General features: G+C 40.9%; 3 protein-coding genes across 3 annotated transcripts in view; 1 reads left to right on the top strand and 2 right to left on the bottom strand.

Moving 5' to 3' along the window:
• Positions 1 to 13,660: 13,660 nt before the first annotated feature.
• LOC131239068 (uncharacterized) lies at positions 13,661 to 14,779 on the bottom strand. Its single transcript, XM_058236628.1, has one exon. It carries the CDS (start codon positions 14,777 to 14,779, stop codon positions 13,661 to 13,663), a length of 1,119 nt encoding a protein of 372 aa, XP_058092611.1.
• A 31,594-nt stretch (positions 14,780 to 46,373) lies between these two features.
• On the top strand, positions 46,374 to 48,994 carry LOC131240662 (xyloglucan galactosyltransferase MUR3). The gene is made up of 2 exons (XM_058239044.1): positions 46,374 to 46,599; positions 46,824 to 48,994. The coding sequence occupies exon 2, from the start codon at positions 47,009 to 47,011 to the stop codon at positions 48,668 to 48,670; it is 1,662 nt and encodes a 553-aa protein (XP_058095027.1). The 5' UTR covers positions 46,374 to 46,599; positions 46,824 to 47,008; the 3' UTR covers positions 48,671 to 48,994.
• Positions 48,995 to 56,593: 7,599 nt separating this feature from the next.
• The window catches only part of LOC131240663 (7-hydroxymethyl chlorophyll a reductase, chloroplastic), a 17,011-nt gene continuing 1,515 nt past the window's right edge, over positions 56,594 to 72,089 (bottom strand). Inside the window, exons 5-19 of the mRNA XM_058239047.1 lie at positions 71,090 to 71,174; positions 70,957 to 70,998; positions 70,650 to 70,728; positions 66,869 to 66,920; positions 66,710 to 66,772; positions 66,386 to 66,483; positions 61,896 to 61,931; positions 61,629 to 61,690; positions 60,473 to 60,500; positions 58,616 to 58,695; positions 58,366 to 58,435; positions 57,843 to 57,900; positions 57,232 to 57,296; positions 57,051 to 57,145; positions 56,594 to 56,969 (exon numbers count right to left, since the gene is read on the bottom strand). Of these exons, the coding sequence (XP_058095030.1) occupies positions 56,879 to 56,969; positions 57,051 to 57,145; positions 57,232 to 57,296; positions 57,843 to 57,900; positions 58,366 to 58,435; positions 58,616 to 58,695; positions 60,473 to 60,500; positions 61,629 to 61,690; positions 61,896 to 61,931; positions 66,386 to 66,483; positions 66,710 to 66,772; positions 66,869 to 66,920; positions 70,650 to 70,728; positions 70,957 to 70,998; positions 71,090 to 71,174 (1,004 nt within the window). The 3' untranslated portion in view covers positions 56,594 to 56,878. The remainder of the gene's footprint in view (positions 56,970 to 57,050; positions 57,146 to 57,231; positions 57,297 to 57,842; positions 57,901 to 58,365; positions 58,436 to 58,615; positions 58,696 to 60,472; positions 60,501 to 61,628; positions 61,691 to 61,895; positions 61,932 to 66,385; positions 66,484 to 66,709; positions 66,773 to 66,868; positions 66,921 to 70,649; positions 70,729 to 70,956; positions 70,999 to 71,089; positions 71,175 to 72,089) is intronic.

Raw genomic sequence — 72,089 nt, 5'->3', positions numbered from 1 at the left:
AAATGGTCCAAATTCGAAAAGAAAAACAAGATAGTTAATATTGTCTTATCAGTGTAATTTTGGATTGATGCTCCATCCACAATTTGGTCGGAGATTTGGGTGGCATAGATTCCCCTAAGACAATGCCATGTGTACGGTCCAAGAATCACCATCATTTTAAAATGGTGCCGAACTCTTACAGGAGTCTAGTCCCCCTTTTCTTTCATCAGGGAAGGATTGGTGGCTCGGTACACCATCTGAAATGGTGTGGTTTGTCCTAATATGTGGGAACGGAATCCCAAGTGCATTCGCGCGAGTGCACTTTTCTGGTAATAGGCATTCACACGCGCCACCGACACAAGTACTCATTGGGCGGTCGAGATGTGCACAACAGAAATAGATGGCTAAAGGAACTAACCAATCGATGATGGTTTTTTTTTTTTTTTTGTGAGCTTGTTTGTACACACCCAGTACATACATTCCACCTTAGCCACCACCGCTGGGGATCGATACCAAGACCTCAAGTGTTGAAACGAGGTATCTCCACTCAGTCTTCCAGTTGAGCTATGGATCTAGGTGTAATCGATGATGGTTGAATGTGCATGTGTGGCCCACCTGAAGAGAGGTGCTATCTGATGTATTTGAGTTCCCTTGATGAGTGGCATCTACACGTCAATAGGTTCAATGATTGGTACCAGAAAGTGCACTTCGGAGTTCTCATCAGGAATTTTGATGGATAGAACAGAGCCGAGTCTACACTACCATACACGTGTCATGTACCTTGAATCTAAACCATCCAAACAGTGAGTCACAATGCAGATTGGTCATGTACCCGATATCCGATTGATCGGACAATCCTGGTCTCTGATTAATGTAGATCGTTTTGTTGAGAATTCGACGGTTTACAAATTTTCATCTTCACACTCCACTGGATATCCACCAAACCAGCGGTTAGGATCGAATTTTTAGCCTGGAATGTTTCAGGATGGAATCATCTATAGTGGGCTATGCAGCATGGACGATTCAGATTGTAGATGCATTCATCGTGGAAGCCTCACTGGGATGCAGATTGCATGGTAACACCGCCACCATGGACCTCTGTGGTGGGTCACCCTGGGATTTGATTTGACTGGAGCACGCGCTAGATTTGACTGGAGCACGCAAAGCACATTTTAAAGTTTTATAAGCTCGATCGTAGGTGTATTTCAGCAAACCTAGGGGCTGATGTTTTTTAGAAATCCATCCCGTGTATACCTTTTTTAGATCGTTTTAGGACATGTGATTAAAATCGTGCCGGATATTAGACTTAAGTGGGCCACACAAGAGGAAACAGTGGAGATTAAGCAACTATCGTTGAAAAGTTCTTATGACCAAAAATTTTATATTTAAGGCTATTGTTTCTGTGTTTTCGGTTTATCGAGAGGGGTAATGACTTAGTTTTGATATCAAAGAAATATCAAGATAGTGGCAAGGAAGGTTTCAACAGAAAAAATTAAATTAGAATGTATTTTTCGTGAACATCATGTAACCACGATTGATTACTATCATGTGAACTTTCTCCGAGAGGCTTTCAAAATCCACGTCATTCTCAACTGGGCTTCACTTACACATGGGCAATCAAATCTCCCCATGTACCTGAGGCTTTGCCCTGATAGGATAGTTCTGCAATCCACGTCACCGTATCTATACGAATGTGGTAGGATTTTATTAAGCCTCGTGCAGCTGTCAGAGAACAACTTGACTAAGTACATATTAAAATCGAACCACTTTAAAACATGCTCTGTGCAGACTTTTTCTTCATCAACCCTCAATGGCATGGTAAACTTATGCCACCTTCCTACACTAAGTTCCTTTGCCTGGCATGGTAAAATTATGCCACCTTCCAACACTATCGAAGTTCTTGTGCCAGGGTGGTACGTGGGGCTATTCAAATGTTTGTGAGGAATTCACTCCATTCCTCTATTTTGCTAGGTCATTTTCATAGTTGAGTTAAAAACCTGAGCAAATCTAAAACTCAAATATACCACGTAAGAAAAAAATAATAGAAATTAAATGATTATCGTCAAAGCAATTATTCAACTACAAAAGTTTTATATCTAAGTTTTTTATGATTATACTTCATCTCATTGAGAATGGCAGTATAAATAATTTGAATGGCATATAAACATTAAGATAGAGCTCAAGAATGTTTATGGTAGGAAAGGGTTTTTTTTTTTTTTAATTTTTATTTCCGGCTCAAGATCCGATTCTTCCTTATTTTTGCTCATATGTCCTGAAATGATTTTAGGAAACAGATGAATGAGATTTCTTACAAACATCACTTGTCCCAAACGGCATCCCAGCACAGCGCAGGAAAACCCACGTCCATCGAAAAACCTCTCAATGGTTCGGACGACCGGGCCCAATATCAATAGAAGCAGCTGATAGGACTAACCAGTGGTAGGCCCCACCAATTCAGTAACCATTTATGTAGGCAACCCAAAAGTCGGATGGCCCTGGTGCGCCACATTAATGGCATCAGGTGAAGATGATTAGCCCACTGGGGAATCCACGGGCCCCACTTGGATAATGGTAAATCGGAGTAGGTCCGGTATGAAAAAGATGGGGCACCAAAAATAATAGGAGAGCAGAGGTCTACCGAAGCAGACCTTTATAAAAGCCATTTATAGGTTACCTTTTTGTCCTGAACCGGACCGAATGCAAAGGGCAGAAAAGTAGATGTAGAGTGGCATATATTGGGAATAGAATAACAGCTCTTTTCCTCTCTTCACGGGTAGTCAAAGATGCCTTTCTTCTTCTTTATTCTCTTTCTCCCCCTTTCATGTGGTCTTAAGTTTTTTATAATATTTTTTGGAAACTGATTCGATTGTAATGCTCTCATAGAGCATGATGGTTACTACTCCGTACTACTCCGGCATTAGAATTTGCACACGTGGCATACATGAACCCGGACGCCGATTTTCTTCAAAAGCCTTTGGAGAGTTTCAGTGCGAGGATTTTGGGTGGGGCCAACTATGATGTTTGTGAGAAATCCAACCCGTTTATATGTTTTTTTTAGTACATTTTAGCATGTGTGACAAAAATGAGGAAGTTTCAAAACTTAAGTAGGCCCCATGAGATGAAACGGTGGGGAAAGAAATGCCTACCATTGAAACCTTCCTAGGCTCCACTTTGATGTTTATATAGTCATTTTCATTGAGCTGAAGTGAAAAAACACAAAAAAACTTAAACTGATACAAAACTTTGTAGTCATATAAATGTTTCAACGATAGTTACTAAATCCCCACTGTTTCCTCTCATGTGACTTATTAAAGTTTTAGATACACCTTATATTAAAGTTTTAGATACACCTTATATTTAGTGGCATGTACTACAATAAGCTCGAAAAATAGAGGGCTGGAGTGACTTTCTCACAAACATTGAAGTGGCCCCACACAAAATCCTTGCGAAGGAAGCTCCCAAGCACCATGACTTTTGTGAGAAATCCACCCCACTCAGTCCATCCTTTTTTGAGATATTTTAGGACATGAGGCCAAAAGTGATATAGATACAAGACTCAAGTGTGCCGCACTAAAGGAAAAGGTGGGTAGGAAAATCCCTACTGCTGAAGCCTCCCCAGGTCAACAGTGATGTTTACATGCCATCCATAACGTCATTCTTACTGCGATGCACCGAAAACACAAATATTATCCCGATTCAAAACTTTTGTGTTTATTCAATCCTTATGTTTTCGGCCCACTAAAGTATTGTATCTGGCTCAATTTTAGCCTCATGTCCTAAAAGGAGCTTAAAAAACATATGAATGAGATGGATTTCTCACAAACATCCCAATGAGCCCCACCTAAATTCCAAGCGCATCAACTTACTTCCAAAGCCTTTCGCAGGAAATCCGCATCCGTTTGCTAGGTCCCATTAACCCAAATTAGCCCACCGCATAGAGTAGCGGATTGCGTATGATAATCCATCCAGGCAGGGTTTTATGAGGCCATTGTGATGTGTGGGTTTTACACAAGCTATCCATCCATTTTGCAAGATCATTTCAAGCCCCGAGGAAAAAAATTTAGGTAGATCCAATGCCCAAGTGGAACACTCACTGTTAAAAGCTTATAGAGAGTCACACAAGTTTTGGATCAAGCTAACCTTATGGACAGGTTGGATGACAAATAAATATTATGGTGGGCATATGAAGGTTTCAACAGTGGACATCACTATCATTGCTGCTTCGTGTGATGTTGTCCACTTGGAGTTGAATCTACCTTACTTTGGGTCGAACGGACTAAAATGGTATGTAAAAGTGGATGAACGCATTACCCTACAGAGCCCTGCCTGGACCAATTTCCGTGTAGGATGCAATCCACTTCCAACAGTCCCAAAATCAGATTGGTGAAACAATCCTGACCTCATTTTTATATTGTCCACCAAATGTCCACTGATCCGGTAGTGAGATAATCAAATCAATGTAATTTTTGCTCATGGCATATTCGAGTAATTTAATTTAATTACTTGTATGCCACTCTCAAGTACTTGCATATCATTCATCACGCCCCACCAGAGCATAATCCCTCCTAGTGGTGAAAAATATATAATATTCTTTTAGGTTTGCTCGAATTCCCTGTGACACATTACAAAATAATCTTTTGAGACTTTAGCGGTTGGATTTTGATTCTTTTCATTGGTCCTGTTTGGATAGGACAATACCCAAAAAATTAAAAATAAAACTTAAATTGAATAATTTGATTCTTTGATCATACAAAGGTTATGATGACTGCACATATTCAAAAACAAAGGTTATGATGACTGCACATATTCAACAACTAATGAGCTAAATTATCAAAGGCGAAAATATCCAACTTAGGAGGTTTTATTTATTGGTGTCCACTAAACAAAGTAAGATATATCAAATAGATGGTCTGGATCAATGGAATAGAAACCGGATTCAATTATTAAAGTCTTGACTTATAGTATTTCAATAGGTTGGGATGTATTGGAGGATACATATGGTATTTTCCCCTTTCCTTCGCCATCAGCAGAGCGAAGGGAGATAATGCGGGATACGGCTTCGGTGGATCCCTCAGTGTGGGGGCCACTTTGATATATTTTAATTTTATACCGTCCATCCGTTTCACCCGCTCATTTTAGGGCGTGCACTCAAAAATACAACATATCCAAATATCAGGTGGACCACACCGGAAATAGTGCTGATTAAATACCTATTATCAAGAACTTCCTAGGGACCACTGGAATATTTATTTTCCATCAGACCTGTTGATAAGGTCACAAAGACCTGGATGAAGGGACCACACAAATATCAGCTTGATTCAAAACTTTTGTGGTCCACAAGAAGTGTTTTATGGTTAATTACTACTGCTTCCTGTGGTGTGGTCCACCTGAGATTTGGATCTGTTTATTTTTTCTTTCTGCTCTAAAAGGAGCTGAGGAAATGGATGGACGGCATGGATATATATGAAAAATACATCAAGGTGGGCCCATTGTCAGGGATCTGTGACGGGGTGATTTACCAATCAGAGGCATCCGGACACTATAATGGATATCCTGTCTTTTAAAATTCAGACCTCTTAGACCATTCAAACCTTCATCATTCTTCACTTTCTCGTGCAGAATCACCCTTTTTATACCGTTAGTTTTAAAAGCGACTGATCAGAAGAAATCATCCTGTCTAGTGTATTTTGATCAGTAATTTGACCAAAAAATAGAACATTGAAAGAGAAAATACAGCAATTTGACCACAAATTAATTGAAAACAAACTCCTAATTATATTCTATGGCTTGGATCTCTAGATCCTGAGGACTGTGGTCACACGGGCCATCCGTGGTGATCTACGTTACACCAACGGTTTAGATCGCTTAACCATAGACTCATCTTGTAAAAAGTGAAAAAGAAGACGGTGCTATTCTGACACCTGGGCCGAGCACTGTATGCTACCCCACAGGTTATCCAAGCGGCGGAAGGGTCTTGGTGATCCGGGCCGGACTCGGTTTCGGTAGTGACCCCTCCAGCACCGAGCTCAATGCTGAGAAAGTTACGTGGGCTGATATATATATTGTTGATGCAAATATTCGGTCGTCCCTCGGTATACCTTCGAGTACCTACATAGTGAGAAGACAAAGGAGACCCTGGCTAGAGCAAGAGACCCTCCAATGCCAAAGTCAGGCTAGGAATCTAGGTCTTATAGTATTGAGGAGGTTTTAGAGAGAATGTTTTGTGTACCTTTCATCTTTGGAATCTCTTCTATTTATAAGAGGAAGAGGATCCCGCCGTACAGGGATTCTTTCCCGATCTTTTGGAGATTTGATTTAGTTGGTATTTCGTTTATGGATACTCCCCGATCCCAAAATTTTCGGGATCGGGGATCCTTTTACAAAATTCTCGGGACAGCGTTTAAGATTACACCGTCTCTCTTGTGCTTGACTCGGCTTCAATAGATCCGTAATCTCGGCTGGCTCACATAGCAGACTTTTAGCCTACTATCGGACGAAACTGGGTCGGTTCAGGGCCGATGTTTTTCTTCTATCCAACAGCTGATACTACAACCAACCAAACATAGGTTATTTTTATAGTTGGTCAGGCAGCTTTCTGATTTAGGACCTTTAATAGGTCTTTTTAGACATTGTTGCCTCATTAACCGAGTCAGCTTGATGTGTCCTATGCCTGCCTAAGACCTCGACTCTCAACTTCGGTCGGGATTCATTTCCTACAGATCCGAACAAGTCTCTCCTTCGGCTTTATCATGCTTGATCCAAACTATAGGCTTGGATCTTTCGGTCGATTTTAATAGAGGTGGTCCATTCCATAACCGAGTCTCTGGACTTGTCATATCTTTTCCCCAACAGTAAGCCCCCTACTCCTTGTGTCAGTTACACCAGCACTAAGGAGTACTGTATTGCAGGCCGAGGTTATGATGGGTTATTTATTGCTTCTTGTGTCGTTCTTGACGTACGACGGATCGTTACTCGAGGTCGCACGAGCGGACAGCCGTCGAATCATTTCGTTCGTTTATGAACGTCGGACACGTGGCGGGGGCGTTACTTGCGTCAGTCGGCGTGCGCCACGTGTCGGGCGGGGGAGTCGAAACAGGCATCGATTTGACTCCTCCTAAAATGCTGGTGCCACATGTCTCAGCTATAAAAGGAAGAGCGGGATCGACTTTCACAATTTTCGTCTGCCCTATTCACTTTTCTCTCCCATTCTCCCTCCTCAGCTGCGTTTACGGTTTGCCTTTCTTCTCCGTCCTCGCCTTCTTCTCTCCTCAACTGTGTACTTATCATCCTTCCGGTGAGTCTTATCTTTTTCCCCTTTCCTCTTCGACATTTAGTGATTATGCATCCTTCAAATCCTCAGGGGGAGATTTTTAGTGATGAGGGCGAAACGGAACATTTTTGGAATGTTTCGGAATCGCCTTCCTTATTGGTGGAGATGGCGATGAGTGCCAATGAGGCTTTCCAGCTCTCCGCCAGGATGTCCAGTGGGACCCCAGCGGAGCGCCCTGCCCCGGAGGACCCCTCTGTCTTGAGACATATCCCGGGCAAGCCAACCCCCTTTTTCCCAAGGGATGACTTAGAGGAAGAAGAGGAAGAATTAAGAACTTTTGAATTGGCTCTTCCTAGGAGACCGATAAGGGCCGAATTTGGGAGAACCACTGAGTCGGTCCCCCTACGGAGATCGGTTAGATTCGCTGAGTCGGCGGCCGAAGAAGGAGAGACTGCCTAGAGTGAGGAGGTCGAAGACGAACAAAAGGGGCCGGTTCCCTCAGTTTTGACTGAGATGGACCTGAATAGGATTCAAATAAGGTATCATGTCCCTGACTCAGTAATTCTTCAACTTCCGCTTCCGAATGAGTTGCCTGACCATCCCCCTCCTAGGATGGTCGCAATTTTTCAAGTTGCCATGCAATGTAGCTTGCGTCTACCCCTACAGCCCATTGTTCGGGATTTTCTTTCCCTACTCAGGATTGCTCCCAGGCAGATAGTCCCGAATGGGTAGAGGAACTTGTTTGGATGTGCAGTGTTGTGGGCCGAGACGGAGCAGCCCCCACTGACTATGGATAAGTTCCTCTATCTATACCAAGTTCAGCCAAATACTTCACAGCCCGGCTGGTATTTTTTGAGTGCTTGGCGAAACAGGGGTGGTTTTTTGATAACCGACCCTCCTACCTCTAACAAGCACTGGAGAGTGAGGTGGTTCTGGGCATGCGGTTGTTGGGAAACTGCCGAGCCTGGGTTATTCAAATCCCTCGTTCCCCGGGTGTTTTCTAAATCAGTGACTTGGCACGCCTCTTTCCTCGTCTTGCTTCCTTAACCTCTTCTTGAGTCTAACTTAACGTTTTTTGCAGATATCTACAAGAGAAAGCCGAAGCTAGCAGCCAACGCTTTAGCTCGGATCAAAGACTTGTGGAAGTTGAGCCCGGAAGACAGGTCTTGGAAGTATCTTTTATAGCCGGAGTGTCTTCTTCGCTCGTGCCTAGATTCGTCCGTGACAGGTGACTTTGAATTATTCAGGCACATTCTTCTTGAATTTCCCTGATTCTGTGTCTTGTCTGATACAGAAATGGCCGAAGCTCGACCCCTCCTCAAACCGTCGAAGTTAAAGGCTCCCCCAAGGTCAGTCCTTCTATCGGAGCCACGGCCTCCGAAGAAGGCTAAGACCACTTCCTCGGTCGCGGAGCCTTCCGTCCTCGTTGCTGCCACCTCGGCCGTGCCGCCCATCGTCAATCTTTCTGACCCTGAAGAGAGGGCGGAGGACATTCCTGCTGAGTCCTGAGCGACTCTCGAGCCAACACAGGTCGCTGAACGAGTCTCGGGGCGTATAGAGGAGCAGATAGGAGAGAGTTCAAGGGAGGAGTCGGCTCCGCAGGAGCAATCATCCTTCCGTCGAGCCGTGACAGATATGGTGCCTTGGGCTGTTTCTGCCAGGAGCGAGAGGGAATTCGCTTCCATCTTCGAAGCTCCTGGGAGTCAGATACTCTCTCATGCTGCAAAGGTCTTGCTTCAGGTGGGGTTTTAAATTTTGTTCTCTAGCTCTTTCTCTCTTTTAGCTTTAATCGGACTTAGCTTGTTTTTGCAGCTTGCTCCCTGCCTACTGAGAGCCAGCGTAGACCTGATCGAGGCTGAGAAGGATCAGAAAAATGTGGCGGACGTCGAAGCGGCTCAGAGACGGGCAGTAGAGGCAGAAGCCCAACTTGAGATAGTCTCCACTAGGATCGGCCGCTTGACTGACGAGTTGAGTTTAGCTTAGAAAGCGACCGAAGACGCTAGAGCCGAATGTGCTAGGATGGCTCAGCTGCTGAAAGGGGCCACTGATGAGAGCCAGCAACTTCGCCTGGCTCATGATGCCTCTGAGGATAAGCTAACCCGGCTGAAGGTCGATACAAAGACGGCGCTCGAGGTGGCCAAGAAATAGGCGGGAGAGAAGGCTATAAAAGACTTCCTTGAATCTGCGGAATTCGAGGACGAGAGAGACCGCCTATATGCGAGCGGGTACCGAGCTTGCATTGAAGGGGTGAAGCATTTTTTCCGACCTTGACCTCTCGAATTTCGAGAATGGGCCTCCCGAGGATCCAGCGGCTGAAGCGGCCGAGCCGGATGACGTTACGGTTCGTGCCGAGGCCGAGCCTGAAGCGACTCAGGCTCCGGGGGTCATTCCGAATGACCCTTGAGAGTCTCAGAGCTTGGTTTTTGGTACCATTATCAGCTCCATTTTTGGCACTCACACCAGCTCCGCTAGGAACTTGGTTTTTGGTACCATCATCGGCTCCATTTGTGGCACTAACACCGGCTCTGGGCAAGCTCGAGAATAGCATTAACCGAAGAAGACCTTCACACGTTGTGGCCGACCTTTCTTTTGCCCATTTTTACTCTAATAATGTATTGCCGGAGCCAGATGTAACTCGATGTAACATGATGATAAATGAATATGATCAGTTTCATTTTATTCAATTTTGATTCAGTTTGCATGCCTGTTTTTTTTAGTCTTTTTCATTGCTTCGTAGTACGGACTTTAGGGGTAATCGGTTTTCAGATGCTCGGCGTTGCACGGGTGAGACAATAGTCGTCCGGTTAGGTCTTCTAACTGATATGTCCCTGGTCAAATGATGGCTGAGATGATATAGGGTCATTCCCAGTTTGGTCCGAGCATACCTGAGCCGGCTTCCTTAGTATTGAGGAACGTCTTTCGGAGAACCATGTCTTCCACTTAAAAACGTCTGACCTTGACTCGGGCGTTGTAGAATCGAGTAACCTGCTATTGCCGAGCCCTCGTAAGTTGCCGAGCTCTTTCTCTTTGTTCATCCACAAGATCGAGTACGAGTGCTAGGAGTTGTTCATTATCCTCTTCGTCAAATGAACTGACTCGGGCCGAAGGCAATCCAATCTCGACCGGAGTAACGGCTTTCGAGCCATAAGCAAGGGAGAAAGGAATTTCGCCCGTAACAGTTTGTGCTGTAGTTCGATATACCCACAGTATTTTCGGGAGTTCTTCAGCCCACGTTCCTTTGGCTTGGTCGAGCTTGGTCCGGAGGTGGTGTTTGATAATCTTGTTGATTGCCTCAACCTGCTCGTTTATCTGAGGATGGTGGGGCGATGAGTACATGTTTCTGATCCCGAGGTTGCCACACATTTCTCGAAAGCTGTTATTGTCGAACTACTTTCCATTGTCGGTAATAATGGTCCGGGGTATCCTGAACCGACAAACAATATTCTTCCACACGAAATCAATGATCTTTTGTTCAGTTATTCTTACCAATGGCTCGGCATCGGCCCATTTCATAAAGTAATCTACGGCCACGACAGTGAACTTAGTCTGGCCTTTTCCAACTGGGAGCGGCCCTATGATGTCGATTCCCCATTGTGTGAAGGGCCAAGGACCGGTCATAGGTGTCAGTTCTTCTGGAGGTCGTCTCGGGTAAATTGCGAATCTCTGACATCTATCGCATTTCTGAACGAGCTTATGAGCGTCGTGTCGGATGGTTGGCCAGTAGTATCCTTGATGCAACACCTTATGCGTGAGTGACCGTCCTCTTGAATGGTTCCCGCAGATCCCTTCGTGGATTTCCCATAGTACATAGTCCGCTTCGCTGGGGTTTAGACATCGCAGCAGTGGAGTATAATAACCTTTCTTGTATAACGTTCCGTTAAATATGGTATAACGGGAGGCTCGGACCTTTAATCGTCGGGCCTAGTCACGGCCTTCAGGCAACTCATCCTTATTGAGATATCGGACGATCGGATTAATCCAAGTTCCGAGTCGATCGTATATACGATCGAGCTAACTGGTTCCTCGATACTCGGCTTAGCTACGTACTCGATCGGAACAGACCTGGGTATATCGTCTTTGTCGGCAGAGGCGAGTTTTGCTAACAAGTCGGCTTTGGTATTCTCTGTCCGTTGGATTCGAGTAACGACACAACATTGAAAGCCTTTAATCAGTTCTTTAACTTTCTCCATATATGCTTTTAGTTGTTCTTTCCGTATTTGGTATGCACCGGTAACTTGGTTAACAACCAGCTGAGAATCACTGAAAACATTTAGATGCCTAACTCCCATGTTGGTTGCGAGTCGAAGGCCAAGTAACAACGCTTCGTATTCTACTGTATTGTTTGACACTTGAAATCCAAGTCTTAAGGCATACTGCATGTAGGTTTGATCTAGAGTTTCCAGAACTACTCCTGCCCCACTTGCCTTAAAGTTGAAAGAACCATCGACATATAGTTTCCAGGTTATCGGGTCGGCCGATGAGACGGGAGAAGCAGTGATTAATTCTTCAACGGGCTCGGCGGCATGCCCATTCATCGGGTTGGCCTACGGTGTTACTTCAGCAATGAAGTCGGCCACAGCTTGCCCTTTGATTGCTACTCTCGGCTTATATTGAATGTCGAACTCACTGAGTTCGATCGCCCATTTCGTAAGTCGGCCGGATGCATCCGGTTTCTGTAGAATCTGACGCAATGGAAGATCGGTCATTACGACGATGGTATGGACTTGAAAATATGGTCGAAGTCGACGCGAGGAGACTACTAGAACTAGGGCTACCTTTTCCAAGAGTGGGTATCTCGTCTCCGCCAGTAATAGTGCTTTGCTGACGTAATAAACCGGCAGCTGCTTTCCTTCGTGCTCACTTATCAAGGCTGAACTAACTGCCGCCTCGGACACTGCCAGATACAGCAACAAAGCTTCTCCTCACTTGGGTTTCGATAAGACTGGGGGAGATCCGAGGTATGACTTTAACTGCTGAAACGTTGTTTTGCATTCTTCCGTCCACTTCGACGTTTGTCGTCCCTTCAATTGTTTGAAGAACGGGAGACATTTATCCGTGGTTCTGGACAGGAAGCGATTAAGTGCTGCTACTCGCCCAGTCAATCTTTGTATATCTTTAATCATTTTTGGAGACTCCATGTCAAGCAGGGCTTTTATCTTTTCCGGGTTAGCACCTATCCCTCGCTGACTGACCAAGAAATCGAGGAACTTTTCCGAGCTTACGCCAAAGGCCCACTTGCTCGGATTCAGTTTCATTCGGAACTTACATAAGATGAGGAACATTTCTTCTAGGTCGGCTATGTGATTGGTTGCGCGTACACTTTTGACGAGCATGTCGTCAATGTACACTTCCATTGTTCGGCCGATCAGCCGAGCAAAGAGTCTGTTTACCAATCTCTGATAAGTCGCACCAGCATTTTTCAAACCAAACGGCATCACACGGTAACAATAAAGGCCTTTGTCAGTGACAAAGGTTATTTTAGATTTATTGGACTGATGTATTACAATTTGATTATACCCTGAATACTCATCTATAAAGCTAAGAAGTTCATGCCCTGCGGTACTATCTACCAACTGGTCTATCCTTGGAAAAAGAAAGTTATCCTTTGGGCAGGCTTTATTTAGGTCGGTATAGTCTATACAGACTCGCCATTTCCCATTAGCTTTCTTCACCAGTACGACATTTGCTACCCATTCCGGATAGTATATCTCTTCTATGAATTTTGCTTTTAGGAGCTTGCTAACCTCTTCTCCTATAACTTCGTACCTTTCAGGGCTGAGAGGTCGTTGCTTCTGTCGAATCAACATTGAGTCGATAGGTGATCACTGATGGGTCGATTCCTTGCATATCTTTATAGCTCCAAGCAAATACGTCAGCATATCGTCGGAGCAGGGCTATCAGATTATCCTTCAACGGTGGTCACAGAGACGAGCCAACTTGCACTGTTTTAGACTGGTCTGCCTCGACCAAGGGCACTGAAACAAGATCTTCAACCGGCTGCCCTCGTTCATGCGTCTCGACCCGGGGGTCTAGCGACTCGATTGTTGATACTTCTGTTGGAGCTTTCTCGGTGGGTCTCTTTACAGCTGTCATGTAGCAACGCCTCGCGTCTTGCTGATCTCCTTTGACGACTCCTACTCCCGACTCAGTCGGGAATTTTATAGAGAGGTGGTACGTAGATATGACGGCCCGGAGGGTACTCAGAGAGGGTCGACCGAGTATAGTGTTGTACACGGACGATTGGTCGACTATCAAGAAATCAACCATTGTTGTCGCTTGGTGCGGATGATTCCCGGCTATGAGGGGCAGTGATATGATCCCTTCCGGGAGTATCTGTCCCCCCGAGAATCCTACTAACAGGGTACGAACCAGTCGTAACGTGGATCGTTCAACTCCCATCCTGTCGAAAGCTTAAGTGAACAATACGTCAACCGATGACCCTGTGTCGACGAGAATACGGAACACCCTTCGATTTGCAATGGTCAGAGTAACGACTAATGCATCATCATGTAGACGATGGATCTCTTGGGCGTCTTCATCAGTGAATGAGATATAATATTTTTTCTTCTTTTTTTCTTTCGATGGTCGAGCTATGATTAGAATGTCAGACTCAGGTCGGTTGAGACTCCTGGCGTGGTTTTTCTGGGCGTTATTTGAGTCACCGCCGCACAGGGGTCCTCCGACTATCATCCGGATTTCTTCCATAGGTCGGTCGTCGCCCGGTAGTTCTTCCGTTGTTCCTATTCTCTTGACGTGTTCTTTGAGCAGACCTTCTCGGATAAGCCTTTCGATCTCCTCCTTCAAATGATAGCAATCACTTGTGCTATGATCGTGATCGCGATGATAGTGACAGTACTTATCCTTGTTCCGTCGGTTTGGGTTACTCCGAAGCTTATTTGGCCAACTCACGAATCCTTTACTTTTGATTTCCATCAGTACTTGTTCTCGAGGTTTGTTAAGCGGGGTGTATGTAGAGAACATTCGGTCGGGTCGCTTGCCAGACTTGCGTTCTTCATGCGTTCGGTAGTCCTTACGCTTTTTTCCTCCGGCTGAGTTAGCCTCATTTTTGGCCCACCGTTTGGCCGTGGTTTTTGCGTTCTGGACGGCCTCACGCAAGTTCCGCGTTTCTTCAGCGTCTGCGTATTTATCCGACCGAGTCATGAACTCCGACAAAGTCTCGGGTGGATTCTTATCTAAGGACGCCAAGAATGGCTTGTCCCTTACGCCTTGCATGATGGAGTTGAGTATTGTTTCCTCCGTGTGTTTCCGAACTTGGAGCGATTTGAAGTTGAACCGTTTGATATAGTCTTTCAGTAATTCTCTCTCCTTTTGTACTATGTTATTCAGGTGCGCTGGAGGTTTCAGCTTCTTCTTCCCGCCAATAAAATTGGTTAGGAAGGCGTCACTAAGTTCTGTGAAGGTTCGGATAGACTTTGGTTTCAGCTGCTTGAACCAAAGTCGAGCTACGTCGGCTAATGTAAGGGAGAAGGCTCGACACATCACGGCATCCGAGGCATCATGTAGTTCCATATACGTTCGAAAGCATTCGATGTGCTCGGTTGGGTCGATTTTACCCGTGAAAGGCGTAATTTACGGAAGACGGAAATGTTCTGGCAATCGGGCCTGCATCACTTCCTCCACGAATGGGGACATTTTTGTCGCGGGCCGATTTTGACGCGAATCACGACCTTGCTTTACGTCTTCAATCTCCTCTCGTACCTCCCTCTTGAAATCTTAGAGGTCGGCTTTCCAAGGTTTGTTACTTTCGGCCATTCCCTAGATCGGAGGCCGACTTTGTCTTCGCCGATCAATTTCATGTCGGAGGTCAGTTGGGGGTAGAATGGCGGTAGCGGAATGAGTAGGGGCCGGCTCGGATGGACCTTGGGGCTGACTTTTCTGAGGGATTGTCGGTTACGCAACATCAGGCTCGGGATCGACAACTTGCTGTGGTGCATTAGCCGTCTGGACACCTGGCGGAACTTGCTGCCGATGTATTTGTTCCAACAGCTATTTATGATGTTGATGTCGGATCTGAGTTCCTGTACTTCTTTATCCAGTCACCCATTACCTCGGTTCCGCTGAGTGTTCCTCGTCCCAATGGAGGTCGCTGGTCGAGCAGCGGAATTCTAGCCTTGAATCCTTCGAACAGCATTTGCATCCGACGGCTCACCAGCGGCAGCCTCGTTAGGATCTCCTGGAACCGTTCTTCTAGTAACCACCATTAAAGCACGTTTTTCAACCTCTAGATAGAGCGTAAGAAACGACTTTTTGTATCGTTTCCCACAGACGGCGCCAAACTATTGATACAAATATTTGGTCGTCCCTCGGTATACCTTCGAGTACCTACACAGGGAGAAGACAAAAGAGACCCTCGCTAGAGTAGGGGACCCTTCAATGCCAAAGTTAGGCTATGAATCTAGGTCTTATGGTATTGAGGAGGTTTTAGAGAGAATGTTTTGCATACCTTTCATCCTTGGAATCTCTTCTATTTATAAGAGGAAAAGGATCCCGCCGTACAGGGATTCTTTCCCAATCTTTTGGAGATTTAATTTAGTTGGTATTTCGTTTATGGATACTCCATGATCCCGAGATTTCTGGGATCGGGGATCCTTCTACAAAATTCTCGAGACGGCGTTTAAGATTACGCCGTCTCTCCTTTACTTGACTCGGCCTCAATAGATCCGTAATCTCGGCTGGCTTACATAGGAGACTTTTAGCCTACTATCGGACGAAATTGGGTCAGTTTAGGGCCGATGTTTTCCTTCTATCCAACAGCCGATACTACAACCAACCATACATGGGTTGTTTTTCTAGTCGGTCAGGCGGCTTTCTGATTTAGGACCTTTAACATGTCTTTTTAGACGTTGCTGCCTCATTAACCGAGATAGCTTGATGCGTCCTATACCTGCCTAAAGCTCTCGACTCTCAACTTCTGTCGGGATTTATTTCCTACAGATCCGAACATGTCTCTCCTTCGGCTTTATCATGCTTAATCCAAACTATAGGCTCGAATCTTTCGGTCGATTTTAATAGAGGTGGTCCATTCCATAACCGAGTCTCCGGGCATTGTACATACATACATACATACATATATATATATATATATATATATATATATATATATATATATATATATATATATATATATATATATATATATATATATATATATAAATTTTAATCCCTGACATCCATTCACATTTCTAAATCATTTCCTGGAATGGATAAAAAATAATGAAGATCCAAATCTCAGGAGGACTACACCACCAGAAAAACAGTGGTGATATAATGCCACCATAAAAGCTTCTTAGGGTCCATTGTAATGTTTACTTGTCATCCAACCTGTTGATCAGGTCACACAAACTTGAATGAAAGGAAAACAAAATATTAAGTTAATCTAAGACTTATGTGGCCCCAAAGAAGTTTTTAACGGTGAGCGTTCATTCAACACTATTTCCTGTGGTATAGTCCATCTGAGATTTGGATCTGACTCATTTTCATGCTTATGCACTAAAATGAGTTGGAGAAATAGATAGACAGCTTGGATGAAATAAATACATCATAGTGGGCCCACAAAGCACACGCCACTACTGAACTCGATATTGGAGGGGTTAATACCGAATCCAAAGCCATCCAGGCTATGATATGATGGGCCAGGCCCCAGCTTTCTCTCTATATTGCGAGTAATGCGGCTGCGATTTGCTTGGACGATTCACCCTATCATACAAAATGCGTCCACTGCTCTGCATTTAAATGTAAGGCAGTGTGGCATAAATATGGATGGGGCTGATTGCAGTGGACGCGAATTGTATACTGACCATGCACCTGTGGTAGTGGCTACTGATAGGTGTTCTATGGACCATCATGATATATGTTATGGGTAAAAATGGACTGACTAAAGAGAAAAGTTTAGTTCGGACATCTCTGTGGAACACGATGTCGGTCAGCACCGGTTATGACCAATGAGCTCCTCAATGGCCAAGGAAGAGAGGTTGGTAGGTCCGTACAAGATGTCGGTCAGCACCGGTCATGACCAATGAGCTCCTCAATGGCCAAGGAAGAGAGGTTGGTAGGTCCGTACACGATGTCGGTCAGCACCGGTCATGACCAATGAGCTCCTCAATGGCCAAGGAAGAGAGGTTGGTAGGTCCGTACACGATGTCGGTCAGCACCGGTCATGACCAATGAGCTCCTCAATGGCCAAGGAAGAGAGGTTGGTAGGTCCGTACACGATGTCGGTCAACGCCAATCATGACTAATGAGCTCCTTAATGGCCAAAGAAGAGATGTCGGTAGGTCCGTCATTTGCCCAATAATAAGGAGAGGCTCAAAACTCATCCAAGTACTTAGGTCAGATCATCCTAGACAGGTCAACATACTACCCCTAGGTTAGGTCGGCCAAAACCACCCTGGCCTCGGCAGGTCAAGTCAGCTATAGACTTCAGCTTCGGATATCTACCTCAACTTTCTCAAGGTTCGACCACTTGATCTTATCTTCACAAGAGATCATGCGAAACGGTTGAGAGACGTCTCAACGCATGCCTATAATTCAGGAAATGTCTCCATCTACGTAATCAACTATTGCCTTATAAAAAAGAAGACTTATATACTGTGAAAGGTATGTAGAATCTCTCACCCTAAACCCTTTAACACCCCCAGACCCAGATTCTTAGCCTAACTTTGGCATCGGAGGGCCCCCTGCTCTAACCAGGGTCTCCTTTGTTTTTCTCTTGCACGGGTGGTCGGAGGTTTGAAGAGGACGGTCCAAATTCTTGCATCAACAATATATATATATATATATATATATATATATATATATATATATATATATATATATATTATCCACACTGTTTATCTATTTTTTCATATCATTTTAAAATATGAGCTAAAAAATCAGGCAAATCTAAATCTTAGGTAGACAACACTATAGGAAAATAGTGGTGATTTAACTCTCACCATTAAAATCTTCTAATGTTGTAATTATTATTTGCAATCCAACCAAATGAGTAGGTCACATGGACATGGATGAAGGAAAAACACAAATATTTGCTTGATCCAAAACTTTAATGCCTCTGAGAAGGTTTTAATTGCATTTGTTCCATCACCATTGTTTCATGTGGTTTGGTCCATCTAATATATGGATCTGCCTAATTTTTGGGCTCATGTAATAGAATGATGTGAAAAATAAATAGATAACGTGGATAAAACACATACAACATAGCGGGACCCACAGAGCATTAACCATAGTGTCATGTTAGTAGTCAATCTTCATATTACAATGACATACTATAAGACTTGATCTTAAAAATAAGGCCCATCTAAAACTCAAATATGCTACACCATAAGAAATATCACCATAAAACGTCTAAAATTCAAGTGACACCACAAGGATCATTACGATATAATGCACACCATTCTTATCTTTCCAAGACACATTAAAGTCTTACATAACTCTTGTATTTGAATATTTTTTTTCCTTCAACCTTAATACACCCATCTTATAAATGGGGTATGGATTGGGCATCTATGCTTCACAACGGCCCTTGGGAGATTTAAGGGGTAGACTTTCATATTCCCACGTTTGCAAAATCATCAATATGTTATGGTGGGCCGCATAGAGATTTAGTTTGTTAATGCTTAATGGGGAGGAGAGGACACATGTGAATCCTCATATCATTAATCACCTCTATTCTGATGCTAACTACTAAGAGCTAAAGACAATTTTTCCCATACAAACAATTAATTTTAAAAAAGATGTAACCTTTTAAATTTTATAAAACATTAAATGAGATTTTCATTTTTTAAAAAAATTTACATTGTAATAAATTGATAGCCTAAATTTTAGCTGCATTAAGGATGACTTGGATTTTACTTGCTCCTACATGAGCAATACACTCCCACTTCTCTTTAGGATAGTGTGTAGTGAGTTCATCCAACAAAGTCTATGTGTAGTCCACCGTGATAAATATTGTTGTTTAAATTTGGTCGATCCTGCTTCACCCTTTGTGAGCCGTTGAGTACTTGTAAATGAATGGAGAACAAAGAGACAATAGGGGCGCTGGTTATAGCCACGGGCCCTCCGATGCTTAAATTAGGCATATGGACCCATAGTAAGCATGGTAGAATAAGGATAATTGTGTATACCTTTTCTTTGAAGAGGATGGTGCATTTATAAGTGCTCTTAGGCAATTCTCATATATGAGTAGATTTGAAAATACGCTAGGGGGACTCATATTGGAATCAGAATATATTCTCAGATATTTCTCCGATTATGGCTTGCTTGGCGTAATCTTTGGCTGAGGAACCCTACCTATACATAGTGCGGGATTCTCTTTGGATATTTTTGTTATGAGCCCAAGGCTGACATCTGAGGTCAAAGTCAGCATCTGACCTTGAGATCGGATCGGAGGTCGGGGTCAAAGTTAAGGTCAGGCAGGTAGTCAAGGTCAAGGTTAACGTTAGACCTCGAGGTCGCCATATAAGGTCAAGGTCGGTCAAGTCTGATGATGAGATCAGTGCCTGGAGTCGAAATCTGTAGGTTCGGTGATAAGTCTTATTTTCAAACCTATTTAGATGTTTTAGCTCGATCACTAAGTTACCCTGCTTGGCTCTTCTTCCCTCACCCTTAGGTATTTCAAAGAGTCTGCTCAAATACTCTTGTCACCACGTGCCTCATACATTAGGTTAGCTCAAATTTACCCATAACAATAACTATGTAACATTTATCCATAGGAATATTAGGTTGTCTCATGTTATTATGGTAGTGTAAATAAGACGTAAACCTAATACTCGAGCTAGTCACAATAGAAGAAAGTGTCTGCTGGGGACCTTTTCTTTCTATCATGCATGTAGACGCAATCATTTCATTTTTATCTCCCTTTTATCTTACAATCTCTGTCTCTATGCATGTAGAAGCATTCCTTCTGTTTTTATCTCCCTTTTACTCATTCTTAACCCCCTTCAAACTCTATGAGTTTTAACACTGGGGCTATTAGTGTATAGTGTTCATAGTGGTATATGTGGGTGTGAGTGTGTATTAGAAAAAAAAAAAAAAAATCTAGAAAAGTTTCTCTCCCACTTCCTCTCCAAGTGTGTTCCACATGCCAAATTCCAAGTACCATAAGTTGGTAGTACTATTTTTAATTTCTCCATATAACATTTGGAACTGAAATGTCAAGAAGAGGATCATCCACCAGTCTACATTTTGGGCCATGCCACATTCTTTTTTGCAGCCTATAAGCAGGACCATCTACATTAATGCATGTTCGCTGCTTGGATGCATGCCTTTCCATTCACGTGTGTTCTGGTCGGATTTCTCTAACGTAAGAGAAACATAAATGATCTGTCAAGAAAAAGGGAAGAGAGGTTTGATAGAATACAAATCCATATATGATGCACATGAACTAAGCATCAATGTCACCCAATCTGTTTATACAATGACTGTGGATGGAGATTTCGTGTAACGTTTGTGCCATCGCTGGACAGGTGGGCAGAAGGTAGGCTTTACTGTGATAAGTTTGTGAATTAATCCACTCCAACCATTAAATATGTAATGATAATTAAGATGCAGGGCTCAAAAATCAGAAAGATTCTTGATTCAGGTGGGCCACACTATGGGAAATAGTGGGAGAGAGTGACATATATAGTTGAATCTTTACATAGCCCACTGCAATGTTTACGTGATATCCACTCCAATCTTTCACTGCCTGGTGGAAATTATTGCATGAAGACCAAACATTAGAATCATACCAGATAAAGACCAAACATTAGAATCATACCAGATTTATGTGGGTCACCTAGGTGAAAAGGTTTGAATGGTAGGCATGAAATGGGATTGCGTACGGAGCTATGGCTTAGTTAGCTTTTATGGTACTGATTAAACTCAGTTGGGCCCACCATAAATGTATGTGGTTTATCTATGCCATCCATCCATTTTTTTCAGCTCATTTTAAGGGTTGAGCCTAAAATTTTAGCATATCCAAAGATCAAGTGGACCATACTACAGTGGGAATAATGATTTCCACCGTTGAAACCTTGCTAGGGCCTATAGTTATGTTTATATGTCATCAAACCTGTTCATAACATCAAAGTGACATGGTTGAAGGGAAAAAAATAAATACAAGCTTCATCCAAAACTTCTGTGGGCGCCAAGAATTTTTCAACGGAAGAAGTTGAATTCACACTGTTTCCTGTAGTGTGGTCCATTTGAGCTTTGGATATACTTAATTTTTGGACTAAAGCCTTAAAATTATCTGGTAAAATGAATGGACGGAGTGGATAAAATACATAAATTACAATGGACCTCGCAAAGTTTACTCAGTATGCTTAGGCGTCCCCAGTAATATTTGTGATAACGTGGCACGCCTGAATTATGGATGAGGCTGATGTTTGAACTCTATTATTATATCATTGTCATATACCTATGATTGGAGTGTATTTCACACACACACATCAAAGTAGGCCCAAACCTAGCCGACCCGGTGTTGGTGTTGGATGGTACACTGCTGGGACTTGGATGGCCTATTGACTGCACCAGTAGTGACCTTGCTGCTCTTGTGAGCCAAAAATGATGTATGTTTGTAATCCAAGTCATCCATCCATTTTGATAGCTTATTTTATGTATGATTCAAAAAATGAAGTAGATCCAAATCTCAAGTGGACTACACCACAAGAAAATATGGTGAGTGAATGTTTATCATTCAAAACTCTGCCATAATGTTTAAGTATCATCAAACCTGCTGATTAGGTCATGCCGACCTGGATGAAGGGAAAAAACAAATATCAGCTTAATACAAAACTTTTGGGCTTAAAATTTTAATGGTGGGCATCTCCTGCACTGTAGTGTTTCTATTTACCTTTTGACTCGAGCCATAAAATGATATTTCAAAATGGATGGGCAGCTTGGATTAAACACATACATTATTTTTGGGCCATGAGCACCTACTAGCAGCAAGGTTGCTGGAGGGATGTGGATTGGGTACTATCCCCTTCAGGACTCAGCTAGAGACAGACGGTTCTGTCAATAGCTTTGTGGGGTCCACCATGATGTTGTATTTTAACTACATTGTCCATCTATTTTGACAGATCATTTTAGGTGATAAGCCCAAAAATGATGCAAATGGAAGGCTTGAGTGGAACACACCATAGTAAGTTGGTGACAATGACGACCACCATTGAAACCTTCCAAGGGCTCACTGTGATGTTTATTTTCCATCCAACACATTCATAAGGTCACATAGACCTAGACGAAGGGAAGAAAATATATCATCTCGATTAAGAACTTCTGTGGCCCCAAGAGGTTTTCAATGATAAGCATTCAATCCCCCACAGTTTCACGTGGTGTGGTCCACTTGATCCTTTGATCTGGTTCCTTTTTTATCTCATGCCATAAAATGATCTTTCAAAATGGATGGACGGCGTGGACAAAACACATACATCAATGTGGGCCCCACAAAGCCCTTATCAGGACCGTCCATCTCTAGGTAGGACCTGGCCGGGGTAGTACCCTATCGGAGCCCGGATTGCATCTGATCCAGCCGAGGTGGCTACTGATTATACTCTATGAGACCCACCATGATTTATGTGTTTTTATCAACAATGTACATCTATTTTTCCATATCATTTTCGGGCACGAGCCCAAATATCTTAGGTGAACAACACTACAAGAAAATAGTTACTGATTGTATGCCACCTTTAAAATTTTCCTAACCTGCGTTATTATGTTTATGTGCAATCTAACCTCTTAATTAGGTCACACAAACCAGCATAAAGGGAAAACACAAATATCAGCTTTATACCAAACTTCCGTGGATCTCAAGAAGTTTTTAATTTTTGGCATTCAATTACCATTGTTGCCTGTGATATGGTCAACTAAGATTTGGATATATGTGGCTCATGCCCAATAAAACTTGATCTTAAAAATTAGACGAATCTGAAACTTATGTGGACCACACCATAGGAAACATTGGAATAGGATGCACATCATTCAAATCTTTCCAGGACCTACCCATGTCTTGGATAAACCATACGTTTGATTTTTTATTTTATTTTTCTTTTTATTCAGTTTGCTCATCCTATAAATGGATATAGATGGACATCAAATACATCACAACAGCCATTGGAGAGATTTTATAGATAGACTTCTACATTCCCACGTTTGCCCATTCTGTTGCTAACTCGACTTTGGATCAACATGATTTTCAGGCTTACCTCTTAAATTGGATTGCCAGAATACACTTTCATATATTGCAATAGGATGCACATGCAATTAGGATAAGGTCCTTTTCAATCACCCAAATTGTTTATATAATGCTCTCACTGTGGATGGAGATATCAAAAAATTAAAAATAAAAAAATCTTGATGTGAAATATTTTGACCCTTTGATTATTGTGTGTACAAGTGCTGTATGGGGAAGTTTGCACTTGTTTACACTAATTTTCACATTTTAAACGAGACAAACTCAAGAAATAATTTCCCCAACTTAAAATACAATGGGTAACTAATAATTTAATGGCTGAAGCACCTTTATTCATGAACAATTTCTAAGGACGTAACCAATTAGAGTTTATGTAATTGTTTACATTTTACATGATATTGTCATCGTTTTGAAATTTTCTTGCGTAAAAATGGATAAAGATGGTGATACGTACTATATAATTATGTGATGTAATGCAGTGAATGATATTGTTTCAATCGGTTGAAACCAAATCATTGATACAAAAAACCATACATCATATCGAAAGGAAAACGCATGGAAAAAATATTCATGATAGCTTATTGGCTTTAGCAAACATGATTTCTATGAAAATGTTAAAGGCCAACTGGAAAAAATTAAAAATTAAAAATTTAGAGAGAGAGAGAGAGAGAGAGAGAGAGAGTTATTTGTTGCAACAATAAAAATTTTAAATATAACTAACAAAAACATCACATCTGTAGAAAACGATTTTGTTTTCATAGTTTTCAATTTTTTTCTCCAATCTAAACACTATGACAGTCAATTGGAAAAAGCAACTAAGGGGAATCCGTTGGACATGGACCATGCAGCACAATTATCATGTGAGACTCATTCGCCCTTTTACTTTCCTTTTTGTTGAGATTCCTTTTCTAATGCTTTCTTCATTTGGTGGAAGTTTATTCCTACTTTCCATCATCATGTGAATGTACTTTTACAAACCCTTTTTTAAGGATAGGACAACTATTTCATATCTTTGGTAAAGTGAGAAATCAAGAAATAAAAAATTGAAAATAAAAAGAAGAGTGCTTTCTCTCAATCATAATCATGCATCTACGTCTCGTCACAATCAAAGCTATAGAATTGAAAATGCCAAGTCGGTTGTTCCGTGGTTGAATTTCAGATCACGGATAACTTTAGCATTTTCACGTAATAATATATGTTAGAGCCAACACCAGATCCGATGTTCGAATCACATAAGGGGTAAATTGTAAAAAGAGCAACCTAGATCGTAGTGAAAGCCGCCATAGGTGGAAAGCACTACCTAGATAACTAGAGTGCAGCTGCCATACGCCAAAAAAGGCTATTCAGAAAAGAAGACAACATGATTGCTGCTACAAAGTAAGCCATCACAAATATCAACTATGGAGCATGATAAAATGTTATGATCTCAATAGCTTAAAGAGCCTCGTTTAATGCATTCCATCAGTTTTGAAGCTTCTGGCCCATTGATTAGGTTCTTAACAAAGAAACTTGTTAATATACTTCTTAGTCGAAGTTGATTGTAGGGATTGTTTGGGAGGGTGGATTGGAACCCCCTTACCCGAATTTGAAATCCTCCTATTGTATTTGGCACCTGGATTGGGAGTCAATTTTAATCCAAAAGTAGCTATGCATGGTACATTCACATGGGTTTGAATTTTATTACTAAATCAACTTTAATATATCTAATTAGTGACAAATGTAATGTTTGACACAATGGTTGCAATAAGCCCATTGAAATATATACTTTGCCCAAAAATGATGAAATTCAAAGTTTCAGATGGGTCACAAGCACAAGATCATGTCCGAGTGACTAGCTAATGATTTTTAACCGTTTATTTACATGGACAATGTTTGGATGATGCTGATTATCATATTAAAGTAATTCATAGTAATGCAATTGATAATCTAATTATTTTTTCATATCATTAGTGTGCCTGCCCAAGAGAATAATAGTATGGTGACACACATGTTACACAAACAACTATTGAAAGGATTTTGGGTGTAATCTAAGTTCTCATTTGGATTTCAAACCACCGATTATTTTATGCTGCCAAACAGTAAGGAGATTTGAAATCCTCCCAAATCCATGGTACCAAATGACCCCTTAGTAGTTGATTGTTGAAGATGTTATGTGTAAAAGGAGGTTAGGATTTAGAAGTTGGGGTGCGTTTGGGTGCACATGTGAATTGAATGGCATCCATTCAAGTTATTCAAGAGGACATGACCAAGATTACTATTAATGTTTCCCACTAATCATGGGAGTGAACTAATACCTCTGGAGGCCGGCATTTGCACACATGGCATGCACAGATAAGATTGAAACCATTCATTTATTATTTTCAATAGGGAATGTTTGGACAATCCTAGCCTTTTAATTGCTTGGGGCTAGACCTGGGCCTGACCCAACCCAACCTGAAATTTGTTAAAATTCCTATTTCATACTTCGTTTTTTCTATTCTAGCCGTTGATCAAGTGAACCCACATGGAGAGACAGAAATAGACATGAGGAATGAAACCAACGGTCAAGATTTAACATTGATAGGATTGGAATAGCATATTTGTTGGATATAATAAATTTACATATAAAGTCAGGTCTGGCCAGGCCAGGTAGGCTTGGGCTAAAATGGCCTGAGCCAAGCCCGGCCCAAAAACTGGTCGGGCCCTGCATATGAAAGAAAGCCCGTCAAAACGGGCCGGGCTCACGGACCGGGTGGCCCAGCTGGCCACTTACCACCCTTGATTACGAGTAAGGAAGTGGGCCTGAGTTTCGTGGTCATGTAAAAGGTGGCCAAATCAGACTTTCCAGGATCCTGAAGCTGTAGATAACCAACGGTTTTAGATCCATACCATTTTCTAAATGTTACTGACACATCGACCATACACGTGGCATATGACATAAATTGAGACTGTCCAAATTCTCGGTCCCATTATAGATGGACGATAGCCCGAAAGTCACACTTCAAAAAATCCTAGCCGTCCAAATTTATGGGAGAAATCAGATGGCTAAGGTTGTATGATCAGTGTGATTCCAGGCATGCTTCATCTCTACAATTTGGATGGTCTCGATTCCAATAGACATGCGCCACCACGCCATACCACTTGTAAAAAGTGGTGGTGAAGGCACACCTTATTCCTACAGAGTCCTGACTTATCCACTGTATACATTGCTGGCCACATGATCCGGACCCTCCAAATCCTTGGGCTCATCATAGATATAGGACAGTCCAAAACTGACACCTAACGGACGGTCATAATGCACTTAGCGTGTGGAATAATATATTTACGATCTTTCAATCAGTGTGACATTGGACTATGATCCATCCACAATGGGCCCACAAATTGGACTGTCTGGATTGCCACGCGTATGACATTTTTGATAAGTTTCCACGGTTGAAAAGATTGTGGTGGGGCACCCCTAGCCCAAATGCTCGTAGAGAGTAGGATTCTCAATACACTGAGCGAGATACAGACCATTCAGGTGGGCCACAGTCTTCCGGACGGAAGGGACGGACCATTTTCATGGGGATCCAGTTGAGGCCCTGTGTGGGCCCAATTACGGGCGATTCAGGCAATCCGGTCCATTGATCTGATGAGTCGCACGGCCGGTGGATAGACCATTCCTCCAATAGTACTACAAAATGGAAGATCAGGATCGCTCAAATTGCTAGTCGGGTTGTGATTGGGTAGACCTACGAATCGGATTGATCAGATGATAGTAACCATCTGATTCTTGCCCATCGAATTTGGACCATTCGATATTTTACTTTTAAGCATCCATTTGATAGCCGCAGATTAGATGGTTGGGATTGCTTAATCAGTGTAATTTTTAATTTTTTGGTCTATACGCCATTCACCGTATCGGCAGTATTGGGATGGTCTGGAATGCACTACTTGTGTGGGACATGCAAAGCCACAATTTGGAAAATGGTGATGAATTACACATGCAGAGCCCGTGCTTCGGTAATCCAGACCATTGTTCTGATCCATCCACCACTGATGGACTATGTCTTAAGAATATCCCAGACTGGATGATCCAAGCCACTGATATTATGACTCTTTTCATTGAATTCATCTTCCTTACCGTCTATTTATAGGCCATAAGTTAAAAGGCTATGATTATCCTAACGAGGACATCTATTGGCATTGTCCACCAATGGTGAGATGCAACAGCTGGATCAGTGAAACGTGGGGTCCACCTTCCCACTCAGAACGTTCAAAGCACTGACTTTCTGGGCCCACCCGCCAGGCCCACCACGGCCACACCTGGGCTTTTGAGCCCAATACAAACCCGTTTAGGCCAGGATTGGAACTAGGTTTCAGGCCTACGAGCCAGGTTTGGATGGTTCTAAACTCGGCCCGGCCCATTCACAGCCCAAGTTCACCGTGACGTGTGCATGTGAAATCTAGTCCGTCCATCACTTGTGCTCGATCATTTTAGGATGTGAGCCCTAAAAACCAGGTTGATCCCAAACTCTAGTGGGCCACACGTTAAGGACCGGAACAGTAGGAATGAGAACGCCCACTACTGAAACCTTATTGAGGCCCATCCTGATGTTTATATGACATCTAAACCGTCCAAAAGGTAAACATAGGGAAAAATCAAAAATCAGCCTGCTTTTTTGTCTCAATGCTACGGATGATCTGGCGCAAGTCATGGACGGAGTGGATTTCTTTCGCACATCATGGTGGGCCTCATATCGGTTTTTGTTTCCTGCGTGGCATTTAATGCGGGCGGGAGGAGACACGTGTCTCGCTGTCTTACCGTTCGCGCTTCTACACCTGGTGAAACATGCATGATGTTGGTAGGTAAAGAGGGACTCGGATTTCCTGCGAAAGCCTTTCGCAGGAAGTTCCTGCGCAAGGATGGTCGGTGGGACCCACCACTATGTTTTTGAGAAATCCAATCCGTCCATCCGTTTTTAGAGCTCATTTAATGATATGAGAACAAAAATCAGGAGGATTCAAAACTCAAGTGGGTCTCACGAGATAGAAAATTGGGGAAAGAAATTCCTACCGTTGAAACCTTTCTGGGCTCCACCTTGATGTTTATATGTCAACCAAACCGCTTATAAGGTTATTCCCACTTGGATGAAGTAAAAACACAGTAAATTTAGGCTGAGACAATACTTTTATGGCCAGTAGAATGTTTCAACGGTGCTCACTGAAAACCCACTGTTTCCTCTCGTGCGACCCACTTGAGTTTTTAATCCTCCTGATTTTTGGTTGCATGTCATTAAATAAGCTCGAAAAACGGATGGACGGAGTGGATTTATCAAAAACATAGCGGTGGGTCCCACCGACCATCGCAGGAAATCCGCGTCCGGTAGAGAGAGAGAGAGAGGGACATAAAAAATAAAAAATAAAAAACTAAAAAACAAGACGCCGCAGGTAGCGCCCGGCATTTGGTGTTGTAAGAAATAAAAAATTGTAAATTACAAATACCTCCCTTCTGTTCTAGATTAATGCAGTCGCCTCCCCTATATGTCAGAGGAATTTGCACCAAATGACAGTCCACGGGACGGTACTAACCGTGGGGATGACCTTGATGTATGTGTAGTATATCCAATCCGTCCATATTCTTTTTCATCTAGTTTTATAGCATCATCCCAAAAATGAAGTATATCCAAATCTCTAGTGGACCGCGCTAGATTAATTAGTGGTGATTACCCATTAAAAACTTCCTGTGGGCTACAAAAGTCTTGGATCAAGCTAATATTCCTTTTTCCTACTTCTATGTGACCTTATCAACATTTGGTCGGCAAATAAACATCACGATGGGCCCTACGATGTTTTTAATGGTGGGTATTCAATCACCACTGTTTCCAGTAGTGTCGTCCACTTGAGATTTTTATCTGCTTCATTTTTTGCAAAATGGTCTAAAATGAGCTGGAAAAATAGAAGGACAGCATGTATATTAAACACATAAATCAAGGAGGGGCACATGGTGAGGACCACGCCTAGGTAGGTGAGTGCGGGGCCTCACCTAATTCCCTCCTTCGAAGCCCAGGTTTCCATGTTCAGGGAACTTCTAACAATTCTGCTAGGGAGTTGGAGACAAAGCCCATTATATTGGGAGTGCATTGTGCATATGCGTGGAGCTCACCATTGCATATAAACGGCATCCAACCCATCCACCAGGTTCCCTCTCCCATAAATATTGGACTTCTAGAAAATAGGCTAATCTCCATCATAGAGTGGACCACATCACAGCGAACAATGGAAAACCATCCAAAAACCTCCAAATAAATGTGGTGGGGTGTCCAATGGTTGGATCGGCCCGATTTTTGGCATGTCAATTGTTCATCATGAACTGATCACTCAGAATGGGTTGGATGACATATCCAAACTAATGCGGCCCTACACATCTGCAACTAATTTCAAATACGGTGGTATAAAACGGTCACTTGGTCAAAGATAACTTGCGATTATCATCATTTAAGCCTTCATTTAAGGGCGTGTTTGGGCGCTGGGATTGGAAGGGATACGGTGGGATGGGATTCAAAAAACATAATTACCTGTTGCCATGGGATCAGAATAATCCCATGATTTGTTGGTAATCCGGTGGTACATTGAATGGATATACTAACCATCATTCGAAGTTATTAAGAATAACACACATATGTTATATCTAGACCGTTCATTTGTTTTGTAACCTCATTTTATGGCATGGGCCTAAAAATGAGATAGATCCAAAACTTATATAGCCCCATTGAAGTTTTCAACGGTAAGTATTCAATCCCCATTGCTTTCTATGGTGGGGTCCACCTGAGCTTTAGATTAACCTGATTTTTTGGCCCATGCTCTAAAATAATCTCAAAAAATGGGTGGACGGTGTGGATCTAACCTAGACATCATAGTGGGACCTACACAACTTGCTAACATTGGGTGAAATTGGCATCAGACCCAATGCAATTCCGTCGACAGCTTTTCCATCCTCCCCAAACATGGAGTGGAATTGGCACGGGACCAGATGCAATTCCGTCCCACCTAATCCCCTCTAATCCCAGTGCCCAAACACGCCCTAAGGTCGGCTATACTATATGAATCTCGTTCCGTCGTTTCAGCCATCAAGTGGAGAGTGGCTGAGGGAGTGGATTAGATGCGGCTCCCAATCTCACCCAGACGGTGAAGCCCTTACCGTGGGGCCCACCTTGATATATGTATTCTAAATCCATTGATCATCAACGGGCATAGTCCAAAAATTTAAGTAGATCCACATCTCAGGCGGACCATACCATAGGAAAAGGTGGTGACTAGCCATAAAAAAAATATTTATGGGCCACAAAAGTTTTAGATTAATCTGGTATTTTTTTCCCCTTCATCCAGTTTTTTTAATCTTATCGACATGTTGGATGGAAAATAAAAATTATGGAAACATTAAAATGGACCCTGGGAATTTTTTAATGGTGGAGAATTCAATTACCACTTTTTCCAATAGTTTGGTCCACCTAAGAATTAGATCTGCTTCATTTTTAGGCTAATGTGATAAAATGATCTGAAAAAATGGATGGATGGTGTGGATGTAAAATACATACATCAAGGTGGGTCCCATGGTAAGGGCCACACTGGGGTCGCACCAAATCCGCTCTTGACTATAAAAAGATAGGGCTGTACTTACAATAATACCAGGCACAGGGAATCCAGTCAGGACTCAGGGCAGGGGTAGAACGCAATCCGCTTCCGTCAGGCAGCGGAATCCAGTCAGGACTCAGGGCAGGGGTAGAACGCAATCCGCTTCCGTCAGGCAAATCCGTCCACACAGGCCTTGTAGGGTTCACCATAATGTACAGGTTATATCCGTGCCATCCATCCATTTTTCCGTATCATTTTAGGGTATGAACCCAAAAACTAAGGCAGATCAAAGGTCCATGGGGACTGGGTCCTTACTCTTACCCGGGTGGCAGACTCCCAGGAGTTTCAACACCGGGTCAAGGGTTCGAGTACCCACCAGTGGTGAAATCCCACGGCGTGCGTGTGTGGGGTGTGTGTGCGTGTGTGTATGGGGTGCGTGTGCGTGTGTAAAAAAAAAAAAAGTCCATGGGGACTACACAGTGAGGATTGAACGATCTCCCATTAAAAGTTTTTGGGACCCGTAGAAGTTTTGATAAGCTGATGTTTATGTCTTTCCTTCATCCATGTCAATATGACCTTATGAATAGGTTGGATGTCAGTATCAATGCTGTTTCCTATTGTGTGGTCCACTTGAGCATTCGATCTGTCTAAACCTATTTTATATAACTAACCTAAAACGATCTGAAAAAATAGATGAACGGCGTGGATAAAAGCCATACGCCAAGGTGGCCCCCACAGAGTCCCTGACTGGACGGATTATTGTCCAGGACCAGGAGTGGGTAGGACGCAATCCGCGGTGTTCACGATATCCAAAAACGAAAAACGAATGGTCAAATGAATGGCTACCAATTAGACTTTTTAGGTACAAGCGGACGGCACGGCACACGTGTTAGATTTCTAGGCCATTCATCAAGCAAGAGGTACGGTTTAACGTGCCATGAACCAAAAATGTTGTTGTCCCGCTGACAAGGTCCATATGCAACTCATGAATATTCTACCCTTGCTTTTGGTGTATTGCCCGTTCAGATTGCGCCCCACCTCATGAATGGCCTGGATCTCCGCCACATGAGGGCCCCTCGATGAAGAAAATTTTGGTCATTTTTCAACACTTTTCTTTTTCTTTTTTTTTTTACATCACTTCAATCCAGACCTCGTCCGTATCATAGGGCCAATTGGGGCATTATCAAACAGACACCCTAGAAATAAAATTATCATCGGTGTGAATTCATAAAGAGAAATCAGATTGTTGTGATTGTCCAATCACCGTGATTTTGAGTGACAACCTCATCCAAGTGGCGCCCACAAATTGGAACGGTTCAGATTTTAATTCGTGTATGGCAATGGTAAGATCTATAATAGAAGGAGACTTTTTTTTAGATGGTAGTGGATTCTTCCATAATTGATTTGAAGGGAAGATGTTGATGCAACTCTTAGATCGGATTTGGATCATGTGAGATTGTTTAGCAGCCTCAGACAGGGAATTGATAGTCTTTGGCAACCTCAGACAAAGAATTTATGTTTAGGGGCCCCATTTCAGAATGGCCCACTTTTGTGTGGTTCGTAGGGCTCCATTTTGAGTCCCATGTTTGATTGTATAGATAAAATGATTCCACCATGATGGGACAGTGGCTCTATGAGGATGTGGAGTGGACCCAAGTGCAGTGATTCGAGGGCGTAGTTAGGTGGGAGTAAACATATTTCACCCGTAGAAATGCCAAAATACCATTTTTGCTACACGTGTCAGAGATCTTGGCCATTCGTCTAGTGGGCTGGCTGTCTCATCAAGTGGGTCACACTTTTATGGAAATAATGGTTAGTTAGAAAAAGTGGCCAGGTTTTGGTCAATATTCAATGGTATAGATGTAACATGACTTACAAGTGGACCTGCATCATTTTTGCGCCAGGGTATTTCACGATGATGCGATTTGCTAGTGTTGAGTAAACTTTGGGGGGCCCACCATGATGTATGTATTTCGCTGTCATCCTTTTTCCAGCTTATCTTATGGCATGAGATTTATAGTAAATCATATCTAAAGATCAAGTGAATCACCTCACAGGAAACCATGGGAATTGAATGCCAGAGAAGTTTCTAATCAAACTGATATTTATATATGTATATTTTTTTTTTTCTTTGTTCATGTTTGCATGATCTCATGGGCAAGTTGGATGACATATACACAGTGGAAATGATTATCTCTATTGTTTCTTATGGTGTGGTCTACTTGAGATTTTGATATGCATCAATTTTAAGCTTATGTTCTAAAATCAGCTGAAAAAATAGTTGCACGGTATGCATAAGACATACTTCATGATGGCTATCATGCTGAGTTGCTCAGTACCCAATCCATGTCCCTTCTTGATCTGCCCCACTTGTGTGTATGATCTATGAATTGCCTCAAACGAGTTGTCCGAATGTACTCAACGTCAAGAATGATAACTCAATATAGAAATTATCAGATGCAGGAGCGGCACCCACATGAAGGGACCACCAATTGAGGAATTAATGACTTAGATGCGGTCCTCACATTTGATTATTGGATTAATAAGATCCTTTACAATCAAGGGTTGTTTGATAACATGGATTTGGATTTTGGCTTTGGAATCTAAATTAATCATTTTTAAAAACTCAAGGCATCTTGAACTTTGATTTGTATGGAATTAAAAAATTATATTTGACCGTCAGTATTCAAATATATAGGCATTACATTACATATTGCACCTTTGGGATACAGACATGTATCGATTATCGCATTGAATATATTGATTGTATTGTATTTGTTGGTGAAAATATTAAGAAACATTGGAAAATTAGTTGAATTTTTTAATAAAACTTCACTGATTATTAAGAAAGACATCAATATACACTTATAAACCTAAGCATTACAAAAAACAAGTTTACATAATATATTTTCTTTGTATAAGATTCTAATTGATGCAACTACATTCATGTTCTATTCATATAATTTACAAATGTAAGAAAACACATGAAAATAACTTCAAAAGTGAAAGAAGAATTATTAAATCAAGTTATATATATATATATATATATATATATATATATATATATATATATATATATGAAAAATTATAAATTTATAAGAATTTGACATAAATTTAATACGATTTATAAAAGAAAAAATAATCAAAAATTAAAAACACTCACTGAATTAAACATGCGGATATATAGACTAATATCATCAATACTTAAAATACCGATTATAGGTAGTCTTGAACTAGAGCATCCAAAAGAGAGTAATTAAGATATTCAAAGAGGATTGAAAGGACTTTAAGCTCTATCATTTCTCTTAAATTTCAAAAATAGTCCTTTTAGATATTTTCAATTCATAATAAATTTGAAATTCAAGATTTTAGATAATATAGCAGGATTAAAAATTTTCTATCCCAATTTCTAATTGCCCATCATCCATACTAGCTATTAAACAATTCCTAAGTTTCAATATAAAGAAAGACTCTTTAGTACTTTCAAAAAACATGATTGATATCTTAACAATTATTTGTAAATCACATATATTGCATACAAGTAACTCAAATTAAATATCAATTCCATTTAAATGTACTATCCGTAAGACTTTTGTTTTGTGGGTAATGATGTTGTTTTGTTTTCAATAGGAAGAATTTGTGGATAAAGAAAGAAAGTACTTACAGAGAATTTAAGAATTAAATCTTAATAATTACTAAGTTTTTTTAACTCTTACGTTTGGTCACATCTTCAATGCCATTAACAACAGTACTATTATTCAGTAAAATCAAGTATGCACTTTTGTCTTTTCAAACTCTATCATCCCAATGCATAGTTATGTGTCGGTTGCCATGGCGGGCCAGTTCGCCCTGGCTGTTATACCTAACAAATTTCAAGTGCCCGCGTATCAAGCTTCAGATATTGTCGGAGTATGATCGAACCCTAGACCGCTCACATTCCTACTTGCTGTATAGAAGTTTTGCAGTTCCCACCTCACAGTGCACCTGACCAGCATTACTGGCAATCAGGACCATTGATTTAGCGGGGAACTATATGGATGGTCTATGGACCCAAAATCGTACTAACTTAGACCTTCAGATCGTGTTTTTTTACCGTTTGAATGTAGCCGGCTTCTTTGACCATTCCTATTTTTAGCCAACTTATACGATAGTTAAGAAAGCCCAATCTCCTTGCCTTTTGAGATATGGTACATCCACCTGGTGGCCCACCATAACAATAGTACCGATGATCGGACCCGTTTGTTATGTGTACCATGGAGAGAACTGCCAGTGCGAAATAAAATGTGCCTATGGAGATGTGAATAAATGGACGTGCGGTCAGGATTTGTATGTATGGTATACATGCAGCTCAAATCAACTCATACAAAATCGTGGGTCCCACTTCAGGTGGGTCACACAGGAAAAAATATAAAAAGAAACTGCACTGGATGCATGTCCTAAGTGGATGATTGGTGGAAACTTAATGCATGGTTATAATTGAAAAATATTCAATGGTCGAAAGTCAACAATCAAATGTACATTAATCAAGGGTTAGGATCATTCGACCAATGTGATTTTGGTTTGGACGGTTTGATTCTTGTCACACGTGCGTAAAATTTATGAGCACATGAGTATGAACCATCACGCCGCGCCAGAGTTCGGACTAATTCCTCTAACGAAAGTGGGCAGCTCGTTTTGGGAAGTATTGCATCAAATGGCATGGGGAGTTACAACTTATATTAGTGCCCAACCACTACCTTTTTTATGATTACATCCATCTGGTGGACCCCACCACATTCTCTTTTGTGTATTCCAAAGGGAAATGATGACGTGGACAGATGCCAAAAGTTTTAATCGAACGCCGAGTGATTTGTGATGGGACCCAAGTTCGTGGTTTTATTTGGAGAAATGGTACGATAGAGAGGTCGCCTGCCACAGTACACGTGGCAGGGTAAACAGTGAATCGGGACCGTACACCTAACACATCGTACTATCAATGGTTCATGGGAAAAAAATCACTCCAAAATATTATCCCAGGCGTCCGATTTCTGGACTCTAAATGGAGGCAAAAGACATGAATAGTTAACGGTTGACATTCAGGTGGAAAGGTAAGAGAAAGGCATGTGTAGGATTGTTCTATAAGTATTAATTTCGAATTATATGCCATCCAAGTCAGGTCCCACTTCATGGACGGTCGCGATGATCCGTATTCACTTCCACGTGTACGGTCGAAGGTGGTTTTGTCATACAAGAGAGAGACGGCCGCTTCGTATCATTCCTTCCTTTGTTTTTTAAAGTTCTTCAGGCACGATGGGTCCCACGTCTCTCGGCCCTTGAACATGATCGGCGTCTTATACGGAAGGAGAAAAACTCTGATACTCCGACAGAGTACGTTAGATCATACGCAGGTACTTAGAAATTATTTTATAATTGCAACGTGCAATATAGTAATTCAAATTAAACTGTCCAAATTATGGGTCCCATTTTAAATACATAATAAAGAAAAAAATTAAGCATATTTGAAGATCTGACTAGCGGATTGGCAGACATTTATTGGACGGTTGAGAAGGAAAATAATCCAATGGTCTTACTTCAAAAACAAGTGTCCACTAATCAGAGTTTATGATTATTCAACCAATATGATTTAAAGGCCGTCACTTGCCGACCACAAGTTACACAGTTTAGCCGGTTTAATTCGAGTTATCCTTAGCCACTTGTGCATTTTTGGAGCGACTGAGCATCAAGCGTCATGTTCTGCAGAGTATCAAATAACTTCTCATTCCCAGCTATTGGCAGTTTGGCACATGCCTGCACAGACCTACGTGAATCAGATCTCGAAAGGAAGTAAAAACATCTAGCATCGAGATATTTCAATTTTCTCGTTGTCACACGTGTGGAAATTGAGCGGATTGGGCGTTACAAGTGTGAAAATGGAGCAAACTCGTGCGAGCTTACTGCTATTTATCACACGTTCTGGTGCAAACCCAACGGTGTCTTGGTAAACACTTCATGTGGGCCGCACGTCTACATTGCATACGGACCGGCGGTCAATTTTTAACCTTTCTGCATACATGTGGACGTGATGAGCCCACCGGACTTATTTTAGGGCCACGTTATGTACAACACGAGGCATGCCTGATTAACGGCTTTGATCTCAGACGTTTGTCCTATTTAGCACGTGCGACACGTGTAGATGTTTTCGATTACTTTAGCATGCTTGTGATATCATTGAATGAAAGATTCTTCCATCTTCAGGGAGGGACAGGACAAAACAAGAATGTAAAGAAAAACTTTGATACTCTGGTGGATTGTGAAGGATGATACACATGCACTTAGAAATTATTTAAAAATTGTATGCATGTAATACATGTAGTTCAAATTAAACTGTTCAAATTATATGTACCACTTTCGATGTGTGACAAACCAAAAATTAGGGTTATTTTATCATCTGACTATCAGATGGTAGACACATTAAATGATTATAAATGAAAATTATCCGATGGCCTCAATTCAACCAAAAAGTCTCCACAAATCAGAGGTTAGGATTGTTTAACCAATCTAAGTTTTGGATTGTAATTTAAAGACAGAATTTTCCATAATGTAATTAGTTTATTTGAGTTAACATATGCCACATGTAACATTTTGAAGTGCCTGTGTATCAACTGACATAACCAGCCATGGTGTGAAATAACTCCCAAAAAAGTAATGGGCCAGGAGACTAGCGTACCAGTGACTAAATTTGTAGTCACTGGACCACCGGAAACAGTGGGCCCCGCTGTGGCTGATAAAAGCTTACAGACCACGTTGGGACATTTTCTATCCTATTTGGATCCGTAACTATTTTTGTTTCTTCTAACCGTCCGATGACCTATTGGATGGTTTAGGATATCAATCAATGTGATTTTCAGACCATTGTCCATCTAAGTAGGGCCCACAATTTTGGAGGATTCGGATCTATGTAAGGTCTGTGACTGCTACAGATAAGTTCCCACTACTGACGGGTAATTTTTTACTATAGACCCGTCAGAGCACCGACGTTTTTCATTCAACTCAAATAAGACCTACTTACCAAAGTAGATTTCTACTTGTACTGATCAACCCTATAAAGACAAAAATATCCTCACTTTTTCCAACCGTTTTATCCTAAAGATCAAGAGTACTTTCATTAAATATCATTTTCGTGCCCTAAAAAACTCTTTTAACAGCATGAGTTTTCGAGCATAAAAATTAAAAAAAGAAAAAGAAAAAACATAGTATGGAAAAGCAGTAAGTTCCATCCTGACTATTCTTAATTTACGAAGTAAAAGAGCCACTTCTTTAATTTGAAGGGAGCTGATTAGGTGGGGCCGGCCTCACCCAAGATGGTGCGGCCCTCACCTTGGGGCCCATATTGATCTATGTATTCTATATTCAAGCTGTTCATCCACGTTTTTAGATCATTTTAAGCTATGAGCCTAAAAATGAAGAGAATTTAATTTTCAGGTGGATCATACTGTAGAAACAGTAGTAGTTAATTATTAATGGACGACAAAAGTTTTGGATCAATATGATATTTCTTTTTTTCCCTTCATTCAGATTTATGTAATCTTATCAACAGGTTGGATGGAAAATAAACATCACCGAAATGTTACGGTGGGTCGTAAAAGCTTTTAATGGTAGGACGTTCAATAGCCACTCTTTCCTACACTATCTTCCACCTAAGATTTTTATCTTCTTCATTTTGGTTCCATATCCTAAAATGATCCGGAAAAATGGATGGACGGATTAGATTTAGAATATATACATCAAGGTGGGCCCCACGGTAAGGGCCACACCGTCTTGGGTGAGGCCGGACCGCACCCAATCCGCTTCCTAATTTCTTATAGAGCAATTGGCCACTGTAAATCCAACCTTTTTACCAGCGTCTTTTCTTAACCATCTTAAACTTACATTTTCAGTCTAAACTTCTCACATACGGACAGACTAATTGGAGATGAAAATACCCACCGCTTTTCAAAGAATAGCTTTGAAAGGATGGGGGTATTTTCATTCTCAAAGTAGTATGTCCGTACGTAAAGGGTTTAGACCGGCAAAGTGAGTTTAGGAGTGTTTATAAAAGACGAAAGGTGGCATATCGGTGGTCAATTTCTCTTTGTTATATTCTCCGTACGGGAAAAAAAAGAAAGACTTTGATACTCTGTTAGAGTGTGATGCTTGATACTCCATCACTAGTAATTTTACATATGGTCTTATAATTAACTCAAATTACACCGTCCAAATCATTGACCCGAATTTAGATGGATAACAGAGCAATGATTGCATCGATCTTAATTTTTTTCAACTGAACGATTGATGGAAAACTGTTGAAAGGTTAGCGTAAGGTAGGCAGAAGACCATTAATCAGATTTTAGGATGGAGTTTGAATAAAGATCTATCTGTAATTTGTCCCACCATTTGGAGGGTTTGATTCAAGCTGCTCGTATGCCATTTCGGCAGTTTCTGTGTGACTGCGTACGTGTCATCGCACCTTACCAGTGTATCAAACAACTCCCAAAGCTGAGTATAAAATAAGCCAGGCTTTATTGTCTTAAAGTTAAAACATAGTTGCCAGGATGAACCAGTCACTATTCGTTGCAACTCCACCGTGTGGTTGTATGGTTGGTGACGCTGAACCGTTCATCTGCAGGCGGGAACGGATAAGGTGCGGCCTTTCCTGTGGGGCCCACCTTGATGTATGTATTCTAAATCCACTCCGTCCATCCATTTTTACAGATCATTTTAGCGCATGAACGAAAAAAGGTTGAAGCAGATCTAAATCTCAGGTGGACCATACCATAGGAAACAGTTTTGATTGAACGCTCTACCATTAAAAAATATGAGGCCCACCATGATGTTTCCTTAATGTTTATTTGCCATCCAACCGTTGGTAAGGCCACACAAACTGAATGAAGGGAAAAAAACAAAACAAATATGATCCAAAACTTTTATGCTCCCCATCTAACCTGTTTAATGGTCAATCACCACTCTTTCCTTTGGCAAAGTCCACCTGAGTTTTGGGTCTATTTCATTTTTTGGCTCATCCGCTAAAATGGTCAGAAAAAATAGATGGACGGTGTGGATATCGAATAGATGGGCCCCACAGTAAGGTAGCACCTAATCGTCTCCCCAACAGGTCTCTCTACTGTAGAGTGACATGGTATACGGCCCATAAATTGGACCGTCTAGATTCACTGAAATAGCAGCCACTCTGAGATTGGACAAGTGGCACACTCGTAACTTAAACTAAACCTTCCAATTCTCAATTTAGATGGCTCTTAAAACGAAATTACAATAATTCGATTCCTAAATGGACATTTAGTGAATGGCCGCATTAGTCAACGGTCTGAACAAACAAACAAATGTCCATTAATCAAAGCTTAAATATGTCCTATCACGTTGAATTTTAGAAGGTGAACTCACCACAATGGTTCACGCAATTTGGACGGTTCCATTGGATGCCACATCTACAATTTTTAAGTGGCTGCTGATCAACCATCAGACTCTGCCAGGGACCTCTAATGGCCTGTGCTATGTGGGGCCTGTCCTTTTAGGACGGGGGCTAAAAAATAGCCTGTTCCAAAATTCAGGTTGATCAAACGACAAATGTCCACCGTTGAAACCTTCGCGGCCCACAAAAGTTTGGGATCAATCTAATATTTGCGTTTTCAGTTCAAATGAGTGGGAACAACCTTTTGAACGGTTTAGATGACATATAAACATATGATGAGCTTGGGAAAGGTTTCCACGGTGGTCGTTTCCATTCTCACTGTTTCCTGTCGTGAGGCCTACGTTAGTTTTGAGTCTGCTTAATTTTTGAGATCTCCAGTATTGTGATCTTTTGAAACTGATAGACGGAGTGGATTTCAAAAAAAATATAACGGTGGGCCCCACATAACTTCCGCCTACAGGAACTGCCTGTTGGCCGGTGGCATAGACAATTCGAGTCTTCTTGCGGGAGTCCACACTTGCCAGTTGTTATAGCTTGACAGGTATGTGTATGTGGTCTGTCATCTGAGCAATTCATCGCGGTGAATAGAATTGGTTCGTTGCCGGTTTCCATTGTACACGTGGATGAACAATCGGTGCCTTGAGCCGTCCATTTATCGTGTTCGATAGTGGATGGCCCTTGATCGATAAATCCGACCAATCACATCATAGAAAATTATCTGATACACTATTCTTGGACAGATGGTGAAAATTTCAAAAAATTTGTGGTAGATGTTCTATGAATCTACATACAAGAGTTCTCCAGTCAAGTGGGTACTCATCATTCCCTCGGTTCGGTTTTTGTAAATGAAGGGTCCACCAGATCGATAATCCAGATTCATCTGCCGTACAGCCATGTTTAGGGAGTGGCGATGAACTGAGACGGGTCCGTCTCGAGCACGAAAGATCCTCCAGCGCCTTCGATGCCGCAAAGAACTTATGGCACTGTACACTAGCTTTGTATGCCGCAGCACGTTTAGACCATTTATCATTGGGCCCCACCATCGAGTAAACTGTACAAAAGTTGCACTAATCGCACGACTTTAACCATCTGGTTAGTGAACTTTTCCCCTTTGAATCTGGACCGTTGATTATTTTCTACTTTAGCACCGCTTGAAGGCTCCCAGTAGATATGGCTAGGATTCTCCGGCCAGTGTGATTTTTCACACAAGGTCCATCAACAGTTGGGTCCATCAGATGGATGGTCTGGATCCATTATCCGGCACACGCACACTAAATCAGAGCCTTTCGTCAATCAATCAGTATACATAGAATATGGCTTGCATAATAAGCAAACGCACCAGCTGGGTGATCATGGTCCTCGATTGTAGAACTCTTTAAGGATTCCAAAATGGACCACCACAAAGTCCAAACCAACAGTAGACGTTGAGCAAAAAACCAAAATCCTTTAATAGATGGATAGGATCACCTAACTAGTGGGATTTTTGGTGGTTAATCTAACCACGTTGTGATATAATACATGAACGGTCCAGATCCCGTACAAGCATGCCATGGCTGGGGAAATTAAGTGATTGACTGTTGACTTGTATGGGTCTTCGCCCCGAGATTCAATACGGTTCCACCGACTTTCTATCATTTTCGTAATTTCCTTATTCAATTACCAAAATGCCCACCCCTCTCCGCGCTATTAAACGCGGATCCCTATGCTATTTAAAGAGGAATAGAAGATTCTTTTCCACCATTTCGGCATAATTTCCGCCGTACGATACCACGTCGGTTCATTTTTCGCTGGACCAGAGCCGAGGAGGAGTAATTCGATCCTATTGCTGTGCGTGACGCTTGATGAGCAGTCACTCATAAATTCCACACGTGGCGGGTATGAATTCAGTTAAACCGTCGATCTCAAACCAGAGATTGGTTAAACTATCCCAACCTCTCACCATGGCACCTCTTTCTAGAAATAGGTACATTGGATTTTGTTTTTTTTATTTTTCATTTTTAATCATCCAATGACCGATTGCACCAATACAATGGTCAATAATCAAACAAACGTAACTTTCCATCCACAACACATTTAGATCAAGACTGTATTTTGGACAGTTTAATTTAATTTATCTGTATATGACATATGCAATATTTTGATATACGAAGGTATTTTTGTCTCGCTGCTTACTTTTATAAATCTTATTATTTGAAAATCTCCAGGTTATGAAAAAATAAGTGAATCATGACATTCTATATGCTAAAAGCTGAACATATAAACTATACATTATCTAACATTAGGAGGCGCATCCATTGGGCTGATTGGATGGTACGCACACATTACAATGCCCCAACAATCCTTCTTATCTATGCTAATTACCATATGTTTAAACTCTGTGAGGTTTGCCTGTGATTTAAATGCGGAATTCAAATCATACATCCAGTGCGCCTCCTCATCCTAATTAAAAATTAAGATGAGACATATTACTGGGAAGAATGCACGATCATACCTAAAAATTTATAGTGGCTTGACTTTCAATGGGTCCCTTCATCCTGGTAAGGGCACACTTGAAGGTTAGGTTGGATGAAATATCCATCACACCGGTGGACCCTACATTCCATTCAGCAGTTTCTTTGGTGGGCATCTTGTTGCTGGATTTTGGATTCTAGGCTCAACATTGGGAGATGAATGTAATGGATGGCTTGGATGGCACTCACACATCACCGGTGGACCTCACATAACTCAAACGTTTTGAACACATTGGTCATTCATGTTGTGAGGCCTGAATTTCAACCAACCAAAATAAAAATAAATGAAGAGTGCCTTGGATTATTGTAGCGTGGGGCACACTAGGTCAGCTGGAACAATCGAGTCAATGCAGATGGAAATTGTTTGGTTAATCAATGGCCTACCATTTGGGTGGGCCACAACTCGCTGTTAATATATGTTACCCCATTTAATGGCTTATTTTTATTTATAGAGTAAGCAGTGCTACTGAATAAGTGGACAGTTTAAACGATATTACTAAAACCTCACATCCCTTCGATGGTCAGTACATGAGAATTCATAAACGGTAGATGTTGGCGTGCTTACAAATAACATTGACCAGTTCAAATCATTTTTAAGATGGTTATAGAACAAGCAGGGTTACACTGAAAAGATGTTTTAGATTTTAAAATGGTTGATTGCTAGGCTAAAACCCAAAATGTTGGCACCTATGATATAACATATGCAAGTTGCGGAAATGATAGCCTATAATAATTAGTCAATGATCATATTAATATAACGTAGAGCTAATAACTTAAAAGGCCATGATGCAGGATGTAGCATAGATATAATACTAGCATGGTTGGGCCAAAAGAAGATCAATCGGAAGTGAAAGTAATATGTTAGATTCAGACCTAATCCTAAGCAGGGCATCATGTAATTGGGCTCCAAACACAACCAGTTCAAAGAAATTTAATTAAGATAGAAAGAAATTATTGTTTAAATCATGAATTGTAAATCGGTCATAACTTTTGATTTATGTATGGTTATGAGATGCATAACTTATTAATCTTTCTCAAGGTCAATTGACCCATGTAGCAGGTAATGTCCAAACATTTCATGAGAAAACACATAGTTCTATTTAAAATCAAAATTTTACCAAAAAAAAGTTATTATTTTTAATAAATTTTTTAATTTTTGTTATATATTTTTTTTATTTTTAGAGTTTTAGATTTTCATTTTTTTAGATGTTGATTGTAATCATGCTAGGAATGCTCAAGTAAAGTGAATTTTAAACTTTTTATTTTTGTCAAAACATGTTATTTCTAATAAGTTATGTTTTAATTGAATTAGGATTTTTATAAGGGTTAGAATTTTGCTTTTAAAAAAAAAATTTGAATTAATTTTTTTTAATTTATTAGTACTATAATCAAGAGTTGATATAACGTAGACATTATATCATAAATTTAGATTTTTCATTTTTTTCTCGTGGATTGAAAAAGTTACATTATAGATTCAAAGCCTTTACTACTTGAGAAATATGATAATCTCTCTTATTATTTCATGCTCTTCCTTGCGGGTGGCCAATACATTGAAATTCAAATATCATTTTATTTGACACATTATTAGAAAAGATGAAGTGCCTTTAGTGACTTATCTTTCTAAGATATGATAATTGATTCCTTTAATGTGCACAGTTTATAATTTAAGGCCATGTGTAGCCCACCTTTGATGTGGATGGTCCATCATGTGGACCCCACTTTTGATGTGGGCCATCTATCATGTAGAGCCTACCTTGGATGCATGCCATTCATCATTTGTATCAATAGATTTGACAATAATAGATTTGCAATGTAATGAAGTGCCAACATGACATAAGTAGGGATCCCATCCATTCATCCATCTGAACTTCCAGCGGGACTTTACCTGAATGTGCAAGATCCTCGCCATGCATCAAGCAGGCCGCATCATGTGCCTTGGTCCAAAAGATCAGGCTAGTCTATTGCCCATATTAATGCACACGTGTGGGCCATTCACTGAACGTACCAACTTTGTTTTTGGCCGTTGATCTTATGGGCCATGTGTGGATAGTTTCTAACACCCAATGGTATGCTTTAGTTGTTAGTTCTTGGCTCTTTTTTTTTTCCTTTTACACACATACTCCACACACACTCACACCAGGGTGAGATTTCACAATAATAGCACTCAATTTATGATCTGGTCTTGAAACTCCCGTGAGTCTACCCCCAAGACTACTACGGTTTTTTGCTCAAAATGGGTCAATTGTTTAGTTGCAGTCCCCACCGGTTGGAGAACTATTGTAGTTTGATTGCCTTTTATTTTTCGGGGCTATAGTACATTCACATAATTTGTCTATCAACATGATTTGGCAGTTTTTGGAACTCATGATGCCTGTGTAATTTTTCATGTACAAATTCACCTGAACTGTTCATCCTGCGGTTAACACACCTAAGCTTAGCAGCATCCATGATCTTGTATTTGTAAAATCCACTCCGACTATCAGGTGAGAAACATTATTTTTATAATAGATTTATAAAATAATACCGATTGAAAACTCATATGGACCACACAAACAGGAACAATGTAAAATTGGTACCTAAACCAATAAGGTCATAAGGTGTGATCCGAATGAGTTTTTAATATCAGTATGAAATCTGTATATTCTCTTCTTCTTAGTGATTTGCACGTAATTGACGGGTTTGATGAAAGATAAACAACACGGTGCTTCCACACACAAACCTACGGTTGGCATCCCATCTTCATTAATCCATGTGGTGTAATAGGTTCCAGATGATTTTTTCCGTAAGACCTAGCATCGATAATATAACCTGATAGACGGAGTGGATTTTACATATACAACATGGTGGGCCCCACGTACTTGCTGCAGAGGATTCCAGCACCGACACAGGATCAAAGCCGCGTCCGACTGGGATGAACACGTCAGTCGCATGTCCTACGTGTTGGAATACAATCGGCTGCCGACGGATGCGGATCGCAAAGCCTTTCCATGCAACTCCCTATGAGGGGAAGCTAGGGGCCCACCGTGATGTTCGTGAGGAATCCACACCCTCCAATTTTCTTTTTTCAGATCATAGTAGGACATGGATCTAAAAATGAAGCAGATCCAAAACTAAAGTGGTCCGCACGAAGGGTAGGAAATACCAACTGCTGAAACCCCACTGGTTCTACCATAATGTTTATATGCCATCTATACCGTCCATAAGTTCATTCCTACTTGAATGAACCCGAAACACAAAATATTAGACCAATTCAATACTTCTGAGGCCCACTAATGTTTCAACGGTGAGCGTTCAATCGTCACTTTTTTCTGTCGTGAATCTACAGCCTAACATGATCTTGGTAAAAAAGATAGATGGGAGGATTTCTCAAAAACATCCACCTGGCTTCCCGTCCAGTAAATTACTGCGAAAGGCTTTTGCACGCAATCCGCGTCCGCTGCCGACGAACAGAGAGAGGCGCACCATACTAAAATGCGCGGCTTGTCTCTTCTATTTAAATACACCCACACATATGTCTCAGAGCCTAGAAACGGCTGACGAATCCAATCTTCCTTTTTTACCCTTTTACTTCTCCAATCATCAGACTATCTCTCTCTCTACTCTCTCTGTAAGTTTCTCTTTTCCAGGTTTTCTTCTTCATTTGATCTTCTTCTCTATTTCTGAATAGATCTTATCATTAGATTCGATTCCGTTTCTAGAGATCTCTAATTGAAGAAATTAAGAGCTTTTGGTGGAATTAGGGTTTGGGTTTTCTTCGTTTTGATGGGATTAGGTTTCGGTTTCCCACTGAGTTTGATGTATTTCAGATCCATCTTGTGATTCTTGATGCAGATTTCTAGTTGCTTCCATGTCGATTCATGAATTTGATATTAGAATCTCCGGATGAGACGTAGTTTAAATGCTTTGGATCGTAACATCTTCTGTGATCGTTGCGATTGGGTGCTGTTAGCTTCTGTAGAGTCTGATGAGACGCCGCACATCTGTGGATCGGGTGCTGTTTGGTTGTTTAGAATCTGATGAGAAGACGCCCAATTGCGAGCATCTCCAGTGAACAGATGGAGAAGGTGGTCGGAAAGCACCCCCGCACCCGATTCTGCCTCTTGGTTTCGTTATCCGTCTTGTTTTGGTTCTTCCTGTTTTACTTCCATTTCATCGTCCTTGGAGGCGGTCCAATCGATGTTCCGGAGCGTGCCGCTTCGTTCCAGCTTGAATCTTCTGGTGCTCGCCCTGCATCTAAGAACTTCCCCTTTATGCGGGCCTTGAGAACCATAGAGAACAAGAGCGATCCCTGTGGCGGGAGGTACATTTATGTCCATGACCTCCCTCCCGAATTCAATGATGAAATGCTCCGGGAGTGCAAGAGCCTCAGCATTTGGACCAACATGTGTAAGTTCACCAGCAACGCAGGGCTGGGACCTCCGCTCGAGAACGTCAAAGGTGTTTTCTCGAATACCGGTTGGTATGCCACGAATCAGTTTGCCGTCGATGTCATCTTCAGTAATCGGATGAAACAATATGAGTGCTTGACTCGTGATTCGACCATCGCTGCGGCTGTTTTCGTGCCGTTCTATGCCGGATTGGATATCTCTCGCTACCTCTGGGGCCATAACACATCGGTGAGGGACGCTGCTTCTCTTGCTTTGGTGGATTGGCTTGTCAAGCGGCCTGAATGGAATGTTATGGGGGGAAAAGACCATTTTCTGGTGGCAGGGAGGATAACATGGGATTTTAGGAGATTAACTGATAGTGAATCAGATTGGGGTAATAAGCTTTTGTTTCTGCCGGCTGCCAAGAACATGTCAATGCTGGTTGTTGAATCAAGCCCATGGAACGGGAATGATTTTGGCATCCCATATCCTACCTACTTCCATCCTGCGAAGGACTCTGAGGTTTTACTTTGGCAGGACCGGATGAGGAAGTTGGATAGGCCATGGCTCTTCTCATTTGCTGGGGCCCCACGTCCCGACAACCCCAAGTCTATCAGAGGGCAGATAATTGACCAGTGCAAGAAGTCGAAAGTCGGCAAGTTATTGGAATGTGACTTTGGGGAGAGCAAATGTCACTCCCCAAGCAGTATAATGCAGATGTTCCAGAGTTCTCTATTCTGCCTGCAACCCCAGGGCGATTCTTATACACGGAGATCAGCTTTCGATTCGATGCTGGCCGGCTGTATACCTGTGTTCTTCCATCCTGGTTCGGCATACACGCAGTACACATGGCATCTTCCAAGGAATTATTCAACATACTCGGTGTTCATCCCAGAGGATGACATTCGCAAGAGGAATGTCAGCATAGAGGAAAGGCTGAGTCAAATTTCCCCAGAGGAAGTGAAGATTATGAGAGAGGTAGTCATAAGCCTCATCCCTAGGCTGGTGTACGCAGATCCTCGGTCGAAACTAGAGACTCTTGAAGATGCATTCGATGTAGCTGTGCAGGCAATCATTGACAAAGTCACCAAATTACGCAAGGACATTATTGAAGGTCGCAATGATGATGATTTTGTGGAGGAGAACAGCTGGAAGTATGCTTTGTTAGAGGAAGGGCAGCGCACAGTGGGACCCCATGAATGGGATCCCTTCTTTTCAAAACCAAAGGATGGGAATAATGAGGATTCTGGTGGTTCATCTGCAGAAGTAGCTAAAAAATCTTGGGAGAATGAGCGAAGAGGCCAGTCATGACTGACACAGATGCCAGCTATATTTTAGGAGCTTTACTCAAGCCAGGCACTGAGAGCCTTGGGAGCTCAAATCTGCCTGTATGTGGCAAGCCAGAGAGCCACAGACGGTATGAGTTCTGATTCTGATGAGCACATTAGCATAACTTATCATAGAGATTTTCAAGCACATGCCTACAATATTTTGTAAACCTAAAATGTAGGCGAAGATAAGACTTTCTCATATATATTCTTCTGTTTTTTTACCCCCTCATTATAGTTTTCAGTCGATAATTCTTTGTAATGTTTGTGTTATGTGCTACAATGATAGATAAATCATTTTGTGCTTTTGCTTACCATTTTAATCGAGCCAAAGGAGATGAGAAGTGATACTGAAAATATTAATGATTAAGCATGTGGTTTGATAACTAGGTTTTGCATCACCAATGAAAATATTAATCTCCACCATCGGCTCTCTTCATTCGGTTTGGTTGTTGAATGTTTGGCTGAAATATGGACATAATTTAAGGTTCCTGTTGAGCTATGTGAAGCGTTCTTTGGGTTCGTTTTTCGAATGTTTGGCAAAAATTTAGTACTTAATTTGAGGTTTCTTATTGTGCTAAGTGACTCATACTTCTGAAATTTTTGTAAAGAAACATAAAAGAGAAGGTAGAATCTAAAGAGACATTAGGAGGAGATGGAGCTGGCTGAAATTTTCTGGAAATTTTCAGGTAATGGTTTTCGTATCTCTTATGGAGAGGCATGCTATATCAAAATACATACCACTAGGCTTATTTATGTGAATGTTAGTTGACCCCAGTTTGGTTTTTGGGGAATTCTTTCCCTGGATTTTATGTTTCCTGGGGAATGTTAGAGCTGGCCTGGTATTTTTTGGGAAATGATTTAATTTTGTTTGGTTGATACACAGCTTTCCTAGGTAAACCTGGGAAATGGAATTCTTGGAGAAGAGAAACCAACCAGAAAGTGTGAACCAAAATCTTCTTCTTCCTTTTCTTCTTCTTCTTCTTCTTCTTCTTCTAACCAGGGAATCACTAAGCCAGGAAATATGCCAGCAACCAAACACCCCCTTAAGTTCAGGAACCAAATGATCCTAGTGAGAACGTGCTCACCCCTTGAATGAATCTTTCTCAATGTTACCAAATTGTGATATTATGGCTGCAATATTCAAATGGGACTGGATCAGGGAACTTGTCATTTGAAAAAAAATGAACAATTTTCCCTTTGAATCATGTTCTCGTGGATTCTTGGGTCCAGGATCTCATGGGTTAATGAGGTCCAAGATAATGGATATTTCTTTATCTTTTTATGTACAGGGCAGTCTGCTTGACTGTCAATCATCTGGGGATTGTACTCTTTTTAGGTGGCTTATGGGTTGTGGAGTGTAGCTCAGGGCCTGTTTGGATTCAGGGATTCATTGAAGCTATCAGGTATTTCCATTTAATCATGGATTTGCCAGGAAAGAAAAATCCTCCAGATTGCCAAATCCACAAAATGATTGAGACTCCCAAAAGTAATAAAAGCTCTCCTCTCGAATAAATCCTTCCCAAATCCCATAGATTTGTAGCTTGGTTACTGAACAACAGGCCTTAGGATTTGCCAAATTCCTTTCCCAGGCAAATCGATAAAATTTTCAAAGGCATAGATTTACAAATCCATATTCCTGTTTTCCTGATCCCTAACACCTTAGCTTGACTGAGGCCAATATTTGAGCTGGTTAGTTTCTATCCTCACTCTCCCAATACCATATGTCATCTTCTTTTCATTGACTTCTCCAATGGAACTTGGTGCATATGCTGAGACCAGCAGGCAAGCTCTCCAGGATTCCAGATTCTAGGTGCATTAGTGGATTTTGCAGTTTATTTGAGCTATTTGATTACTTAGAAATGCAAGAAACAAGATACGGTCTACAAATCCAGTGTTGAAGCCATCTTAAAGGCAGCAGGTATATGCGTCATGTCCAAAGCTGCTGAATGAAGAGTCTGTACTTCATCTATTTCTTCACAGACTGGTGGCTTTTGCTTTAGGAAGCCAAATCTTTCATATGTTTGGCATCTAGTGGACTTTGAGAGAGAGGCTGTTTAACGAATTCAGCTTGCTGTGGATGCAGTACTTTCAAGAGGAAAAGCAAGGATGTGGCGCCTGCTTCAGTGTCGGGTGCTTTGGAAGGAAAGAGAACACTCCTCACTGGCCAGGTTATTTGATAAAAATCAAGCCAAGCATTATTAGGTGGCCCTTCCTTTCCCCTAAATGTAAGGACTGCGAAATCACAGATCTGTTCTGGGAGTTGGGAGTAATGGCTTTCAGCCTGGTTAGCCTCAGCTAGGCAAGAGTTCTGGTCGGCAGTTTCTGGGATCATCTGGCCAGCTGTTTGGTGGTTTTGCTGTATTGCCTTTTGGTTAACCTGTTGGATTGATTTTGCATGGGAGGGTGGGTGAGTTTCTGCTGCCATTTTGTTCCATCTTAGTCCTTGGTTGTGGTCTGTCAGCTTTGTCTTTGGGGTTTGTCCTCTTTGTCTGATTCTTGGTAGAAGTCTCAGTTGCTTTTTACCATCTCCTGCCTGTGTAGAGATGGTTTCATACGGGCCTTTATTTCACTTCCGTTCCTCTATCAACCCCGTTTTGGAAGCACCGAATGCAATTTGGATTTCAGTCCCCCAAACCATTCGCCCAGATAGGTAGCTTGCATGGAAGGGATCTTCAGTGTCACACGGAGTGAATTGTAGATAGGGGTGGACACGAACTGAGCTAGCTCGGTTAGCTTGCTCGACTCAACTCGAAAAAGCTCGACTTGACTTGGTTCGAAGCTAAGTTCGAGCCGAGCCGAGTTTGAGCTGGCCCCAGCTCGGCTCAACTCGGATCAAACCCAACTTGAATCGAACTTCAATCGAACAAGTTCGGTGACTTGGTTACTTTGATATTGATGTTGCTCACCAAGTGTTTGATGAAATGACTCAACAAAGTGTGGCTGGTGGCAAGGAAGGTCTGTATACGAAACAAATACCTTTTTTTTCTTGGTTTTTATGTTGCTTAGAAGGTGTTTGATAAAATAACTGTAAAAACCACTGCTGTTGTTTTACATACAGTAAGATAATGAAGGTGCAGTCCATGTGTTTGTGAAAATGCTGCACAAGCGAACTCGGCTCGATCTTGGCTCAAACTAGCCTGAGCTGCTGACCGAGCCGAGCCAAGCTAGCCAGTCAGGCTTGAAGACCGAGCCAAGCCGAGTTCGAGCTGGGGTCAGCTAGTGGCCGAGCTGAGGCTAGCTCGACTTGGTTCGACTTGATGTACACCCCTACCTGTAGACAACAGTCCAGGAAAGCAATACCACATGTTTTTATGGAGAGTGAAGATCAGTGAGCTCTTTTCCATGCGGGCCATTTTTTATGGGACTGTTATGTTGTGGATCATCACACAGCTCGGCAGAAGGGGCAAGCCCAGCACATTTAAATGTACCCCTAGAAAAGGTACAGGGTACAATTATAAAGTTGCGTTGTTGCTCGCTGACCTACTCAGGTAATACTTGGGCAATGCAATGGAAGTACCCCAAATTGATGTTGGGTTGATTTTGTTTCGAACTGGCCCAGCATTTGTGGCACTGAGAAAGGCCTGATCCAGCTGTTCAAAATTTCATGAGTTTACGCATTTGTGGAGAGAATTTAGCACGATGAAATCCCCAAGGAAAGCTTTCCACTTTCATCTCCCAAGGAACACTGCTTGAGATGTATTGCACCGTTTTTAAGTTGGGCAAAAGCATTTATCCTGAACACTGCTCAAGATGAACAAATTATTCTTGTTGTGGATGGTGTGGCAGAGTGGGATGGATGATATGCATCCACTTACCAAATACATATTCACGTGGCATACAAATTTCGTAAATTAAACTGTCCAAATAATGGATGGGTTCAAGCCATGGTATTAGATTATCTGGCCATTGGAAGGTTCAAAATTTTTTCTGTTCAATTGAAGCTGGTACATGTTGTTTGAAACGGCACTGTTTTCTTCACTTCTAAGGAATATCAGGCAGTTAAAATAATCCGCCTGAGACGTCCCCACTCCCCACACATCTCAGTTTCACCAAAATGGCACTGTTGGCGATTTAGGAACTGTCCATTTTCGTTGTAAAAGTGAGGCCCACTCGATGAGTGCATTAGCCTGAACTATGGGCTAGAGCATTTCATATGGCCAGTGCTACCAAATGATTAACCCGGAACTTTCACATGACTGTCATGTGTGCTCCTGTGCAGCACTTCACCTCTTCAATCTCTCCTCGCCAAAACCTGGGGCTATGTTCCTTTTAACATCCAGACTCCGCCAGCTGTAGTAAATGAATCCGAGGGACATTTTTGGGAATGGCAAAATGAATGGTCTATAAATCCATTTCTCAAGACGTAAGTAACTAATAAACACACACCAGTGGGGTGTGGCTAACGGTGGGGTGTACTAACAAGCTAACAAATTAAAATTAAAATTAAAATTAAAAAAACATGAGTTTTTTTTTTTTTTTTCAGGGCCCTTTTCCCATGGGATCCTTCACTTACTATAAATGGAGCCCGGCATTCAAAAAACACGACACATGGTGAGCATAGACAATATGTGGACCACTCGTCAGATGAACCATACCACAGAGGGACCAAGGTTCGAAAATGACACTAAGGCCATGTTTGCTAACGCTGAATTTTTGCACTTAACACGGAATGGGAAAAACTTGTCCGTGTTTAGTGGTGTTTGTTAATGCGTTGTTAACACAGAAGATGGAAAGCGCTAAGTGGTTTTTCACTGAATTCTTTCCGTGATAGGAGTCTGGCTTAACGGTGAACGCGGATTGCGCTCCGTGATTTTTCATTAAACAAAAAAAAAAATTTCTTCCAAAAGTACCCCTTTTTTAGTTACTACAGGAAATTTTTCTTTTTAATTGTTTGTGCAGTACAAAATCAACCTTTAACTTGTGAAACTTCTTTATGCCCCACCATGATTTATGTGTTTGATCCACACCGTCTATCAACTTTTTTCAAATAATTTAAGGTGTGATCCAATAAAAGAAGCAGGTCCAATGATTAATTGAACCCTAAGGTGGGGATTGAACGTTCACCATTAAAAACTTCTTGAGAGCTGGAGAAGTTTTAGATGAAGCTGATATTTGTGTTTTCACTTCATCCACATCTAACTTTGATCTCTTTAAACCGTTCGTACAACGGACGCGGATTGCGTACTACTCCCCGGCTATAACTCCGGGCCCACCGTGATGTACCTGTACATCCAAACCCTCTATCCCTTTTCTCATATTATTTTAAGGCATCAGAACAAAAATGAGTCAGATCCAACGATCAAATGGACCACATCACAGATGACTCTTGCATTTAATGCAACTGGTGCATTTTAATGCAACCAAGATTATTATTTGGTGTGGTCCACTTGAGCGTTGGATCTGCCTCATTTTTGTGGTCATGCCTTAAAATAATCTGAGAAAAGGGATTGACGGTTTGGATGTACATATATATCACGGTGGGCCCGTCCTCGTTAAACACGACGGGAACGGACTGGCTACTCCCACTGCCACCGGCCAGTGGCTAATGGTCGGTGCTCTGTGGGCCCTACCATGATGTATTTGTTTCATCCATGCTATCCATCTATTTTTTCAGATCATTTCATAGTATGGGACAAAAAATTAGATATATCAAAATCTCAACTGGACCACATTACAGGAAACAGTGTTGAATAGTGTCGACCATTAAAAACCTTTTGGGGACCATAAAAGTTTTGGATCAAGTTGATTTTTGTTTTTTCCCTTCATCTGGGCCTGTATGACCTAATAAAAATATTGGATGTCAAATAAAAAGTACAGTGTGCCTTAGGAGGGTTTTAATGATGTATATCCAATCATTATTGTTTTCCTATGGTGTGGTCCACTGAGATTTATATCCCTCTAATTTTTGGGTTGAAGCATTATAATGATCTGTTAAAATGGATGAACGGAAAGGATGAAACACATATATCATGGAGGGGCTAACAAAGCACCGACCACGATGGACGGTGGAGTAGCCGATCCGTTTTCGTCTTGGACTGGACGCGGATTTCCTGCGAAAGCCTTTCGCAGCAAGGAAATAGGATTGCGTACTGAGTAAACTCAGTTGGGCCTACTATGAATGTATGTGGATTATCCACACCATCCATCCGTTTTTACATATCATTTTAGTGGTGGATTCTAAAATACAAGCATGCTCAAAGGTCAACTGGACCACACCAAAGGAAACAGTGGGAATAATGACTTCCACCGTTGAAACCTCGCTAGGGCCGACGGTGATGTTTATTTGTCATCCAACCTGTTCATAAGATCACACAGACATAATGAAGGGAAAACTCAAATATAAGCTTGATCCAAAAATTCTGTGGGCCTTAGAAATTTTCAATGGTAGAATTTTAATTCACACTGTTTCCCGTGGTGAGGTCCACTTGAGATTTGGATATATTTCATTTTTGGGCTCAAGCCATAAAATTATTTTTTAAAATGGATGGACGGAGTAGATAAAATATGTAGATCACGGTGGACCCCACAGAGTTTACTCAGTACACTTATCGTACTGAGTTACTCGCAATCCGCTTCCCGCGGCAAGTTCCTACACTGGGAACGCAGGTGGGGCCCACTAGGATGTTTGTGAGAAATCCTAACCGTCCATCCGTTTTGTGAATTCATTTTAAGACATGAGGCCAAAGATGAACCGTATCCAATGCTCAAGTAAGCCGAAAACATGATAATTAAACGTCCACAGTTGAAATATTCGTGGGGCCATAGAAGTTTTGAATCATGATAATATTTGTGTTTTCAGTTCATCCCAGTAGGAGTGACGTTATTAACGGAATGGATGACATGTAAACATCACTGTCGAACCAGAGAGGTTTCAACGGTAGGAATTTCCCTAAATACATTTTCCTTTAGTATGGCCCACTTGACTCATGATAATTAAACATCCACAATTGAAATATTCATGGGGCCACAGAGGTTTTTAATCATATGCATGCGAAGTTACGGAATGTAATCGAAAGGTCTTTTGGTGTGTTGAAGGCGTGTTTTGCAATTTTGAAGACCATATTCCTTCCCGATACAAAGAGACATAGTTATTGCATGCATGACACTACACAACTACATCAGAAAAGAATATATCTCTAATTCACTCTTCCAACAATACAATGATGAAAATGTTCTTTCGGAAATGAATGTCAAATTAGAGAATGATATGCCTAAAGTGGAATGAGTATTTGGAAACTTTAAACAAACTATTATGTCCAATATGCGAGAAATAATTTCCGCCACACTTATACATGCAAATTATTAATTTTTTATCTGTTTTTATGAATAATGATATTTTAATTTTTTATTAAGTAATTTATAGTTTATTTGAATTAAATAGAACAATTTTATTTTCATTTAATAAAAAATAATTTCTTTACAATGTAAAACATTTCCAAAAAGGAAATAAGGGCAAATATGTCAAATTAACATATTTCAGACATTTCAGATCTCTATTAACAAACAAATTATTTCAAATTCAGTACTTAATTTTCAGACTTCAGCCATAGTACTTAATTTTCAGACTTCAGCCATAATTAACAAACAGGTTTTTTGACTTCAGATTTCAGATTCAGGCTTCAGTTTTCAGATTCAGCTTCAGATTTCAGATTCAGGCTTTAGACTCCAGATTTAACAAACGGGGCCTAAATGATCTAATCATTCAATCCGTAACCTATAAATTGGCACTAAAACACCCAAAACAGGTTATGGTTCGATCGGACCTATTTTTTTAATTTTAAAAAAAATGGCAATAAAACACCCAAAACAGAAGTCGAAGTAATGGGAAACCTCTCTAGAGGGATCGGAATCTTCCAATCAATGAGAAAATCGAACCATGGACCATCCAAAGGTAAAACCCACCTGATGAAATTTCAACATCTCATACAATTTAGTGCTTTTTTTACATCAGTCAGACAGAAGTGCCTTTTTTTTTACACATCGGACAGAATTCTGTGAAAGATACACAACCTTTACCTTTATTCAACAAAATTTAGAAACATCGTGCATGAAAGCTTTGGCAACTACACTGGACGATAGAAGGTATTAAGATCAAATTTCCACTAGGAGATACATCTGACATGTCAGTAAATGATAGTAACTTTTGGGATGGAGAAGAGACGAGCAGGGTGCTGCCAGAGTCAGCATATTACTTGTTAGAGAGCATCCGATTGATTTCGCCATTCTCATTGTACAAGTCGACAATCTTCCTGGCATATGATGGCATGTGCTCATCTGCTCTGCTTCCATCAAAGAGAACAATGCTTTTTAGTCGTCCTGAACTTTTGCAATAATTACTTGCAGAATTGGAGAGCAAATACCTTTGTTTCCCCCAATGACGATGTACATATAAATAGTTCCTTATTGTGTGGTAATCTAAAGAATAACGGGCGAATTCAAGTCCTCTTGGACCAATCTGAAAGAAATCAACGGAATGCATTAACAAGAAATCATGAAAGTAGTTTCTTCAGTAACTGCTGCCCAATGTGGGTATGCACCTACCAGGTTTAGAAGGAATGCGATCAAATTACCAACGAACTTGGGAGCTGGCCGTGCAGGACCGGCCCCTGAAAGAAACCCATTTGTTAATCAGTTCAAGCAACAAACATTGCCGCATGCTCTCCCTCCCTCCCTCCATGGTTCAGTGAATCAAGAACATTGATCTAATGGGCCCTAACATGCATCAAAAGTCATCAAGGTTGGAAGCTTGCAGCCAACCAATGCAATCCTTGTCCTTCCTCAATTGTGGGTTGTTCTTGTACATCTTTTTTTAACTCTCTATTTCTTGGACACATCATTTTGGATTTTTCGAATTTGTCCATCAAGGAGTTTTGTAAGGCATGCTCGGCTCCATTCAATGATGGGCTCATCAAATATATGGACTGGATCACTAAACCATGTGCTACTCTTGCACAAACTCAGGACCCAAAGGTTATGTACCATAGACATCCTCAGGTTGAGAACTTCCCACCAAAAGGGATTATTCTTGAACTACTGAGGTCCATATGATAACAAGAGGCTTGCTTGGTACTCCGTTGCTCACAATAGTAAAAAAGCAAGACACTAAATCAGACACCAAAAAAACGAAAGAAAAAAGATGGGGCCATCTGCACCTGATTTGGCTTTATCATCAGCTTTGACAGTTTCCATAACATACGGACGCCGATTTCCCTGAAATAAAATGTTCCAATCACATGTGGGCTCCTTCAATTTAGTTATTAATTAACAATGAAGTAGATCATTGTCAAAGAGGACTCCTGACACGCAATTAATTGCACGTGAATCTCACATGCAACGGTGCACATATGCCAGTGTTTCATGTACGTATGACAACCTAGGCATGCAAAATGGAGGGCCCCACTATGAAAATCACATGGAGAAAAATCAACCAGGCCACAAATGTATGTTGAATCATACCATTGGAAGGTGATGTGCACTTTTTTCATACAATGCGGCCCATCTGATGATGCGCCAGGTTATCTTCATGGTAGACCCACCTGCACATAGATCGGATGTTGTACACATGTGACATGCTCGCACTAGTGCATCCCTTACATGTGCATTTCACATACAATGCACTGCAGGCAAAGATTCCTTATTACTATATCAATTCAAATGAAATACAAACAGTCATACACTGCTAACTGCAGGGGTAATCTCCAAAAGATTCTCTACCAGACTAAGCATTTCCCTTCCACGTTCATTTCTGCCATTCAGAAAATAAAACTTGTGAGGTTTGTTTCCAAAATGGATTATGGAAGGTAACTGCCACACTCAAAAACAGCTATCAACATAACCACAACATTCTTGATACCAATTGACAAAAAAGATAGGAAAGCAAACATCACTACATCAGTATATTTTGTGCAATCTCTCAAAATGTTACCTGACAGTAATATATTGAGGATGCTCTGTCATGCTTACTCCTGCATATTTTGGCACACCCATGTACCCCACCACCAAGTCCTGCAAGCTTGCCATAAACAGATCACATGCATAAAAAGAGAACAATAAGCATTCCTGCATAGCCCTTGCATACTTCCAGTAAGGCAGTTATTTGAGGAATACTACTTGCAGAAGTGCATCTGAAGTAGGTAGACACAAACGCCCCACATGATGCACAAATGTTGAGATCCTGTCTACTCATCAAGTAGGCCAAACTGCTAAAGGGCTGTCTGTTGGTAGTGAAATTAAAAAATGATAGTCTGAGCTAATCGAAATACAATGAACTGTCTCTTGTTTTTGTTTTTGTTTTTTTTTTTTTTTTAATTTTATTTTTTATAAAAAGCTACAGATATAGGTGCTTTCAGCACTGCAACCAGCTGTTCTGAACTTCACGGCACTCAGAAGGTAAATCCAATGGTTCAATAGTACACCAAGGACTACACCAGATAAGAGCATTAGCTAGCCATGAGTTCAAAGCATCAAAAGTGTCCCTGAGAATCAGATCATGTTCCGGGCACCAACTGTGTTTCCAAGACACCAGAACAGCCTTCCGGTTGCCCTTCACAACACCAGGATTGACCAAACGGTGCAAAAGAACATTGAGGGCATCCTCACGGCATGAGCAAAAGGGAAAGAAGCAAAAGGAAGCCAAAAACCAAGCTCTAGCAATGTTGCAGCCCCCAACTACTGAACATTCTCACTGTCTGCCTTGGTGGACCACTTTTTGAGTATGAAATGCAGTTAGAATTTCATGAAACTTATCTAGTTTGAAAGCTTGTTGAGCCAGCTTTCCAACAAGACAGGAACATGCAATTTGGACACTATTTGAGAAATTTATGGTTGTTTTTTTCTGAGGGCCTTTCAAGATGTGTCACAGGCAATAGCCTCTCCACCATAGCTTTATGGGAACAGCCTTCTGCAACAGCTTTAGGGTAATAGCAGTCTGCAACAGCTTTACAGAAACAGCCTTCTGTGACAGATCTTCAGATATATCTGTCTGGGTTAGCTTTTACGAGCACAGCTTTGCCATGCCCCCCATGACAGCTTTCTGACAACAGGCAGTTATATGCATCGCCTAAAACGGGAGAGTGCAGGAAGTGATCCTTATCACCTCTACCTAACTCTCGAACTGATTAAGAAAAGCACAAAATGATAGAAAAGGGATCGGAAGAACAACATCAAAACCCTTCTGCAACACACTCCCGAAGCCTACGACATCCAAGTCATCCATAACACAAGCTGCAACAGCCCACAAAAGTGCCCAAAAGTCCACTTTTTGTGGTTTTTCTTGCTTTGTAAAACTGCTTGTCTAGGTTAGGAAAGTTAAGATCTGAACCCAACAATCAGTTAAGGTGGTTTTATTTGTATTCGAGCAATAAAGAACCCAGTATAAAAATGGGTCTTTTTCCTTTGTAAAATTTTTCTTGTAATCCAATTTGAAGTTCGAAGAAAGAAATCTGGATTCGTGTTGAACACCTTGGACGATAAATCAGGCTGTGTTGCATATCAGGTGGGCCCCTGTGTCTATGAAAAGATGGATGGTCAACATAAGGTAACCAACTGTCCACATTCAATGTACATATATTGTCTACCTGATGAGCAGGCTTGGGTGATTTTTGAGCCAGTGCATGTTAACAACGTGGCCCACCTAATGAACAGCCCCACCTCCCACATAGGCAACACATTCATGCATGGGGGACATCTGGGGAACTGCAGAAGCATGTCTGATAGAAGCATTCCTCCAGTACTTACACTGCCTGCTAAATGGCAGATTTCCTAAAATAAGTAGAAAACTCACCGCTAATGCATTTGTGTAGTCAAAGCAGCTGTAGGCATGTTAAGAAAAGTAAGTTACAATCTTGAGTGAGCCGTTAGATAGGAGAATAGGTATAAATATCCATTTTTTTAAAGGAAGGTGTAAGCATCCATTACAAATAAATGTAATGAAATTGCAATATTTGTTGAGCCAAAGCGAAATAAGAAGTTAAAATAGTGAATGGTAGCAGAAATACTAATTTCTTTCTCATTTGCCTTGAGTTAAAAATGGCCAATGAATAAACATACCCCAAGCCTAGAGAGGCAACAAGCATGTTGAGCATACAAACTCCCAAAACCCATACAATTGTATTAATGATTCTTCACATATATTACAATTCTATCTATTGGAAAATTACGAATCAGAAGTCCTCATATGAAATCACTTGAAACAGGAAATTTGTATCTCCACAGGCTTCTGCCACCAAGAGTTTGCACCAATGAAGGAGACTGCTAAATCGATACTGCTCCACCCACGACTTGATGCTTCCTCCAATAAAACAAAGATGGTTTGCATGCAGCTTTCTCAACAACAAAGGAGAAAGCTACAAGCGGGTTTGGCAATCAATAATAAGAAAACGAGATATAATTCCATTATTCCAAGGACTTTCCTGATAAGCAAGTCCACTTTTCTTCTTTTTTGATAGGTAAGCTGTGCCTCGAACCCAAGACCTCAATATTGAAGCAAAGGGCTCAAACCTGAGAGTCTGACAACTTTGGCTTGTTGTTTTCCAGATATGGTTTTTGCAACTGATAGAGACCCATGTTTTTGTAGTTTCAAAATTATGTAGGCATATATTCAGTTGACTGAAGGTACGCAATTATATTTTTTTTAATGCATGCTTATTCATCTTCATTTTCACTCATTCTATGGCCTAGAAAATTTTGAGGAGCATTTTTAAGATGAAACACCTAGCCTTCACTACCTCATACTTTCAACTATGCTTGGACACTTCCAACAAAATTATGGACCGTTTGCACCAATAAGTATCTGGAGCTTCATTTTATCACATCAAGTATTAGCAAGAGGAAAGACTGTAAAGACACTCAACTGGTCCTGACCAACTATAACCACATGCATATCCAATTAATTTCAGTACATATTTTAGAAGTCATAAACAACAAAAACAACAAATTACCTATAGCATGATGGTGCAATAACATCGACCAAATCATTTGCTGGTAAACAGAAATAAGGAACCTGCTTTACATAATGGTCAGAATTGGATAAATTGAACATGCAAATCACATATTGCTAAAAAGAAGAAAAGCAAGTCTTGGATTCAAAACTGGTGTTAAAGAATACAATTGACTTATTATACTCCTGAATATGAAACCAAAGACACTGATATCTTGGCGGCATTCCGAGAAACAAGGAAAGAAAGAAATGCCAGGGATTGATATACCTCTTCAATATGACCATCCAAATGCTTCAAGTGTACCTGCAAAATGTAACAGTATCAGGAATATACTGTATGACACATCTTCCAAACTGATTCATCGTGATGAATGACTGCTATGTTCACATGTTGAAAGTGTAGATGAATGAGAAAGGATCCATGAGAGATAGAAGAGAAGCAGAGGATTCCTACTCCCCATGGAATTGGATCCTTTATTTATAATCACATTTAGATTATAAGATATAAGGCCTTATTAACTAAAATGCAATATCCAAGATACATCAAAATCTCCCATAATATGCAACTCCCAAGAACCATTGAATAATATGTCCCAGAGCTAGAAAATGCCCACCTTATGTACACCAATAACTGTGTATTCTCACATGCTCTAACAGAAAGGAAAGGTAACTTACAAAGTAGCAAAAAGATAAAATTAAAATTAATCTATAGATGTTGTACAATGGGTCGACATGTGACAACTGTCAATGTGGTGAGAATGACATTTTGCACTACATAGTAGAGGCCCAGATAAAAGTTTACATTTCTGCCAACCTTAAGAAGAAATAATGAACTTACAGGAGAACAGCGCCGATGTACCACCATCTGAGTATTGTATATTCAGATTAACAGAGTTCAGAAAATATTGCTTTATTTCCTAACACTCAGGCTATTGATGCCAACCAAAACCACGAGGTCCTTCAGTGCCACCCAGACAACTGACAGATATCATATCAACCACGCTACAAAGCAAACTCAAAACTAGAATAGAATCCTTTACGGCTTCGTAAGGAAAGAGAAGTGAATGAAACAAAAAGGATAAGATGACAGGTTGTCTCAAATATTCAAAGAACAAAAGGCCCACAGTACAACAAACAACTCGAATACCATCATATCTTGAATCCTAGAGTCAAGATGGCTTAAAGAACAACGTCTACATTAACCATTCGAAAAGTAAGGTAGATTCAAGTAAAGTGGTGATAGGACAATGCCAAGCGTACATGAAAGGAATAAATGCAATTTCACCCGCCTACTTGTACATGTCTTTCTCTCCCAGTCAATAGCTTTTATGCTCCAGTTGTTTGTGATAGGACCTCTCTATCCCTTACCAGCTAGTGAAACCACCTGCTATAAAGACGCGGACTCTAGGAACTATTTCACTCATGGGGATAAACTAATTGATGGAGTTAAAGAGCCCTAAAGGGGCAATGAAAGTGTTAGCTGTCTCAGCTATGTTTCTGAACCAATGGAATGAGTTCTGATTAAGAGGGCCCACTTGAAGATGGAGTATGTCTTCCCATACCCAGTGTTCAAGTTGTCGGTATCGCTACAAGTTTCGCTAGCCAGAGATAAAGATATAATATCGTTATCGCCGATAATATCGCCGATAACCGGAAATGCGGAGAAAAATGCGAAAACATGGAGATAACAGTGAAATTTTTTAATGAAACTTCAGGACATGCCTAAATACATATATTTGTATATTTAAAAATTAAAAATTTGTAAAAAAATACATTAAATAATAAGTCTTCATTTAACGGGGCCAAAAAAGCATACGTTTCCATAAAAAAATTACTCTAATAATAACCAAAATAAATTTATCGAAGTTTCAAGTGGACCACACCATATGAAACAATGGGAATAATGATTTCCACCATGGAAATCTTCATAGGTTCCAGTGATGTTTATTTGTCATCCAAACTGTTCATAAGATCACAGGGACATGGATGAATAAAAATCAGAAATATGGCCCTCAAGAATTTTTCAATGGTAAACATTCAATTCACATAGTTTCATGTGTGGTCCACCTAAGCTTTGGATATGCTTCATTATTTGGCTTGTGCCTTAAAATCATTTATTAAAATGGATGGACAGAGTGGATCAAATACGTAATTACGATGGGCCCACTGAGTTTACTCAGTATGCAATCCACTTCCGTTGTAGTTTTTATGAATCCCAAAATTTACCTAGCTAGGTGGGTCGGGAGGCGGAATGGCTGGTGTACATCACACCAGCTATTGACGTCAACAAGTTATGTGGGTTTGATTATGAGGTATGTCTTATATCCAAACTATTCATCCACTTGAAGAGCTCGTCTTAAGGTTTTAAACGAAAAATAAGACAGATATAACTATCAAGTGGACCACACTGCAAAAACCAGTGGGGGGTTGAACGTCTGCCATTGAAACCCTTAAACCCTTTTTGGGGCCACAAAAGTTTTGGATCAATATGAAAATTGTTTTTCCTTTTCATTCAGATATTTGTGTTTTTATGAACAGATTGGATGCAAAATAAACGTTATGATGGGCCCTGCAAATTGTTTAATGGTGAAAATCATTATCTTCGCTGCTATCTATGGTGTGGTCCATATAATCTTTGGATATAGTTCATTTTTTGGATAATGCTTTAAAATGAACTCTAAAAACAGATGAATAGTATAGATATAATAAATACATCACTATGGGGCCAATATAACTTTGATCTCCTTTGAATCGTTCATACAACTCGGAGCTCGAGTAGCGTCGGTGCTCGTCTTTGCACGACACGTACTTACAGCAACTTTATAGTTGGTGTGAGGTGGACGTGGATTGCCGTTAATCCAAGCTGTTAATTGATTTTCTCAGGTCAGTTTAAGATATGTAATTAAAATTGAAGTAGCTCTACAGCTCCAGTGGACCACACCGGAGGAAGCTGCAGTGATAATGACACCCACCATTGAAACCTTTCTAAGGGCCACCGTGATTTTTTTTAAAAAATTATCATCCAACCTATTAATAAGGTCATGTAGACGTGGATGAAGTGAAAAAACAAATATTAGCTTGATCTGAAACTTCTCCAGCTCCCGAGAAGTTTTTAATGGTGGAAAATAAATCCCTACTTTGTGGTCCACTTAAGGCCTGTAACTTACTCAGGTTTTGGATCATAACTTAAAATTATCTAAGAAAATCGATTAACGGCTTGGATAAAACACTTACATCACAGTGGGCCCCACAGAGCCCTGCCCAGACGGATTACCGTCTGGGCGGGGGTAGGATGCAATCCGCGTCCGGTGTGAGGTACACCAGCCTATCCGCTTCCCATGCATCCCTAACTGTGGGACCCATTATTTCTAACTTTCATCTGCACCATCCATCATATATGATGGATTATTTTAGTGCGTGATACGAAAAATGAACCAGATTAAAATCTTCAATGGACCACACCACAGGAAACTGTGTGAATTGAACGCATATCATTAAAAACTTCCTGGTGGCCACAGAAATTTTAAATTAAGTTGATATTTATTTTAACCCTTCATCCATGCCTTTTTATATTTACAAACAGGTTTGATAGAAATAAACATCACTGTGGGGCCTAAGAAGGTTTCAATGGTGAAAATCATTATTCTCATTGTTTCTTGTGGTGTGGTCCACTGGAGCTGTGGATATGATTTAATTTTGGGATTTACCCCTAAAATGAACTAGAAAAATGAATGGACGGCGTGGATAAATCACATACATTCAAGGTGGGCCCAGAGAGTTTACTCAGTACGCTGAAGCGCACCATGCGCGGTCTGCTTCTGTAGGTTTGAGGCATAAAAGGAAAAAAAAAAAAAAAAAGAAAGAAGAAAAAAAATAAAAGAGGTTTTTTCGTATGCGAAGAGGGGTTTTCGGCGGAGAGGGGGGATTTTCGATTGGGTTTCAAAATCCTATGATTTTTTGCCGAAAATCTTCCAATCGAACGAAGAAAAGGGAAAATTTCAGATTCCTTTACCTCTGTCGAAGACGAGAGCTGTCGATTGCTGCCAGGTTCTTTTCTTCCGAGTTCCGATCAACCATCAGACAAGGTATTACTGAAATCAAAGGTTTTTTTTTCGATTTTTTTCCTTTTTACCTATTTTTTCGCAAAAAATCCAAAATTATCGACGATATCGCCGATATTTCGCCGATAATCCAGAGAGAAACGAAAAAGGCGGGTTTCGGTGTCGCTAGTCTAGCGACACCGATATTATCGGCGATATTATCGACATTTCGTCGACAATGCGAACACTGCCCATACCTAACTGAGAGAGATGTAGGGAAGCTTAGAAAGGTTACTCCATGCCATAGGTATTTCCAAGGCTGGAATGACCACCACAGAACTAAAGCCAGGTTTATAAAATGCCACTGCACCACCAACACTCCAGGTATATCCACAAACAAAATCATCCTGAGAAAGAGAACTGACTTCTAATACATGGTGTAGATAACTAAAAACTAAAAAGTTTGGTAACTAGCCACAAAATGTGGCATCTTTTAAATGTTTCCAAGGAGTTTGAAAGCCCCACTCATATTTTATGATAAAACTCAACAACTATTTAATTTTTTTTAATAATAACTAAAAGTGTATACCAATATGATGGAGAGAGAGAGAGAGAGGAGACTTATCAATTGGTTATCAAATCCAGTGGAATTCACCAAATTCAGAAGAACATAAATGAATAGAGGGTCCAAAAATAAAAGCTTTGATGATCATTGAACCTTGTAATCTTGCATGAACTCATAATGCAAAACTGTTTCCGGATCACTGCTTGCAGCCTTCAAAAACTTGTCTAGCCCCTCCCGAGTTCCATTATCCACTAAGAACAAAGAGGTGTTAATATAAATTCCAAATTATGTGCAAAGCGTTTTCAGTAACCTGCCTGGTATAAACTAAACTACTGATGCATGACTCAACTCTAGGATAGACTAGTAACAGAGATAAAAATAATGGAAAAGGTTTTTATTCACAATGATCAATCCTAGTGAAACAATACAACAGATGGTGCTGTTAAAGAGTATTGAACTGAAAATGCTTTTAATTACCACAATTAGTGCCAAGTACGTAGAGCTTCTCTAAATCCAAGTACTTCTCTATGGATCTTAACGCTGCAGTTTAAGAAATTACTCTGCATTACAATAGTCGAAGTCACAACAAAGCAAAATCTAAACACAAAAAGTACATGATCAGAAGGTATATTATACCTTGCACTTGGCATCCCACACCACAGAAAAGAAGACGCTTTACACCAGCTGCCTGTTAGCATAGAAGAAAACACAAAATGATAACCTTTCCAACGCTTGGGAAGCAGCTATAACTGATACTACTAAAACATTGTCATGAATAACCATGTCATATGCACACAAAAAGAGGTATATAGCCCCATCTCTGCCAAATATAATGCTAATAGCCAGGTGTGCAAAAAAATTTGCACAATTAGTTTTTCAAATAGCTAAAACTTTGCATATTAAAAGAAAAGGAGCCAAAGAAAGAGAAGTAATTTAAGATGAGGATAAAGGGGGCAGGCAAGAGACAACTTGGCGAATTGAAACATCTTAGTAGCCAGATCAGATCAAGAGTGATTCCTCACCTATCCTATAAGGGGCCCAGTTGAATGCTCGAGTATAGATTCCCTCCACCAAAAAAGAAACCTATTTTTATAACCACTTACACTACCCTCTCTATCCCATGACTAACAAAACACTCTTCTTTCCTCACAAGTAGCACTCATGTACAATCATCCACCCCACCCAAATTTTGGGGCACACTACAGATGGAGCATATCTCTAAAAGTACATCAATCAAGGAAATCCTAACCATCCAATAGATGGTTATCAAACGGATCGCTTGAAGTAAAATAGTGATTGGTCCAAACTCCAAGGGAAAGTTCAAATGATAAATATCATGTTCTCAATGTAGTTTTCAGGCTATGCTCCATCCACAATTAGGTTAACGATTTGGATGGTTTTGATTGGCCTGCAATTATGCCATGTGTATGATTGAAGAGTCACTACATTTCTAAAATGGTGGTGAACTACCATAGGCGTCTAGCACACTAATAGAAACCTACTTTTAAATTTCCCCTCCCTCTCTCCCATGATTTCGAAATCATCTCCTCTCTCCATGCACATTGCATGTGCTACAACTACCTCTCCAATAATTGTAGTAAGAGAACTCATAATGAAAAGCAACATCATCATCATCTAAGCTTATCCCAATTAATTGGGGTCATTGCATGAATCTTGTTCTGCCACCCCATCACCAAGGGCCATGCCTTCAATTAAACCATAGGTCAGCAAGTCATTTTCTACCACCTCCATCCACATCCTTGTGGGCCTTCCCCTTGCCCTTTTAGAGCCTTCAACTAGTACCAACTCACTCCTAACCGGCTTGATTCCTGGTCTCCATTGCACATGACCAAACCATCTGTCTACTTTCCCTCATCTTATTACCTATTGGCATGGTGTGTTGTAAAGGCCATTATGTAAAGGTGATTGTGGCAACTATTACACATTACAGGGTCGTAAAGGCCATTACAGAAAAAATGACCCGTAAAGGCCATTACAGCCCCCATAACATCCCGTTACACCCCCCGTAAAGGCCATAACGGTCTTTGGAATTTTTTTCTTCAATTTATTTAAATAAAAAAATAAAAGGAGAGAGAGAGAGAGAGAGAGAGAGAGAGAGAGAGAGAGAGACCGTAACGGCCATTATGGCGGCCGTAACAACTGTTGCAACCCATATCATCAAGGTAACGGTGGTGGCCATTATGGCCACCGTTACCATTACGGAATCCCTTGCCTCTTGGTGCTACTCCTAAGTTCCCTCAAATGCATTCTAATTCCGTCACTCCTCATCTTACCACTCATCCATCTCAACATCCTCATTTCAGCTACACTCATCCTATGAACATGTCGTTCCTTAACTACCCAATATTTTGTCCATAAAGCATGGCAGGTTTTATAGCTATCCTATAAGATTTCCCTTTCAATTTGAGTGGTAAACAACGATCTCATAAGACTCCAGTGACACATCTCCATTTCTTCCACCTAGCTTGAATTGTGTGGGCAACATCCTTCCCAATGTCTCCACTCTCATAAATTATTGACCCAAGGTATTGAAAGTGGTAATTTGGGAAATTTCTTGGTCATCAATCTTAAGTAATTCCTTGTTCTCACTCCTATTGTTACTAAAATTGCACTCCATATATTTTGTTTTAGTCCAACTAATTTTAAATCCTTTATATTCTAAAACACCCCTCCATAAATCTAGCTTTGTGTTTACACCCTCCCCCGTCTTATTAATCAAAACTATGTCATTTGCAAACAACATACACCATGGATCTCTTCATGCAAATGCCTCGTTAACTCGTCCATAACCAATGTGAAAGGTACGGGCTCAATGTTGACCCTAGTGCAATCTTACAGTGATTGGGAACTCACTTGTCTCTCCACTAGCGGTGGTCACGTTTGTTTTTGCTCTTATACATATTCTTAATCATGTCCATGTATCCTCTTGAAACACATTTTTTTCCCAACACCCACCTGATTAATTCTCTAAGGACCTTAACATATGCTTTCTATAAGTCAATAAAGACCACGTGGAGATCCTTCCCCTCTCTATGTTTCTCCATCAATTGTCTAAGTGAAAATACAACACCTTTGGCACAATAAAAATACAAATAAACACCTTGTCTATGTGAGAAGTCATAATGAAAATATAAATAAAAAACTAACTTTTCAAATGGCCCTTTGATGCAAGGGGGCTCGAGTGGAGTTGCATGTGGGATGCAGAGGTACACTCAGGGTGGGCAGCCCTTGTGAGGCGGGTGGCTCCTATGAGGTGGGCCCCATCCATGTGAAGCAAGTGGCTCATGTAAAGTGGAACCCATGTGAAGTGGAGCCCACGAGGGGGGTTCGGCCAATGTCCTAACCCATGCAATGTGAGGCCTAGGCTATGAGATAATATGATTAATTCGCCATACTCTATCAGTTCGAGCTTTTAGAGCAAGTGGTTAATTGTCCTACATCAAAGTGGTATCAGGGTGAGAGGTCTCATGTTCGAGACTCCTCACCGGAGTGATTAATGCAGGGGCATTTTCACACCAGGCTCAAGTGGGGTTGCATGTTGGGTGCAGGGGTACACTCGAAGTGGGAGGCCCGTGTGAAGCAGGCCCCATCCGTGTGAAGCGGGTGGCTCGTGTGAAGCGGAACGCCTATATGAAATATTGAGCAAAACGATGGCATTTCTACAATCCTAACCCAGCACAAGAATTTATTGCAGTTCTATAAAGCTAGAAATGCAAGAAAAGCACCTCAAGTAAGGGATGGTCTCAGTATTACTAATTAAGTTGTACAAGATTGAGTGTCTACTGTGTAATGGCAGAAGTATAATAAGAAACCAAGCGAGAATTGGATAGTATTACCTAGCCTGTTAGGCATTTTAAACATCTTGGTAAGGGTGCTCAAATTGTGAAACGAACTTCAGGAATCATCCCGGTTAAAGAGACAAAGACTTTTCTCTGAGAAAGGACTGAGGGTAAAATTGACCGCACACATCTGTTATGAGCATTGTTTAAAGAATGTTGGGATGACACTCCAAGGGCACGAGTCAAGTCAGACTTGTAGTGTACACACTAGAAAACAGAGGTTTTAAAAGGAAGAGTTAATATCTATGAAGCCCAAAAGGCCAAAACTAAAATATCTTAATGTTGCTTTAGTGCTTAGTAAAATACAATTAATAAAACTTGGTTTATAGGGCCAACCTCAAGTGTTGGCTAGCCAATCAGAGGCATCAGAAGCTTTCCTGTGAAAAAGACCAACCTCAAGTTGGGCCAGAATATGCCAACTGGGGCAGAATGAGTTTCTAGAAATTTCACCGAGGGCATGAAAAATGGTGTACTAATAAGTCAAACAAATATCAAGATACTTATAAAGAAGAAGGAGATATGGCACATCCATTATACAGATAAAGAACAGAAAGCACCTCGACTAGGGCAAGTGTATTCAGATTAGGAGATAATGTTGGTTTAACGCCTCTTGCTGCAATAACCTCATCTGGTGTCCTATTGTGAAAAAAAAAAAAGTGCTTTGGTTCACAAAAATCAATAATACAATAACAGACCAGAAACCTATGAGATAAGTGATAAGGAAAACGTTCATGACAAAAATGCCAAGTCTTCAAATTCAAATAAAAAATGCAGCAAGAAAGCTTCTCTTGAATGAATGAAAGAGCATGCTAAATTCCATCATGTGGCATTGTCAGCATTTCAGTTCAAATGCAGTTTACATACCTGGCCAAGACTGGCTTTGGAGTAAGTCTGTCCTCTGGATCACTAAAAAGACACAATAAAGAAATAACTAACTGTCAGCTAATAACCAGCAACCTTTATTCTTTGAACTACCAAAATAAAACACTGCTATTACCTCTGCACACAAATGACAGCTTCTACAATATTTGCTTTCAGCATTTCCACCGCAATGGTTGTTACAATTCCTGTCCATTGTGCTCCTACCGGGAAAACAGAATCAATGACATTAAATAAAATGATATGCAAATTGTTACAGAATTTCATTAAAAACATACTCAGATGATACCTGCTACAGTAACGGGTTAGAATTGCTAGGCTGAATTACCAAAATAAGATTACTTAATATTCAAGTATTTTAGTAAAAGGGCCCAGCTTGGTATTTGAAGAAGGTAACTGCTTTTAAATTATTACAAAACTACAAAAAAGGTGATAGATAGAGCTTAATAATGGAGAATAAATAATGCAACAAGGAAACTGGGGATTCATTTACTCGCAAAAAACAAAACAAAAAACAAAACAAAACAAAAAAACAAAAAACAAAGATCCAATTTCTCACACCTAACAACATCTATGACTGATGATAAGTAAAATCTTGTCAAAAATGGGAGGGACAGCAACAAAGGCCGAGACCCCCATCTGGCCGCCAATCACCTTAGGTTTCATTCCAATCCATAAAGAGGAGAGGTAAATTTGTCTGCTAAGAAGAGATCTCTAAGAGCTTCATCTTCGACCCTTGTTGCGTTCAGAGCAGCAATTGGGCCTAAATAACATACTACAATCTGATTATTTGGATCATGAACCAACCCCCAACCATGTACTTCAAATGGTTCCCATGGTAATAGTCACAACGTTTTTCCATTTATCAACCATGCGACAGCTCAGATGATGGGAATTTGACACTCCACCCATACCTTATTCCAATCCTAGCAGCTAAAAAGCAAAAAGGCCTAATCAGCACAACACTCGCTTTAGTTTCTCACCACATTTATAAAGTTAAAGCATGCTTTCCTACTTTTAACCAAACAAGTAAAACCAAAATCAGAACATAAAGTTATCTTAACAAGATATGATGTTTCTCTCAGTCTTCTATGACTTAAAAAATGACGGAAATTGGC

The sequence above is a fragment of the Magnolia sinica genome, chromosome 3, assembly GCF_029962835.1.
Source record: "Magnolia sinica isolate HGM2019 chromosome 3, MsV1, whole genome shotgun sequence".
Classification (NCBI taxonomy): Eukaryota; Viridiplantae; Streptophyta; class Magnoliopsida; order Magnoliales; family Magnoliaceae; genus Magnolia; species Magnolia sinica.
The sequence above is the reverse complement of the archived record's forward strand: the minus strand, read 5'-3'. Positions and strand labels throughout refer to the sequence as shown.

Excerpts from the sequence above, each read along its gene's own strand:
- LOC131239068 (XM_058236628.1), bottom strand. The coding sequence starts at position 14,779 with ATGGAACTACATGATGCCTCGGATGCCGTGATGTGTCGAGCCTTCTCC.
- LOC131240662 (XM_058239044.1), top strand. The coding sequence starts at position 47,009 with ATGAGAAGACGCCCAATTGCGAGCATCTCCAGTGAACAGATGGAGAAG.